The sequence below is a fragment of the Delphinapterus leucas genome, chromosome 20 (genome assembly GCF_059928025.1).
Source record: "Delphinapterus leucas isolate spDelLeu-1000000601 "Yukka" chromosome 20, BTC_Dleu_Yukka2, whole genome shotgun sequence".
NCBI lineage: Eukaryota > Metazoa > Chordata > Mammalia > Artiodactyla > Monodontidae > Delphinapterus > Delphinapterus leucas.
This window is the reverse complement of record NC_143148.1, coordinates 24,103,443-24,164,390: the sequence shown is the minus strand read 5'-3', so window position 1 is coordinate 24,164,390 and position 60,948 is coordinate 24,103,443. Positions and strand designations below refer to the sequence as shown.

Here is a 60,948-nt window from a genome sequence, read left to right as displayed (position 1 = left end):
AAGCCCGAGCCTCAGCTCCCAGCCCCGCCCGCCCCGGCGGGGGAGCAGACAAGCCTCTCGGGCTGGTGAGTGCCGGTCGGCACCCATCCTCTGTGCGGGAATCTCTCCACTTTGCCCCCCGCACCCCTGTTACTGTGCTCTCCTCCGCGGCCCTGAAGCTTTCCCCCTCCGCCACCCGCAGTCACCGCCCGCGAAGGGGCTTCTAGTGTGTGGAAACCTTTCCTCCTTCACAGCTCCCTCCCACTGGTGCAAGTCCCGTCCCTATCCTTTTGTCTCTGTTTATTCTTTTTTCTTTTGCCCTACCCAGGTACATGGGGGGTTTCTTGCCTTTTGGGAGGTATGAGGTCTTCTGCCAGCGTTCAGTAGGTGTTCTGTAGGAGTTTTTCCACGTGTAGATGTATTTCTGGTGTATCTGTGGGGAGGAAGGTGATCTCCGGGTCTTACTCTTCTGCCATCTTCCCGGAAGCCCCAGCTCTTGCCATTTCTATTCAACATTGTACTGGAGGTTCTTCTAGCCAGAGCAGTTGGGCAAGAAAAAGAAAAGACATTCAGAATGAAAAAGAAGAAGTAAAACAATTTCTATTTGCAGATGACATGATCTTATCAAGGAAATGCAAATTTAAGGCATAATGAGATAGCACTATATACCTACTAAAGTGGCCAAATTAAAAAGCAAAAAACAAAAAACACATGTTGGTGAGGATGTGGAACAACTGGAACCCTCATTTATTGCTGGTAGTAATGGAAAATGGTATAGCCACTTGTAATAGAGTTCTCTATTAACTGAAATATATATACATATATACACATACATATGTATGTGTATATATGGATATATATACATATATATATGTATGTATGTATATATGTGTGTGTGTATATATATATATATATATATATATACACACACACACACACAGGTCCTAAGATCTGCAGGGTGAGTCAGTAAGCTGGAGACCTAGGAGAGCTCATGGTAGTTCCACAGTCCAATTCCAGAGGCCTGAGAACCAGGAGAGCTGATGGTATAGTTTCAGCCCAAAGACCAGCAGGCTTGAGATCAAGGAAGAGCAAATGTTTCAGTTCTGTCTTATCCTGAAGGTTTTAGCCCAGTACCCCTGCAAAGAGGGCCCTGCCTAGGATTCCCTCTAATTGGTGGCATTTATCCCGAGTCTGACTACACTCACTGGGTATTCTCTTGTTTAATATGCCTCTCCCCTGCTGGACCATGAGCTCCGTGAGGTAAGAGTTAGGTTTATTTGTTCTCTTCTAATCCCTGGAGCCTCGCACAAGGCCCAGAGGCTCTAGAGGAAACTGGCTGAAAGGACTTCTCAATGCTTTACCAAGTGCTAAAGATTTATTTTGAAAGTTTAAGCTTCCCTCTAGTGGAAAATACAAGCCAAAATTCGAGCCTAGCTTTTATTCTTTGTTTTTGTCAATGAGGGCCCCAGACTCTCAGACCAGAGAAGCAGAGACCTAGCATCTCTTCTCTCCCTGCCGTGGAGTAGATATCGTGGGCTACCTGCCCACCCTGGGCCCACGTGGAGCTCCCCACAACTGCTGATGGAGGTACAGGCCTCCCCCAGTGGGACCCCTCCCAGGATCTGGGGGCTCTCCCCACCCTTCTCTGATGTTCAGAATTTGCACTGTATGTCTTTGTCCTTGCCTGTGCTCAGAAACCCATTCATATGGATGTGGGAACACATTCTAAAGCAGGACAATGGGGGCCATGCTGGGCTTCTCTCCCCCACGGGTCAAAGTCCTGAGCTGCACGCTTTAGAGAGTGCTTCTGTCCTGGGGAAACTGGTGGGCTGGTTTGGGGGCAGAGGGCCCCCAATACAGGCCGCATTCCCTGACCCTGACTTTGGTAATGGTAATAATGTTGAATCTGTGGTTCTGGGTAGGGGGTCTCTGGGCAGCAGCAGCAGCAGAAATGGCCCAGATCTGGCCATTTGACTCTAAACCTGAGCCTTTGGCTAATGGCATCATAAAATTACACTATATATAAAAGGAGCAGTATCAATTTAGTTTGTCCCTTTACTAAGTGAAGTTTAGTAGTAGTTACCAGCAGTACAAAGATGAATATGACATGGTACTTGTCTTCAAAGAACCACAGCCTCTGACGCAATGTCACAAGTAGACTAGGCCTCAGAAGTTGCAAACTGGTGGTCTACAGATATGTTTTATTTGGCTGGCACAGTGTTTAAGTTGTTAAAAATTGGTTCCCAATCTTTTTTTTTCTTAATTAACATTTTTTAAAAAATTAATTTATTTATTTTCGGCTGCACTAGGTCTTCGTTGCTGTATGTGGGCTTCTCACTGATGTGGCTTCTCTTGTTACGGAGCACGAGCTCTAGGCATGCGGGCTTCAGTAGTTGTGGCTCGGGCTTTAGAGCACAGACTCACTAGTTGTGGCGCATGGGCTTAGTTGCTCTGCGGCATGTGGGATCCCCCTGGACCAGGGCTCGAACCTGTGTCCCCTACGTTGGCAGGCAGATTCTTAACCACTGCACCACCAGAGAAGACCCAGTTGCTAATCTTTTAATATGGGAAATTTCTTATAAAAATCTAGACTTCTGGCTTCAATTGGAAAACCAACATGGCAACATGGGGTCCATACCCATCACTTCTCACGGGACTCGCACCAGTGCCCACTTCTCTCCTTCTGTCACCCGCCTGGCCATTTCGGGCACTGCATTGAGACCCCTGTGCTAGGAATAGCAAGAGGGGAGCAATTAATTCTGGAAGCAGGTGAGAGAGTGGGTGAGTCCTCTCAGGTGCGGTGACTTCCCAGGTGCCATCTCGACAGCCTGCATGGGAGATGGTGGTGGCCACAGGGGCTGTGGCAGGGAGGGTGGGATGAGATGAGAGCCTTATGAGCTGGAGGATGGGCTGCACTTGGCTTTGCAGCATTCAGGAACGTGAATCATGAATGAGAGCTCCAGGTCAAGTTTTCCAGCAGGAGATGAAACTGAAATAGCTGCAGGAGAGAACTCAGGTCTGAAGATCTCTGTATCAAGCATGAATTATGTTACTTGAGGACTGGGGATCCTGTTGAAACGCAGATTCCAGTCCAGCAGATCTGGGGGTAGGGGAGGGACTCTGCATTTCTAACAAGCTCCTGGTCCCTGGACTGTACTTTGAGCGGCTGGGGCTTAGAACAGAGGTTGTGATCCTAGTGGGCTGTGGGCCAAATTTGGCCTGGGAAATAAGGTTTTTCTGGGTTGCATAGTGTTTACATTAAAATAAAAGTTGCTAACAGCTTAAAATCAGGCATTTTCACATAAAAGTCTGAATCTGTCTTCACCACTCATCATTCTCTATTACATCACTGAATTTTATTTTATTATTTTTCATAATTGAATCTTGCTTGTTAATTGATTTTTTACTTGTTCATTGTGCATCTCCACTAGGCTGTGAATTCCATGTGGGCAGGACCTTGTCTGCTTGTTTGCCCCTGCTTCCCTTGAGCCTAGAACAATGTCTGGCACACAGTCTATACTCTCTATATTTATTATTTGTCAAGTGAACTAGCACATCTGCTTTCCTGTGTGCTCACAGTGAGTGCCACTGTCCACACTTGGCCTTCTTCACTCACTTCTGTTACCTCCTGATGAAGGTGGACTCAGGAAAATGCCCTTGGGAGTCCCCTAGGTTTAGGGGATCTGAGAAGGAGGAAGAAGAATGAAAGCAGGAAGGAGAACCAGAAGAGTGAAGGACCAGAAGAGAGAAGGCCCAGAGGCCAGGGGAGGAAGGACTACGGAAGGGGATGCTGGGCTGTCAGTGCTGCAGCGGGCGGAGGGCGATGGGAGCGAGGGAGGGCAGGCCTCTGGAGGAAGCTACTGGCCGTTGAGAAAGCAGGAGAGGAAAGGCACTACCCCAGAGCAATTTGGTGCTATCCAGAAAGTGTGGAGGCAGTATCTCAAGATTGCAGTTGGGCTTTGGGAAGTTTTTAGGGGAGGGCAGTAAGTTTCGAGCCCCTGTGTAGACAGAGTATAAGGACCTAGTGGTGAGAAAGAGAGTGAAGATATAAAAAGGACTGGGAATAATGGGTGCCACCCCACCTAAGGCAGGTGGAAGGCTGTGATGGGCTGCAGATGGAGGGATTGGAAAGGAAGAATTAAAAAACCCTTTCCTTAGGATAAGGGGGAGGGAGCAGGAAAAGCAAACTCCCAAGAAATGTGTGCTCCTAAAAGGTCTCCACTTAGGGGAAAACTCTAAAAACTTTCCATATAATCCATGCAAGCATAGGTTTGGAAATGTATCCAGTTTAATAAGTGATTTGTCCTTAATATCATTTCAGCTGTGAGGGATCTGAGAGACTTTAGCCCAAGGTTTTCCTTTAAGGCAGTAAGGGGAAATGTCTTCCCTGTGATAACTGTCATGACCAGGCTCTTGTCTTTCTGTGGGACTCATCTTCCTGGTGTTCTGGTAACCTCTGCTGTTGCCGGCCATCTCAGGTCTGGCTAGTCATGGCCTGGCAGAGCCATTAAAGTGTGGATTCAGGAATTTGGCTGGTTTTTAACACTGGCACTGCTGGGTTAAATTGGGCATTTCTTAATTTCTTGGTGACTCCATGTCATCACCTGTAAAATGGGAATAACAATAATATTTCCTGTCTCATAGGATGGTTTTTGAAGATTGAATAAGATACTGCAGATAAAATATGCAGGGGTGTCTTGCACACAGTACTCAACAAATGTTAGCTATTATCATTGGAGGTTATAGTTGTTGATTAATAAATGTAGGTAAAACATACTTTTACATTCTAAATATTATTTGACATTCTTTGAAAATATCCTCTGTGTGTAGGTAGTGAATGAAAGAGGGGGAGAGAGAGAAAAAGCGAGAGAGCAACTGATTTTTGCTGGTGAAAAGTTTGGAGCCATCTAGGCCAATATACTATTAGAACTGAAGATGCTCTTCTGAGAGGTGAAGTGACTTGCCCAAGGTAATACCAGTAGTAATGGAAGAAACAAGTCTAAATACTATGTTTTTTGAATCTCAAGCCAGTGCCTTTTCCGCTCTACCTCACTTCCAGGTATGGCTTGTTAGTTTTTCGGAACTCATCCCAAATTATGTCCTAATTCAACTTTGTCTAAGTTCGTCCCAGTAAACAAAAAGAGCAAGAGCTTGGACGAGAAGAGCAGTCCTTCCGGCCAGTAGATGGCGCGCAGGCACTGCAACCGGGGTGGGTGGAGGCTGAAGGGGCCGCAAACTTTCCTTTAATTGGTCAAAGAGCCTCGGCCCACTATCCAATCAGAAGCGGCTGCTTCATCACATTACTGGGCCGGGCGGCCGCCCGCGGAAATTTGAAATGGCTGACGGGCTGCTGGCTGGTGGTGGGTTGGGGTCGGAGGCGATGGCGCGGGACCATGAGCGCACCGGCTGGGCTGCGGAAGAGGAGCCGGCGCCCCTCGTGAAAGGTGAGCACCCGTCGTGACGGGCCGGCGGAGCCGCCGCCTGCGACAGACCGTGTCGGCAGCTCGGGGGGCGTCGGGACTCTCCGAGGGCGCTTGGGGCGTAGGCCTTCCGGACCTTGCTGGCCAGGGTGGCGGCGGTGGCTGGGCGACGCCCCGACGTCGAAGTCAGGAGGTACCTAGGGCAACTCCCCCCGCCCAATCTGGCCTCAGCTTCCTCGAGCCTGGAGGGAACTGGGCCGGGCCGGGAATTCCTACTTTTGCTGTCTGGGTGGGCCCCCCGGGCTTTGTGCACGCGTTTGTGAGTCCAGAGTGGGCGCATTTTTAAAATTTGCATCTCAAAGGAGATCACGTACCACACTTCCCTTTACCGAAAGAGAAGAAACTTGAACGCTTGGCCTAGTTGGCTGCATCTAAGCCTGCACTGAGCATTGAGGGCAGGTGACATGCCCAAGGGTAGGGGAGCCAATTTGGGACAGAGTCTAAAAGTAGAACCCAGGTCTAATTCTCAGTCCTTTCTACCTCTTCATGGAGACTCCGTTTTTTCCCCCTGATATTTTAAGGTGGTTTTACTTTAGCATTTTCAGTTGTATTGTGTAGTGGAAAGAGTCCTGGAGAAGTGAGAGAACATAGGTGTGACTTAACTCCTCTACCAACCACTCTTGTGAGCTGGCAACAGTCACTTGGCTTCAGTTTGCCCATCTGGAAAACAGGTAGTGGTGCTACGGAGCGGTGAAGATGAAGTGAAATAATGTGTGAAAAGAAATACTTTCAAATTGGATCTAAAGAATTGTGCTGAAGTAAGGTGTTCTTTTTAATTGTAAGACACACATAACAAAATTTACCATCTTAACCATTTTTAAGTGTACAGTTCAGTGGTATTAAACACATTCACATTGTTGTGTAGCCATCACCATCCTCTGTTACCATGGTTCTTTTCAACTTGTAAACTGAAACTCTATACCTATTGAATAAACCCCCTATCACCCCTCCCCCCAGCTCCTGGCAACCACCATTATACTTTGTCTTTATGATACGATTTTGACTAAGTACCTCATATCAGTGGAATTGCACAGTATTTGTCTTTCTGTGACTGGCTTATTTCACGCAGTATAATGTTCATCCAACACTTGTAATTTCCTTCCTTTTTTTTTTTTTGCCGTACGGGGGCCTCTCACTATTGTGGCCTCTCCCGTTGCGGAGCACAGGCTCCGGACGCGCAGGCTCAGCGGCCATGGCTCACGGGCCCAGCCACTCCGTGGCATGTGGGATCCTCCCGGACTGGGGTACGAACCCGTGTCCTCTGCATCGGCAGGCGGACTCTCAACCACTGCGCCACCAGGGAAGCCCTCCTTCCTTTTCAAAGCTAAATAATTTTAGCTATTGTGAATAATGCTGCTATGAACATCGGTATACAAATATCTCTTGGACACCCTGCTTTCAGTTCTTTTGGAAATTGCTGGGTCATATGGTAATTCTATTTAAAAACTTTTGAGGAATCACCATACTGTTTTCTGCGGTGGCTGAACCGTTTTACATGCCTACCAACAGTGCACAAGGGTTCCTGTTTCCCCATATCCTCGCCAACACTTGTTTTCTTTCTTTCTTTTTTTTTTTGCGGTACGTGGGCCTCTCACTGTTGTGGCCTCTCCCGTTGCGGAGCACAGGCTCCGGACGCGCAGGCTCAGTGGCCATGGCTCACGGGGCCCAGCCGCTCCGCAGCATGTGGGATCTTCCTGGACCAGGGCACGAACCCGTGTCCCCTGCATCGGCAGGCGGACTCTCAACCACTGCGCCACCAGGGAAGCCCAACACTTGTTTTCTTGATAGTTTTTCTTGTTGTTTGTTGGATAACAGTCACCTAATGTGTGTGAGATGATGGTATTATTTCTTTAACAAACATTTATATCTATGTTATGTGGTGGGTACTGTTGTAAGTGATTAACATATAGTTTATTCTCTTAATTTTATTGAAGTTGGCATACTGTTTTCATCTTCCTTTAGGTACAGAGAGGTTGTTACACAGCAGGTGAGGTATTGATGTCCTTCTGAGGCTCAGGTGCATTGATAATCTGTAAGCAGGAAGCCCTTCACTACACCTTGGTCATCTTGTTGCCATGTCCAAACTTGTACTGCTTGCTGCACGACAGGCCAATGAATTGAGAGACGAGTTGTTGGGGCAAGGAATAGAGACTTTATTTGGAAAGCCAGCTGACTGAGAAGATGGTGGAATACAGTCCCAAAGAACCATCTTGCCAAAGTTAGAATTCAGGCTTCCTTTATACTAAAAGGGGAGAGGTTGTGGCTGGTTGTTGCAAACTTCTTGGTGTCAGAATCCTTTGTTCTTGCATCTATCCAGGTAGGTCAGGTCAGGATGTTCCTGTAAACCTACAAGACAAATGTTATTCTCTGTTTAGCAACTTTTTATCTCTATATGAGTGGAAAAGTGTTATACCTTTAAAGGTCAGAGCTTTGAGAAGAGGCTATCCTGTGTATTTCAGGCTATAGGCAACATTCTTGTATCAAAAGCAATAGGATACAAAGGGTAAAGTACAAGAAACAGATCCAATATGGAGTCAGATTTGTTCTTCCCTATTACAGTCTGTGGGGTCACATAATTCTGGTGGCCTGAACAGGGGCAGAGAAGTGGAAGGAGGGAGAAAAGGAAGGAGAAATATAAGAGGTAAGGGAAGAGAAAGACTGCTGCTAGTAATTGTCTCAGATACCCTTCCTGAGACCACAGGAAAGAACTTTGCCAGTCTAAATGCTACCCTCAGCATTTATTTAGTAGTCGTTTTGTCTATTAAAAACATCGTATTGCACAGAATTAGATATGTCACTGGCCCAATCACGCCTTGTGAAACATAATTACATACAGCCCAAACCTCATGCAATTAGCATTTTCTAATCCTTTCCTTAGACACAGGCATTGAAATTAGTCAGATGGAACCTAGAAGCTTTGGTGAAGTAAACCTTATGCATTATTAACAATCTCTCATCCCTGTTTATTGAGGGGCATTGACAAGCTGATATTGTAGAAATTAGAGGGAGGTTTCAGTTTGTTTGAGATGGAGTATAGGAAATCAGCTCCGTATTTAATGCAGCTTTATGGAATTGTTTTGGAAAAAAATGACTGTAAGCTATGTGACCATTATAACTTGCTAGCTCTAGTAATAATCATAGCCGTGTCCTCTGAAGGAGAGCTTGGGTGATTCCCACTTAATTAAAAACAACCCTCTTCCTCACAGAAGAGCAACAAAAACCTAACCCATGAAGGATTGTAAGTCCTTATTGTTTTGAAGTAGAACTTGGATTTTGAGATATTTTTAAATTTAGAAAACTGTTTTTTTCTGACAATGATAGAGGTAAGTAAAGCATTATACCCAAATCCTTGTTTTTATTTGTTTGGAATTTCTAAGCAAGTATATGAAAATAGAAGCAGTTTATAAGCACTGGAAGTGTCTGGGATAGTTGAGCCTGCCTATTTTTGTTCTCTTAGGTTTGTTCGAAGATGAAGATTCATGCAGTGATTGTAGCAATCATGATAAACCAGGTACTAGTTTACAAAGTTTTGTGCCAGAAGGAAAAACTCATTTCCCAGAAATGTTCCAGACAAGTCATCTTTTGTTCTATGAGCGATTCAGAGCTTATCAAGATTACATTTTAGGTGAGTAGGTCCTCTTTTTTGCTTCTTTTGTCTTTTAATTTATATGTATTCAGTAGATGGTCTCAGTTCCTCAGACTGCTGTTTGTTGGTTCTGAGAAAGTAGATTTGAGTGGATTTATTAACTTCTCTCTCCTTTATGCAGCCCCAATTCTTATTGTGTTTAATTTTTTTGTAGCTGACTGTAAGGCCTCTGAGGTAAAAGAATTCACAGCTGAGTTCTTAGAGAAGGTCCTTGAACCATCTGGATGGCGGGCAGTCTGGCACACTAATGTGTTCAAGGTGCTGGTTGAGGTAAATTTAATTCTGTTGTTAAGACATTTATCTCTAGCTAAAAACACTTTCCCTCAGACTGTTGTAGCCACAGTGCTTATTTTTAATTAAGGTTTATGAGCTGATTGAAAATAGCATGTTTTTTACATCTAACTGCCACGGTGTATGAAGTGTTCCACAAATTTTAAAGGCAACTGAGGAGGAGCTACCAGGGAACTGAGGTGGTTTAAGCTTCAGTGTCCTTTAAAAAGGGGAAATGGATTAGAAACCTATGAAGTGAGGGAGGTATTTGAGACCGTTTAAAAAACAAAGAGGCCTAATTATAAAGTCAGTGGGGTTTGAATTGATTTTTTACCTTCTTAGTTGTAGCCCATTAAAGTAGCTCAAACCAAGTGGGCATTTTAAAACTAGCCTATTTTTTGCCTGACAAAGTTGTAGGTATGTGGTTAACCTCTTGATGTTCCATTGCAGAAAGTAAAAACAATCTTATTTTTCAACTGACTGGGCCTTTTACATTAAATTTGCACTCTAATTACAGCTGTGAATTTTTCTCAGTGTGTATTAACAGGACCACAACACCCGCCCCCCCACCCCGCTCCGTTAAACTAAAATGGTAAACCAGGGAGTGTGAATGAATACAAGTTGTGGCTGCAGCCCCTTTAGAAAATGACATCACATGCTGCAGTGACTATATATGAGGCAATGGTTTGCAAGCAGCTGTTCCTCGTGGATTTTTAAATTTTGGGTTATGCTAATGTCTTTGGTTGCAGTTCAGACCTATTAATTTGATTATGATAGTAGCTCCCTTCCCCCAACACATCTCAATTCTCTAAAAGCAGTCCAAGTCATTGTTTTAAAAGAGAAATGCGCCAGCCATTCCTCTGCTTAAAAACCTCTAATGCATTGCATTTACCAAAGGCCTGTGCTGGCTTTTTGGCTTCTCATTGTGCTAGATAACATGTAAAAGCCAAGCTCCTTCCAATGCCCTTCCTGTCCTGATCTTGCCTCTCTCTCACCTCACCTCCTGCTGCCCGTACCTCATTTCCTTCCTATGGTTCCAGCAAGAAACACTGCTTCTCTGCCAGCTGCCAAGCTTGTCTCTGCCCCAGGGCATTTTGCATCTTTCCTGCTCTTCACAGGGCTGCTTCCTTTTCATCCTTTTTATCACAGTTCAGAAGTGACTTCCCCTACCCTCCCAGTAAAACCAGACCACCACCCCTGCTACTTATTCTCTGTCACATACTTGTTGCCATCTTGTTTGTTTATTTGTCCTCTCAATTACGATGTCAGCTCCATGAGGGTACAAGCCAAGCCTGTCTTGTTTATCCTTTATGTTACGGAAGAAGGCTCCCCACTCCCATTTCATGCTTTAAAAAAATCAGGCTGTAAGTAGTGTTTTAGATGTATCAGAATTTTGATTTGCATATGTTAAGTCACATTATTTTAAATTTCAGATCACAGATGTGGACTTCGCAGCCTTGAAGGCAGTGGTGAGGCTTGCTGACCCATACCTCTGTGAATCTCAAGTCAGCACTTTTACTTTGGAGTGTATGAAAGAGCTCCTTGATTTGAAGGAACACCAGTTGCCCCTGCAGGAGCTGTGGGTGGTATTTGATGATTCTGGAGTGTTTGACCAGACAGCACTTGCAATTGAGCATATCAGGTAGGAAAAAAGGTTGATAAAAGTAACCTTGTGGCCAAAAACTTTGGATGAAATGCAGTAATTCTGGTCTGTATTATACCTAGATTTAAAACTCAAACTGTAAACTTGGTCACTGCAATATTTAAAAATATCCAAAGACAGTGGAAACTTTTTAAAATTAAAAAAATGTTTTCAATGTTTAAAATTGTCAATTTGAGGTAATTTCAGACTTACAGAAAATTTGAGAAAAGTAGTACTAGGGATTCCTGTATAGCCTTCTCTCAGTGTCCCCAAATGTTAACAAAAGATAGGGGACTTTAAAATTTGGTTTGTATATATTTAGAAACTGTCTTAAAAGTTCTGGATGCTAAGGCTATAGTTGATGTACTTGAACATAAGAGGAAAGGAAAGAAGGTAAAGAAGGTGGTATACCATCACTTGTGCACTGATAAGCCTGACATATAGTGTTTTCAAGGATATGTCTGGCCAAAGAATGTGTTTTGTCAGGCCACTTCCAGGATCCTTAGGGGGTATGTGCATGCCTTTCAACCTTTTTTGACTTAGTCGGTTTCCACTTGCATTAATAGGTATGCTTTTTTTAGTTTTTCAGATAACTTTTTTGTCAGATGGTTCCTAATACAGATAGTTCTTTTGAATCTTCTTTTTATAAGTATATTTACTAAGGAAGGCTTATTTTTGGCTAATTAAATATGGACTTAGGGGCTTCCCTGGTGGCGCAGTGGTTGAGAGTCTGCCTGCCGATGCAGGGGACACGGGTTCGTGCCCCGGTCCGGGAGGATCCCACATGCTGCGGAGCGGCTAGGCCCGTGAGCCGTGGCCGCTGAGCCTGCGCGTCCGGAGCCTGTGCTCTGCAACGGGAGAGGCCACAGCAGTGAGAGGCCCGCGTACCGCCAAAAAAAAAAAAAAAGGACTTATATTCCTCCATGAACTGGAAGATTGGATAATATAAAGGTCATGTTAATAATGTTGCTTGGTGTTTTGTAGTTCAAAAAGTACTTTCCAGTTTCTATACCGTTAGTGAGTGAACCTGGTTTTGCTGAGCTTAATTTGATACTCTACAAAGAAGCAGAGTGTCTTGGGCCCTGCTTCTGACATTTCATAGAAAATTTCAAATTGTATGCAAGGACATTGGACTTGCATACAATGCAAGGACTGTAGGTATTCCATGTTAGGCCAAACAATATAAATCTAAAGAACTGGCTTATGTCTAGAACCAAAATAACTCTCTTATGTTTCTCTAACTTAAAAAATCTGTCAGTTGAGGCATATGAAGGTAAAGGGATAATTGATGAGTTTAGGAAATTAGGAATCAGGGAGCTAATCTCTTATGGGTATAGAAGTTGATAGAAAGACAAGTATCTGGAATTAGTAATAGTATTATTTGAAGGCAGGCCTGGCTAAATTATTCTTTATTTTGAGGTGAGGGCTCAGATTCTGGTCAGTGTCCAGAAAAGGTCAAATTATGAGGGTTTTCATATGTTCATTTTATTCAGTAAGTATTTCAGTGCCAGGTCCTGAGTTGAGGGTGAGATTTGACTGGTGCACAAAACAGACACAATCACCATCACCAGGGAGACGTCAGTCTAAAGGTGGGAGATGAACCTTGATGAAATAATCACATAAAGATATGTGTACAATTGGAAACTGCAGTGAGTGCTGTGAGGGATTACAGAGTGTTCTAAGACTAGGTCAGGTTGCTGTAATACGGTTATTTCCTGAGGAAATGGTATTTGAACTTGGGTCTGAAGGGTTGGCTAGGTGAAAGTGGTTGTGGCAGTTTAGGGGAGGGAACAGGTTCAGGAACTCAGTGAGTTTAAGGAGCCGGAGGGCCAACATGGTTAGAACATAGACAGTAATGGAAGAGACTTAGGAAACCAGCTTAGAGGTTGTCGAGGGTCCGAAGATGCAGGGATTTGTCAGCCAATGGACAATTTTTGTCTTTAAGAGCAGTGGGAAACCGCTGAAGGGTTTTCAATCAAGGATGAATATGATCAGCTTTGTGTTTTAAAAGGTTTGTTCTGGCTGCTGTGTAGAAAGTAAATGGAGGGGGAAGGGGTAGAGAGATCAGTTAAGAGGCAGAGTGGACTAGGGTGAAGATATGGAGAGTACAGATTAGGCTTATTGAGAAAGTAGGATGGCTAAGACTTGGTGGTAGAGTGGATATGGAAGAAGTCAAGGCTGACTCCCAAGTTTCTGTCTTGAGAGAATAAACACTGGAGGAGGTGCAGATGTGAATGAAATGTGAATGCCTGGTACTGAACTGGTGAGGATATTTGAGCTGGGTCATGAAGTGTAAATATAAGCTTACCAGGTGGAAAAGGTGGAAGGCAGTCTGACCAGCATGTCACAGTGGCTTTGAAAGAGCTTGTGAAATTGGTAGTTTGCACACAGGGTCTCTGAGGCAAGAGAGGTGCTCTAGAGGTGGACTGTGAGTCCATGTAATATCACCAAGCTCAGGAATTTGGACTTTGTTCTGAGGACAGCAAGGAGCCAGCAGAGTTTTTTGGTTGAGTAAAGGCATGCTCAGGTTTGGTTTTTTTTTGGTTTGTTTTTGAGAGATGGACTCTAGAGGGTGAAGAGAATGACAGTCTAATCTATAAGAATTAAGAGATGGCTTCATTTTCACTGCTCCTTCCTTTTCAACTTTTTGACAGTTATATCGTCTGTACTTCCTGGCATTCCACTAATGCTTCTACTCCTACAGTACCATTGAAATTGTGCTTAAGGTCACTCATATTCTCATATCCAGTCGTCACTCCTCTGATCTCATCTTACCTTGACCTTTTGGTCACATTCTAATTATTTGATCATTCCCATCTTCTTAACATACTCTACTCTCTTTCCAGTTTCTGGGACACCACTTTATGATAGTGTGTCATGGGCTTGCTTTCTTAATAATCTTGGCCAGCTCTTTCCTCTCATGCTCAAACTTTAGAATGTTGAAGTTACCCAGGGCTCAGGCCTAGGCTATCTACACTTCTCTCTCTCTAATCAGCTTTGAAAGCACATTAGAATCTCCTGGAAATTTTCTTTATAGGAGTATTCCAACTACTACATGAAGAAAGAGTGATAAGATGAGAATATCAGTATTTTGCAACCCATAATGAAGTAGAGGTTTCAGGCAATGATCATCAATGGCTGCTACAGCCATTGGTGAAAACCTGATAGGGAACTTCGTGGCAGATAAATCAGGCTGACAATATCTGAATCCACTGATCATTCTTAAGCTCATCATCAAAAGAGATGACCAGGTATCATGTGCTTGGTGATGAAGCTACATTATACCTCCCTTGAAGTATTCTTGCCAAAAAGTCTTTCCTAAAGACGATTAAGTCCCTAGTCCTTACTATCAGTTTACTAGAAATAAAGGAAACAGAAGGACATGTTAACTGACCCCATGGGGAAGCAATCAGTAAAATTCAGAGTGTGGGAAACTATTAAATAAATTGCAAGGTGAAAAAGAGGGATGGATAATCTATAGAGTAAAAGTGATTTAATTAAATTCAATGGCTGACCCTTGTTTGGACCCTGATGAGCAAGCCAACTGTAAAACAACAACAGCAACAACAAAAGAGATAATTAGGGAAAACTGAACACTGACTGGATACTTGGTTATTAAGGAATTAAAACTTTTTTTGTATAAAGATTTATTTTAGAGGCACATACTGAAAATTTATGAGTGATATGATATGTCAGAAATTTGCTTTAAAATGATCCAGTGTCAGGATGGTGGGGGTAGGAGAGCAGAGAAGTAAGTGGGTGGAGTAGAGGTGAAATAAGATTGCCTGTGAGTTGATAATTGTTGAAGCTGGTGATGGATACATGGTATTCATGTTTTCATGTTTGCTCTTGTATATGTTTGAAATTTTCCATGATGAAAAATTTGTTAAATCACTTTGGGGAGCTTTAAAAAAGTATGGATCCTGCACCCTCCCTCCCCCATCCCCCACCCAAGAGATTCTGGTGTATTGGTCTGGAATAGGGTTGAAAATCAATTTTTAAAAGTTTCCCAGGGGACTCTAATGGGCAGCTAGGGTTGACAACTACTGCTTTATTTTATGTCCCTGGATGATCTCACCTATTGCTCTAATGCCATCAATATGCTGACAACTTCCAGATTTATGTCTCTAGCCCTGACCTTTTCCTTGAGCTCTGGTCTTGTATATTTATCTGCACTCTTGACATCATCCATTTGGAGTTCAAATAGGCATCTCAACCTGAACATGGTGAAAACAGAACTCTTTATTTTCAACCCTAAACTTGTTTCTCTCCCAGTCTTTTCTATCTTAACAAATGGCACTACTTTCCACCAAGTTACAGATGGTCAATAAATAGTTCTTCTGATAAAAAGAAGGTCCTAATAGAATCAGTGGTGTAGAAAACTTCTTTAGCCAATCCAAAGAAGTTCATGTGTGACTCATGACTATCAAATCTAGCAAATATTCAGTCTTCTCTACCATACTTGATAGACTTGTTTTGATTTACTCTTATTCCTCCAAAACCCTAACATTTTAAGCCAGTGATTGAATTTGAGTGATACTAATTTCCTTTCCAGGTTTTTCTATCAGAACATTTGGAGGAGTTGGGATGAAGAAGAGGAGGATGAGTATGATTATTTTGTTAGATGTGTTGAACCTCGATTGAGATTGTAAGTATTTATTAGTGGCCTTGTACATGTTGGAAAAAATAGCTATTTGTGATTTAATTTCACCTGTGTTTTGTATATACTGTATATATACTCCTACAGATAGAAACAGACTGATATACAAATAGTATAACCCACTGACAAGTTATTAAATAAAAATTGTACAGGTGCAGAGAAACCTACTTTTAGTGTTTATAAACCTACTTGTAGTGTTTTTAGAATCTAAAAGCAGAGAATTCAAGAACATGTAAATTAACAGCTCACTCTTGTAAATTTGAATAAAACTTAATTGAGCTAATATGTTAAAAAGAAACAACCCGTTACTAAACTCAATAAAAACAATTGAAGAACAGTGAAATTAATTGAATTATAGAAGACTTTTTTTTTCTTGAGTACTTTTAAAGACATGGCTTTACTCTTAAGTTCTTACAGGAAAACATAGTAGGCTAAACAGACTTACCTCAGGATGTTTTGTCAAGTTCTTTTCCTTAAATCTTATTTGATAAATAGATGAAAATACTAAATAGTTAATATTGATGGTGAATAAAAATTTCCAAAATACATTCTACTGACTTATCATATTTTGGTAGGGAAAAACCCTTCCATTATAAAAATACCCCAAATTAACCATGCAACCCAAATAGTTGTCCTGCACTGACTTTGTTAAATGTGGCTTCCACTAGATGGTGCTATAAGACCAGGTAACTTTTTGGTACTTGTGCATAGTAATTTAATATGCAGTGCTGCAATAAGAATAAAATTAGACCTTGCAGGCCAAAAAAAGAAAAAAAAATTGTAGAAGGTAATTTTTTTCCCTGTGTGAAAGATGATTTGGTTACATAAGATAAGGCAGTAACCCTTTACATTTCTGTATAACCAATTTGATTTAGTAAGTTTCTCTTCATTTAAACAGTAAATCATAAGTAAAAAATACGTGAGAAGTCTGGTTAAGGTTGGTTCTACCTGGTTTAGAATTATGTATGTCTGATTTCAGCTTTTCATAAATTGGCTGTGATTTCTATTTAGCCTTTCCAATTTTTCCATTATGCATTTCCTGTTTTCTCATAGTATATTCAGTAAAATGCCAGAATTTCAAGAAGCTTGCATATTTTCTAGTTTTGATATACTTGCTTTTAAAGAGCAATGATTGGTTTTGATTGAAGGGAAATGTAATGGTGGATGAATATCATGTATCTGGCAAATTTGATCTTTACTTGGAAAATAACTGTATTCCGATTTGACAGTCTTACATGTTCAAACAACAAGAAATGATTTACATACATATCTTATACATCACTGGCAGATGGGAAAGCATAAGGGAGGAATTGTTTTCAGTTATGGAGAAGAAACTATGGTACTTGATGGGGAAACTGGAATGTTATCAAATATAGGCAGACTCTTTAAAAGGTCCCTAGGCTAAGACAGGAGTAGAGCTATTCACAGGCAAGAGTTAAAGGGAATCAAACCATATTGTCTTGATTTTGCACTGTGAAGTAAATATTTTTCCTTTCTAATTCAAAACACTCTGCTTCAGAGCTTATGGGTCTGAGACGCAGATGTTGGTTCATTACTTTCAGACTATGAAGTATCACTATAATGAGAAGAAATAAGCTGATTGGCATGGATATTGGAAATGCTAAGAAACTAATTTTAAAATTTGAGTCTTAATCTTTGTAACTTAGTAGATCTGATCAAGCAGTCAGTGGTTGGGCCCCCAATTTCTTGCTTGCAAAGTGGATTTCTAGAATATCTTTAAATGAGTATGGATTAACCAAAGCAGACAAAATCCTTGCTTTTCAAGCTTCACCTAATTCATTTACTTGAAAAGTGGAAAAAATATTTTCTATTCATCTTAGATACTATTTAAATGTTCACTGTAACTTGATGTAAATTTGTTTAGGTCTTATTTAGAGTGTGACGAAGTTAAGAAGACATTATCTAAGGCAATCGTACTCAACCTTGGCTGCACATTAGAATTCCCAGGGAACTTTAAAAAATACCCCTCTACTTTTAGAGACTAATTTAATTGGTCTGGATGGGGACCTGATCATCTGTATTTTTAAAAGTTCCCCAGTGATTCTAATAAGCAGCCAAGGTTAAGAAGCTCTGGCCTAAGTCAGTATGCTTTTAACTGAGAAATAAAGCAATTATTTTAAAATGACAGGTAATGACAATAATATTGCAGTTTACTTTCAGATCCATTAATTTCATATCCATTAACTTGATTGTACATTCATAAATTATTGTATCTAGAAGTACTTTTTGTTCTGTCTATATATTTGAGAAGGTTTATAAATTAATAATAAACTTTAAGTGCCAACACAGTTGTCCAATACAAGGTTATTTTGTTTTAATCACTCTCTGGTTAGTAATAACAGCTTTATTTTTTTCTCAGAATCTCAAAGGCTTATGTTTTTGAAATACTCTAATAATCTTCCTGAGGGAATATTCAGCAAATTCTGCTCCATAGTGCTTTATTTATTTATTTAATATTTTATTTATTTATTTGGCTGCACTGGGTCTTAGTTGCGGCACGTTAGAACTTTAGTTGCAGCATGCGAACTCTTAGTTGCGGCATGTGGGGTCTAGTTCCCTGACCAGGGATGAAACCCGGGCCCCCTGCATTGGGAGTGTGGAGTCTTAACCACTGAACCACTAGGGAAGTCCCCTCCATAGTGCTTTAAATGCAGGGAAGGGGGACTTCCCTGGTAGTCCAGTGGTTAAGAATCTGCCTTTCAATGCAGGGGATGTGATTTCAATCCCTGGTCGGGGAACTAAGATCCCACATACTGTGGGGCAACTAAGCCAGTGTGCCACAACTACCATGCCCATGTGCCACAGCTAGAGAGCCCGCGTGCCACAACTACTGAGCCCGTGCGCTCTGGAGCTCGTGTTCCACAACTAGAGAGCCCATGTGCTGCAACTACTGAGCTCGCGCACTCTAGAGCCCCTGCGCCACAAATAGAGAGAAGCCTGTGCGCTGCAATGAAAGGCCCATGCACTGCAACAAAAGATCCCACATACCGCAATGAAGATCCCGTGTGCCTCAACTAAGACCTGATGCAGCCAAATAAATTAAAAAAAAAAAACTAAACTAAATTAAAAATAAATAAGTATAGGGAAGGACTAGATGATTTGAATCATTTAAAATTTTTGATCCTATAAATGTGGTAATCTTAAACATTGTTATGAAACTACTTGGGATACTATCCTCACCACTCCTACCTCCAGGTTGCCCTCTGCCACCCACTTATTAAGATTTTGAATCTAATATATGAGAAAATAATTTCTTGTTAAGTAATGATTACAAATTGTGCAACATGAACTCTCAGTGTTTCAAAAATACAAATGCTTGGATCTAAGGAAAAAAAAAATAGCAACTCCTCAAAAGAGAAAAGTTAGTGACCTTAATGAAGTGGTCCTTAAAGCTTTCAATAGCTTTCACCTACTCAGTAAGACTTAACATGTTCCTGAGTTACATACTATGAAACAGTTTTCTTATGGGGTCTTTGAGGACTAAATGGGTGTCTTAATGATGGGAAAATGTGTCTGAAAGGCAGTGGGTTTCAATTTGCTTTTAAACTTTCAGGCATTATGACATTCTTGAAGACCGAGTTCCTTCAGGACTTATTGTTGACTATCAAAATCTGTTGACTCAATGTGAGGAGAGTTACAGGAAATTTTTAAATCTGAGAAGCAGTTTGTCAAATTGTAACTCTGATTCTGAGCAGGAAAACATCTCCATGGTGGAAGGGTTAAAATTGTATTCAGAGATTGAACAGCTGAAACAAAAGCTAAAACTCATTGAGAATCCTTTGTTGAGGTATGTGTATCTTTGTTCTTCCCAACTAGTTGGCATCTTTTCTAACCAGCTATGTTACTGAGAACTGACAGGTCTGTTTGGTTTCTTTAAGATATGTGTTTGGTTATCAGAAGAATTCTAATATACAAGCAAAAGGCATCCGTCCCAGTGGCCAGAAGGTCACCCATGTGGTCTCCTCCACCATGACGACTGGTCTGCTGCAGTCCCTGGTCAGGGATAAGCTTTGTCCAGAGCCTTGTAAGGAAGAAATAGAAATTCAGGTAAAAGAGTTTCTTGCTCCAGGTGGCTTTTTTTTCTTCAGATTCACCCCAGGCTTTCCTGAATTCTACAAACAGTTTTTAGGAGTTTCCCAGAGCTGGTTTTCTGTGAAATGGAAAGCAGTGAGAGCACCGCCTTTCTGCAGTATTAGTCAGTTATCAACCATGCACTGAGCTCAGTGCAGTAGCAAGGGAGATACCTACATACGCAGTTTTGGCTCCCTTTTGAAAATGAAACATGAAGGCACCTGGAGTAATACTCAGGTTGCATTTGAGGGGTATATATTTGCAATATGTTGTTGTTGTTTTCTAGTTCCATAGTGATCCGTTGTCTGCTATAAATGCCTGCTATGAGGGCGACACTGTTATTGTTTGTCCTGGCTGTTACGTGGTACATGGTACGTTCTCCATCGCTGACTCCATTGAGTTAGAAGGTGAGTATGGAAGATCATACAACCAAACTCTCGTGCATGATACGCTTAAGATAACAGTAAATCACTGATCTTGTTGAAGCTCCAAGAATTTGATTTTGACCTATTTGATTTCAAATGAGTTGCCTTGAAACATTAAGGGTTTTTGGAGTGTACAGGTTATTGACTCAGTGTTTGAGGAACATGAGGTGTGATTCTTTGTGGCATTATAAATGTTGGGAAGACAAAAACATAGAGAAAAAAAGACCATTAGGAAGAAGTATAATTCCAGATTATAGGTGGTTGGTGAAAAGGAAATTCATTATTAGAATTAAAAAAAACATTCCAAGCAATATTTTTTAATTTGTTGCTTCCTCTTATTTCATATATGTTGTGGACATATTGGTGCTTTTTTTTTTAAAATTTAGCTTACTTTTGTAAGGTATAGGTACAACTTGAAATTAGATGCAAAATCTTTATCTTAATTCTTTAAAAGCTTGTTGAATGTCACAAATTCTAAAGTGTACTTTTGAGAACATTAATGTTGAAAGAGTCTTTTAAAAATAACTTTATTTATTTATTTAATTTTTGGCTGCGTGTTGGGTCTTCGTTGCTGTGCGCGGGCTTTCTCTAGTTGTGGTGAGTGGGGGCTACTCTTCGTTGCCGTGCGAGGGCTTCTCATTGCAGTGGCTTCTCTTGTGCAGCACGGACTCTAGGCACGTGGGCTTCAACAGTTGTGGTAGGTGTGCTCAGTAGTTGTGGCTCATGAACTCCAGAGCGCAGCCTCAGTAGTTGTGGCACTCGGGCTTAATTGCTCCGTGGCATGTGGGATCTTCCCGGACCAGGGATCAAACCCATGTCCCCTGCATTGGCAGGCGGATTCTTAACCACTGCACCACCAGGGAAGTCCTAAAAATAACTTTTTAGGAGTTGAAATCTTATTGTACATTTAGAGTGATTCCTAAATTTAGGTTACTTTACAGTAGTTCACCTTGGTCCTTTGTATTTGCATAGCGTGTCAAATTTAGATGCACCTGTTCAACTATTTACCAGAAGAGCTTCAAGTTAGCAATAAAGCTTGTCATGCAAAAAATCATATATCATTTTGGGACTGGAGCAGCTGTTCACAAACTGCTTAAGCTATGTTCTTTAATTTTATCTTTTCGAGAGTTCTTAATGGAAGCAAGGCTGGGAATTTAATTTCCTGCTGTTCACTAGTACACCACCTCATCCCCTTTTTTGTTTTATGTGTGTAATTTTTGTTCTTTTTCCTCTCCAATATTTGATATATAATAGATGTGTGTTTATAAACATCTGCAGGATAAAGCACTGCAATAAAAACACTTCATTTTTTTGGCATAGTGCAAACAGCATTGCTATTACAGATTGTATGGTGGATCAGCATTCTTCCTAGATTGTTGAGGAAATTATAATGTGATTGCCAACATGTCATAAATAAACATATAGAATTCTGACAGTTAAGTGTAAGAATGACTGTAAATTTATGAACAGAGGGCATTTCTGAGAATTTGGGGAATCAGGTGATATCTCTAGTCTGAATATATGGAGTACTTGTTCACGAGTAAGATTAAAGCTTATCTGATAGCTTTTCTGATCTATAGCTGACACTTACAACAAGAGATATATATCGAGTACCTGCTATTTTCAGGGTATTAACAGTACTTATAATAGGATTTTTATTTCTTGTTTAGAAAATCCATTCAGTTAGGCGAGGGCTTTGTGTTTTAAACTGCTAAGATTATGTAACTTGTTTATGTAATAACTTGTTTATATAATGTAATATGGCCATCCTTTTTATATTTTTAATTTTTCACATGATAGAAAGCCACAGCTATTATAAAAATGTGCAAAGTACAGGTACACACATAAAAAAAATCAGGGAAGGACTTTCCTGGTGGTGCAGTGGTTAAGAATCCGCCTGCCAATGCAGGGGACATGGGTTCAATCCCTGGTCCGGGAAGATCCCACATGCCATGGAGCAACTAAGACCACGCACCACAACTACTGAGCCTGTGCTCTAGGGCCTGCAAGCCACAGCTACTGAGCCCGTGTGCCGCAACTACTGAAGCCCACGCACCTACAGCCCGTGCTCTTCAACAAGAGAGGCCACCGCAGTGAGAAGCCCGTGCACCACAACGAAGAGTAGACCCCGCTCGCCTCAACTAGAGAAAGCTCATGCACAGCAATGAAGACCCAATGCAGCCAAAAATAAATATATAAATTAAAAAAAAAAAAAAAGAATCGGGAAAGAAATTTACTCACAATCTAATCATCCAGAATCCACCACTGGTAGCATTCCTGTGTGTGGAGTCCTCTTGCATTCTCTAGTGTCCCCAAAGGCTTGTCTGTACTCTTCAAGTGTAGAAAACTTTAGTGACTTTGCCTGTTTAATGTTGTCACTGCTTTCATTTACTCCAGCAAAAACTCAACTTTAGACAGTGAGAGTTATTTCTTAAAGCTTTGTCTATGTGATTCTGTTTTATGATAAAAGTCAGGCAGGGTTTTCTAGTTTTCTGATACTCCAGTTTTTCATAAACCCATTCAGAGGTCTGACCTGTATTATTCGTTTGATTAAGATTTGTAGATCCCACTACTGGGCATATACCCTGAGAAAACCATAATTCAAGAAGAGTCATGTACCAAAATGTTCATTGCAGCTCTATTTACAATAGCCAGGACATGGAAACAACCTAAGTGCCCATCATCGGATGAATGGATAAAGAAGATGTGGCACATATATACAACGGAATATTACTCACCCATAAAAAGAAACGAAATTGAGCTATTTGTAATGAGGTGGATAGACTTAGAGTCTGTCATACAGAGTGAAGTAAGTCAGAAAGACAAAGACAAATACCGTATGCTAACACATATATATGGAATTTAAGAAAAAAAAATGTCACGAAGAACCTAGGCATAAGACAGGAATAAAGACACAGACCTACTGGAGAACGGACTTGAGGATATGGGGAGGGGGAAGGGTGAGCTGTGACGGCGATTGAGAGGCGTGGACATATATACACTAACAAACGTAAGGTAGATAGCTAGTGGGAAGCAGCCGCATGGCACAGGGATATCGGCTCGGTGCTTTGTGACCGCCTGGAGGGGTGGGATAGGGAGGGTGGGATAGGGAGGGTGGGAGGGAGGGAGACGCAAGAGGGAAGAGATATGGGAACATATGTATATGTATAATTGATTCACTTTGTTATAAAGCAGAAACTAACACCATTGTAAAGCAATTATACCCCAATAAAGATGTTAAAAAAAAAAAAAGATTTGTAGAGAACAAAGTTTTTTATTGGTTAACAAGGTAGACCTATCTTTCCAATAGCTAAAACTGTTCTAAGTCAGTTTGTCAGATTTTGTCAATCTGTTTAAGAGAATATAAAATTTAGAAAATCTTGAGAAATGCCTAGGCTTTTTCAAACCTAATTACGATAGAATAATAGAATCTTAGAGTTGGGAAATAAAAAACTTGTAGGGCTAAACGCTTCAAAGCCCTCTGACCCAGCTGTGAGTACTTAGATTATTACTATTTTTTTAAACTTATTTATTTATTATTATTTTTTAACATCTTTATTGGAGTATAATTGCTCTACAATGGTGTGTTAGTTTCTGCTTTATAACAAAGTGAATCAGCTATATGTATACATATATCCCCATATCTCCTCCCTCTTGCATCTCCCTCCCACCCTTCCTGTCCCACCCCTCTAGGTGGTCACAAAGCACCTAGCTGATGTCTCTGTGCTATGCAGCTGCTTCCCACTAACTATCGATTTTACATTTGGTAGTGTATATATGTCCATGCCACTCTCTCACTTGGTCCCAGCTTACCCTTCCCCCTCCCCATGTCCTCAAGTCCACCCTCTATGTCTGCATCTTTATTTCTGTCCTGCCCCTGGGTTCTTCAGAAGCTTTTTTTTTTTTTTTTTTTAGATTCCATATATATGTGTTAGCATCCATATTTGTTTTTCTCTTTCTGACTTACTTCACTCTGTATGACAGACTCTAGGTCCATCCACCTCACTACAAATGACTCAATTTCGTTTCTTTTTATGGCTGAGTAATACTCCATTGTATATATGTGCCACATCTTCTTTATCCATTCATCTGTCAGTGGACACTTAGGTTGCTTCCATGTCCTGGCTATTGTAAATAGTGCTGCAATGAACATTGTGGTACATGACTCTTTTTGAATTATGGTTTTCTCAGGGTATATGCCCAGTAATGGGATTGCTAGGTCATATGGTAGTCCTATTTTTAGTTTTTTAAGGAACCTCCATACTGTTCTCCATAGTGGCTGTATCAATTTACATTCCCACCAGCAGTGCAAAAGGGTTCCCTTTTCTCCACACCCTCTCCAGCATTTATTGTTTATAGATTTTTTGATGATGGCCATTCTGTTACTGTTTTTTTTAATAGCAGTTTTGTAAGTGACTTTAGTGTTGAAACTGGTATGAGACCCAGATAGGGGGTAGTCTTCCTGATATGCAAGCAAATTGAGGAGTTATTATTAAAAATTGTATACCTTTGTAAAAATTAAGCAAGATATGTGGAGAGATAATTAGATTTTATTTAAATGTAACTGGATTAACTGGTCTCAGATATCATTTGGAGTCATTTGAAATAGAGGAATCTATCATAGAAATTTTGTGTTTAGACATTTCCCCTCACCTATCTTAAATGTTCTTGCTCTTTTCTTTAGGATATGGTCTACCAGATGATATTGTGATAGAAAAGAGAGGCAAAGGAGACACTTTTGTGGATTGTACGGGTGTGGATATTAAAATCTCAAGCATAAAATTTGTTCAGCATGATGCTGTGGAAGGAATCTTAAGTAAATATCTGAATATTTCATTTATTATTTGTTCCAGACTTTGAAGGAAAACTGTACTTTCCCTGGAAGATAGAATTTAATAAAATTTAATAAAATACCACTCTTGAGTAGTATGCAAGGCGGATTAATTATTTATGTACATAGCTTGACAACTGAGGAAGCTTACTCTAAAGTGAAAAATAGTTCAATGTATTCTTGAAAATTTGTTAGTTTAATATTTGTTTCTGTGTGATCTTTTTTTCTTTTAAAACATTCCAGTATTGTGGTCTGTGTTCTTTGTATTTGATTTAGCCCTGGACTCAAACCAGCTATCTTCACATTGTGATAGTATTTATTTCCTGGGATTTGTATCCCTTATTTTGAATTGGGCCTCCTTTTCTTCTCTCTTCTAAGATAGTCATGAAAGTTACTTTCTGATATTTTTTTTGTAATGAGAAGTGTTTTTTAACTTGATTTTGCATTTCTGAGGGCAAGTCATTCTTTTTTAAGAATGCTGCTTTTAGATTTTATCAATAGAAAATAACTCAAAATAGTCATTGTTTTATAAATTATGAATTCATAATTCCAGTAACAGAGTTTAAATGAGAAATATTTAGACTGTATCTAATATCAGCTCTAGGCCATTTCTAATATTGGAAAAGACACATTACTTAAAGTATTTGATTGCATGTTTTCATCATAGTTATTCACCGTGGCAAGACTACATTGGAAAACTGTGTTTTGCAGTGTGAAACTACAGGAGTCACAGTACGAACATCAGCAGAATTTTTAATGAAGAACTCAGATTTATATGGTGCCAAGGTATGATAATCTCTTATGGGAAGTAGTTTAAGTTCTAAATAAGTAAATAAAATGTCCTGGGACAAGATGTAAATGCATACTCCTGTTCTCTTTCTTCAAAGAAGTTCAGATACTTCCGTGTACTAAGTCAGCCAGACTCAACTGTATAAGATTCTTCTTATTTAGCATTTTCAAAACAGAGATTAGGAAGAAAATAATAAATCTCACAGTTTCTCTGTCATACCTTTAAAAAAGGTTAGACCCTTTAAGTTGTAACTATGTAAATGATGTTGTAGCAACTGAGGCTGGGTTGATTTTTTTAAATTAAATTTTTATTTTTGAGATTGTAGATTCACATTCTGTTGTAAGAAGTAATACAGAGGTAGTCTGTATGTGTATCCTTTACCAGTTTCCTCTAATTGTAACATCTTCCAAAACTATAGTACAGTATCACAACCAGGATAAGATTGATTCAGTCAAGTTGAATATTTCCATCACTACAAAGATCCTCCATGTTGCCCTTTAAAGCCATATCTAGGTGCCTCTCCTTCTGACCTCATTAATCACAGGCAAACGCTAATCTGTTCTCCATTTCTGTTATTTCATCATTTCAAGAATGTTATATAAATAGAATCATACAATATACAACCTTTTGGAATTGGCTTTTTTCACTCAGCACAGTTCTCTGGAGCTTCACCCAGGTTGTTGCATGTACCAATAGGTTGTTCTTTTTTATTGCTAAGTAGTATTCCATGTATGGTTGTTCCACAGTTTAACTGTTCACTTGTTGAAGGACATCTGGATTGTTTCCAGTTTTTGGCTTTTGTAAATAAAGCTGCTATAAACATTGGTGTACAGGTTTTTGTGCAAACATCGTTTTCATTTCTCTGGGGTAAATGCCTAGGAATGCAGTTGCAGGGCACGTGGTTAGTTGCATGCTTACTTTCTTTAAGAAACTGCCAAACTTTTCCAGAGTAGTTGCACCAGTTTACATTCCCACTAGCAATGTTTGAGTGATCCAGTTTCTCCATATCCTAAGCAGCACTTGGTATTTTCACTACTTTTTAATTTTAGCCATTCTGATAGGTGTGTGGTTTTAATTTGCATTTCCCTAGTGGTTAATGATGTTGAACATTTTTCATATGCTTATTTGCCATCCTTATCTTCAGTGAAATGTGTATTCATGACTTTTGTCCATTTTCTAATTGGATTGTTTGTTCTTTTTTACTATAGAGCTTTAAGAGTTCTTTATAAATTCTAGATATGAATCCCTAATTGGGTATGTCATTTACAGATATCTTATGCTAGTTTGTAGCTTGTTTTTTCATCATTTTCACATGGGTTTTTGCAGAGCAAAGTTTTAAAATTTGATGAAGCCCAATTTATCAATTTTTCCTTTTATGTGTAAGAACTCTTTGTCTAGCCCTAGGGTGCAAAGATTTTCTCCTTTTTTTTTTTTTTTCAGTTTTATAGTTTACATTTTACATTTAAGGTCATGAACCATTTTTGAGCTAATTTTGGTATAAGGTGAGTTTTAGGTCAAAGTTCATTTATTTGCTTATGGATGTCCAGTGGTAACTGCACCATTTCTTGAAAAGTCTATCCTTAAATAAATTGGTTTTGTATTTTTATAGTTTTTTTTTTTTTTTTTTTTTTGCGGTACGCGGGCCTCTCACTGCTGTGGCCTCTCCTGCTGCAGAGCACAGGCCCCGGACGCACAGGCCCAGCGGCCATGACCGACGGGCCCAGCCGCTCCGCGGCATGTGGGATCCTCCCAGACTGGGGCACGAACCCGTGTCCCCTGCATCGGCAGGCGGACTCCCAACCACTGCGCCACCAGGGAAGCCCTGTTTTTGTATTTTTATCAAAAATAATTTGGGTATGTTTTTGTGGGCCAATTTCTGGGTTCTCTGGTAGAATAATTCCTCCCACTCTCACTTGTCTTTTTTTTAAATTGTTTCAGCTATTCTAGTTCCTTTGCCTTTCAATATAAATTCTAGAAATATCTTGTTCGTATCTACAAAAAGTCTTGCTAAGATTTTAATAGGACTTTCAATAAACCTATATATCAATTTGGGGAGAATGGACATCTTTTTTTACGTTGTGTCTTCCAATCTGTGAACATGGTATGTCTCTCCATTTATTTAGATCTTTGATTTTTTTCATCAGCATTGTGTAGTTTCAACGTACAAGTCTTATATATGTTTTTATAGATTTGTACCTAAACATTTCATTGTAAGTGATATTATATTTTTAATTTATTGTGCTTATTGCTAGTATATTGAGATACAATTGATTTTTGTATGTTTGTTTATATCCTGTGACCTTGCTGAACCTTCTTATTAGTTCTAGGAGTGTTTTTATAGATTTCATGGGATTTTTCTATGTAGACAATCATCTCATCTACAAATAGAGACAGTCTGTTTACCTTTGGTTTCCTTTTCTTGCCTTATGGCACTGACTAGAACTTCCAGCGTTTGTGTTGAATAAGAGTGGTGAGAGTAGATATCCTTACCTTGGTCTTGATATTGGGGGACTGTATTCAGTATTGTACTGTTAAGTATAAGGTGTTTTTTGCTTTTTTAAGAATTAAAAAAAATCCTTTTTCAGCTTTATTGAGGTGTAATTGACAGAAACTTTATATATTTAAGGTATCCAATGTGATGATTTCATATAAATATACATTATGAAATGATCATCACAGTCAAGCATTCATTACCTCACATCATTACCTTTTTTTTAATTCCCCATCCACTCTTCCCTCTGGCAACCACCTGTTTGTTCTCTGCATATATGACTTTGTTTCTGTTTTGTTTGTTTGTTTTGTTTTTTAGATTCCACATATAAGTGAAATCATACACTATTTGTCTTTCTCTGTCTAACTTATTTCACTTCGCATAATACTGTCTAGGTCCATCTTAGTCGTCGCAAATGGCAAGATTTCATTCTTTTTTATGGCCAAGTAATATTCCATTTGTGTGTGTGTGTGACACTACATCTTCTTTATCCATTCATCTGTTGTTAGGCACTTAGGTTGCTTCCATATCTTGGCTATTGTAAATAATGCTGAAACGAACAAACATTTTTTTGAGGTACGTATATTTTTTTGAATTAGTGTTTTTGTATTCTCATATAAATACCCAGGTGTGGAATTGCTGGATTGTATGGTAGTTCTGTTTTTAATTTATAGAGGACTCTCCTTACTGTTTTCCATAGTGGCTGCACCAACTTACATTCCTACCAACAGTGTACTACAATTTCCTTTTCTCCACATCCTTGCAACACTTACTGCTTATTGTCTTTTTGTTAATAGCCATTCTAGCAGGTGTGAGGTGATATCTGATTGTGATTTTGATTTGCATTTCCCTGTTGATTAGTTATGCTGAGCACCTTTTCATGTGCATGTTGACCATCTCTATGTCTTCTTTGGTAAAATATCTTATTAGGATCCATTTTTTAATCCGGTTGTTTTGTTTTGTTTTTATGTTGAGCTGTATGAGTTCTTTGTATATTTTGGATATTAACCCCTTATCTGATATATTGTTAGCAAATATCTTCTCCCATTCAGTAGGCAGCCTTTTTGTTTTCTTGATAATTTCCTTTGCTATGCAAAAGCTTTTTAGTTTGATGTAGTCCCATTTCTTTATTTTTGCTTTTGTTTCCCTTGCCTTAGGAGACATATCTAAAAAATATTGCTCAGACCAATGTAAAAGAGGGCACTGGCATTGTTTTCTTCCAGAAGTAGTCTAGTTTGATTCTTTTGTGTGTAGCTGTCCAGTTTTCCCAACACCATCTGTTAAAGAGGCTATCTTTTCTCCATTGTATATTCTTGCCTCTTTTTATTGTAGATTAATTGTTCAGATGGTGGGGTTCATTTATGGTCTCTCTATTTGTACCATTGATCTATGTGTCTGTTGTGCCAGTACCATACTGTTTTGATCACTGTAGCTTTGTAGTATAGTTTGAGGTCAGGGAGCTTGTTTTGTTGTTCTTTCTCAAGATTGTTTTGGCTATTTGGGGTCCTTTGTTTTTCCATACAAATTTTAGAATTATTCTAGTTCTGTGGAAAACGCCATTGGTATTTTGATAGGAATTGCTTTGAATCTGTAGAGTGCCTTGAGTAGTATGATCATTTTAAAAGTATTCTTCCAATCCATGAGCACAGTATATCTTTCCATCTGTTTGTGTCATCTTCAATTTCTTTTATCAATTTTTTAAGTTTTCTAAGTATAGGTCTTTTTTTTTTTTTTTTTTTTTTTTTTGTTGGCTGCACTATGCATCATGCAGGATCTTAGTTCCCTGACCAGGGATTGAATCCATGCCCCCTGCAGTGGACGCGTAGAGTCTTGACCACTGGACCACCAGGGAAGTCCCATAAATATAGGTCTTTCACCCCCTTAGTTAGATTTATTCCTAGGTATTCTTTTTGATGTGATTGTAAATGGGATAGTTTTCTTAATTTCTCTTTCTGATAATTGTTACTGTATGGAAATGTAACAGATTTCTGTATGTTAATTTTGTATCCTGCAATTTTACCAAATTCATTGATGAGTTCTAGTAGTTTTTCGGTGGCATCTTTAGGATTTTCTATGGATAGTATCATGTCATCTGAAAACAGCGATGGTTTTACTTCTTTTCCAATTTGGATTTCTTTTATTTCTTGTCTGATTGCTGGGGCTAAGACTTTCAATACTATGATGAATAAAAATGGCAAGAGTGGGCATCCTAGTCATGTTTTCCTGATCTTAGAGAAAATGCTTTCAGCTTTCACCACTGAGTATGGTGTTAGCTGTGGGCTTGCCATATATGTCATTCATTATATTAAGGTATATTCCACCAATGGACACTTTGTTGAGAGTTTTTATCATAAATGGATATTGAATTTTGTCCAAAGTTTTCTCTGCATCAACTGAGATGATCAAATGATTTTTTATTCTTTCATTTGTTAATGTGTTGTATCATGTTGATTAATTTGTGGATATTGAGCTATCCTTGTATCCCTGAGATTAATCCCACTTAATCATGGTGTATGATCCTTTTAATGTATCATTGGATTCTGTTTGCTAATATTTTTTTGAGGATTTTTGCATCTATGACTGTCAAGAATATTGGCCTGTAATTTTTTTTTGTTTTTTTGTGGTATCTTTTTCTGATTCTGATATCAAGGTGATGCTGGCCTCATAGAATGAGTTTCTGAGTGTGCCTCTTCAATTTTTTGGGATAGTTTAGGAAGGATAGGTGTTAACTCTTCTTTAAATGTTTGATAGAATTCACCTGTGAAGCTGTCTGGTCCTGGACTTTCGTTTGTTGGGAGCTCTTTTATTACTGATTTAATTTCATTACTGGTAATTGATCTATTCGTATTTTCTAATTATTCCTGTTTTGGTCTTGGGAGACTGTACACTTCTAGGGATTTATCCATTTTTTCTAGGTTGTCTATCTTATTGCCATATAACTGTTCCTTGTAGTCTTATGTGGTCCTTTGTATTTCTGTGGTGTCAGTTGTAACTTGTCCTCTTTCATTTCTGATTTTATTTGGGCTTTCTTTTTTCTTTGTGAGTCTGGCTAAAGGTTCATCAATTTTGTTTATCTTTTCAACGAACTAGCTCTTAATTACATTGATCTTTTCTATTGCATTTTAGTCTCTATTTCATTTATTTGTGCTCTGATCTTTATTATTTATTTCCTTGTCCTAACTTTGAATTTTGTTTTTTTTCTAGTTCCTTTAGGTTTAAGGTTATTGTTTATTTCAGATTTTTTCTTGTTTTCTGAGGTAGTTTTGTATCACTATAAACTTCCCTCTTGGAATTGTTTTTGCTGCATCCCATAGATTTTGGATCATTGTGTTTCTATTTTCATCTGTCTCCAGGTATTTTTTTATTTCTTTGATTTCTTCAGTGACTCATTGTTTGTTTAGTAGCATATTGTTTAGCCTCTACATGTTTGTGTTTTTTGCATTTTTTTTCTTGTAGTTGATTTCTAGTCTCATACCATTGTGATCAGAGAAGATGCTTGATAGGATTTCAGTCTTCTAAATTTTTGAGATCTGTTCTGTTGGCCTGTAGAATTGTCCATGTGCAGTTGAAAAGAATGTGTTTTCTGCTGCTTTTGGATGGAATGTTCTCTATGTATCTATTAAGTCCATCTGACCAGTGTTTCCTTATTGATTTTCTGTCTGGATGATGTATCCATTGATGGGGTGTCAAGTACCCTACTATTATTGTGTTACTGTCAATTTCTTACTTTAAATTCTCCAAATGTGTCAGTGCTTACATATTTACAATTGAATTATCTCCTTGTTGGATCTATCCCTTTATCTTTATATAATGTCCTTTGTTGTCTCTTGTTACAGTTTTTGTTTTAAAGTCTATTTTGTCTGATATAAGTATTGCCATCCCAGCTTTCTTTTCATTTACATTTGCATGGAGTACCTTTTTTCATTCCCTTACTTTCAGTCTGTGTGTCTTTAGATCTGAAGTGAGTTTCCTATAGGCAGTATATATACGGGTCTTGTTTTTGTATCCATTCAACCACTCTATGTCTTTTAATTGGAATGTTTAGTCCATTTACATTTAAAGTAGTTATTGATAGATATGTACTTGTTGTGATTTTCTTAGTTGTTTGGGGGTTGTTTTTGCAGTTCTTTATTGTTCCTTTCTTTTCTTTTGTTCTCTTCCCTTGTGATTTGGTGACTATCTTTAGTGTTATGTTTGGAATCCTTTCTCTTTTTTGTGTGTGTATCTATTATAGATTTTTGATTTGTGGTTATCATGAGATTTACATATAGCAATCTTTATGTATGTGTGATTATTTTAAGTTGCTGGTCTCCGAATTTCAAACACATTTTAACTCCCCTCCCCCTACAGTTACTGGTTTTTTGACATCATATTTTACATCTTTTTGTTTTGTATATCCCTTAACTACTTGCAGATATAGATGATTTTACTATTTTTTTTCTTTTAATCTTCCTACTAGCTTTGTACATGGTTGATTTACTACCTTTACTGTATAATTGTCTTTATCAATGAGCTTCTTCTTTTCATAATTTTCATGTTTCTAGTTGTGGCCTTTTCTTTTTTGCTTAGAGAATTTCCTTTGACATTTCTTGCAAAACTGGCTTGGTGGTGCTGAATGCTTTTAGCTTTTGCTGTCTATAAAACTTTTGATCTCTCTATCAAATCTGAATGAAAGCCTTGCCAGATAAAGTATTCTTTTTTTTTTTCCAACATATTGTATAATTCATTTTATGTGAAATGTCCAGGACAGCCACATCTATATGGATAGAAAGTAGAGTAGTGATTGCCTAGGGCTGGGAGTAAGGTGGGGAAGAGGGGATTGGGGTAATACCTGAAGGATACAGGGTCTCTTTCTAAGGTGATGAAAATGTTTTAACATTGACTGTGGTAATGGTTACACAACTCTGAATATACTAAAAGCCATTGAATGGTACATTAAACTTAAGTGGGTGAATTGCATGGTATGTGAGTTGTATCTCCGTAAGAAGGGAATGATGTAGCCAGGATGGTGGGAAGCATCCTTTGGGCTCCAGCTTTCTCCTTGACCCTCTCTATCCTCACTGTCCCTACAGGGTGTCTTCCTTCCCACCAGGTTCCAGTCCAGGAGTGTCTTGATCTGTCCCTGGCCATCCCTGTTGCCTTTCTCTTCTTTTGGGTGGACCATGAAGTATTCTGGCCTTTCATTAGCTGCTGTCTGATATCAGGATTTCTTCTTTTTTGATTATTGAAGTATAGTTGATATATGATACCTTGTTAGTTTCAGCTATACAGCAAAATGATTCATTTTTATATCTGTATATTTTTTCAGATTATTTTAGACAGGTGGAGTATTCTTGATTTTAGGTTTTTCCCTTTTATCACTTTAAATATATTGTACCCTTTGGCTTTCAGAGTTTCTGCTGAAAAGTCAGCTGATAGCCTTATGGGAGTTCCCTTATACATAAGTTGATGCTTTTCCCTTGCTGTTTTTAATATTCTCTTTATATTTAATTTTTGCCATTTTAATTATAATGTGTCTTGATATGGTCCCTCTTTGGTTTGATCCTATTTGGGACTCTCTCTGCTTCCTGGACCTGGATTTCTGTTTCCCAGGTTAGGGAAATTTTCAGCTTTTATGTCTTCAAGCATGTTCTCTATGCCTTTCTCTCTTTGTTCTCCTTCTGGGATTCTTATAATGTGAATGTTGTCCTACAGGCCACTTAAACTGTCCTCATTTCTTTTTATTCTTTTTCTGTGTTCAGCTTCAGTGATTTCTACCTCTGTCTTTCAGCTAGCTGATTTGTTCCTCTGTATCATTTAATCTACTGTTGATTTCTTCTAGTGTATTTTTCATTTCAGTTATTGTATTTCATCTCTGTTTGGTTCTTCTTTATATTTTCTAAGTCTTTGTTAAACTTCTCTTTATGCTCATCCAGGTTTCTCCAGAGTTCTTTGATCATCTTTTGAGCATTACCTTGAACTCTTTATCAGGTGGATTGTCTATCACCACTTCACTTAGTTCTTGTGGGGTTTTTATCTTGTTCCTTCTATTGGAACATGATCCTCTGTCACCTCATTTTGCCTAATTCCTGTTTGTGGGTTGCCTACCCTGGGGGTATAGGTCTTGACTGTACTGGGTGTCTGCCCCTCCTATATCTGTCTCATTGCAGTTCCTTCTTTATAACTTTAATGGTGGGAAATATTTTCTGCTAGTCATCAGGTTGTTCTCATTGATAGTCACTCTGGTAAATAGTTTAATTTTGGTGTGCCTGTTGGGGGAGGTTCTCAGGGTCTTCCTACTTTGCCATATTTGCCACCGGTAAAAGGTTAACTGTAGGTTTTTTGTAAATATTCTTTATCAAACTAAGGAAGTTCTCCTTTATTTCTGTTTTCTGAGAATTTTTATAATAAATTTGTTTTGGCTTTTGTCAGATGCTTTTTTCCTGCATCAATTTTTGGTGGATTACAAGTGATTGATTTTCAAATTTTGAACCATCCTTGCATCCCTGGAATAAGCCTCATTTGGTCATAGTATATAATTCTTTATATATTGCTGAATTGTATTTGCTAATATTTTCTTAGGAATTTATATGTCTATATTCATGAGAGATATTGGTCTGAAGTTTTCCTTATTTGTACTGTCTTTGTCTGGTTTTGTTATCAGAGTAATGCTAGCTTCATGAAATGAATTTGGAAGTATTCCCTCTTCTGTTTTCTGGAAGTGATTGTATAGAATTGGTGTTATTTCTTCTTTAAGCGTTTGGTAGATTTCTCCAGTGAAATCATCTGGGCCTGGAGATTTCTTTTTTGGGAGTTTAAAAATTATGGATTAAATTTCCTTAATAATTATAGGGCTATTCAATGACTTATTTCATGTTGGGTGAATTAATGGATGCACTCATAGGGTATAGAGCCCTTGTGACCAGGACCCAGTCAGTGGTGAAGGGCTTTCCTATTTGACAGTGATGGCAGCAGGCTCCTGGCACACCTGCTACATGCACCATGTTGCATGCAGGGGTGTTGCTTGCACACCCCGCCCCCCATCCTCTTAGGCCTCACACCAGCCTGGGGATTCAGGTGGACCATTTCTTCTTCTAAGTTGTCAAATGTATAGAGCTGTTTGTGGTGTTCCCTGACTCTTTAGATGTTTGCAGGGCCTGTGGTGATATCCCCTGTTTCATTCTTGATATTAGTAGTTTGTGTAGTCTCTCTCTCTCTTTTTTTCCTTTTTTCTTTGTGAATCTTGCTGAAGGTTTGTCAGTTTCATTGAAGTGTTTTCAAAGTGCCAACTCTGTTTCATTGATTTTCACTATTCTGTTTTCAATTTTATTTATTTTTGCTCTTGTCTTTATTATTTCCTTCCTTTTGTTTACACTGGGTTTATTTTGCTCTTTCTCTAGGTTCTTTGGGTGAGAGCTTAGATTGTTGATTTGAGACTTTTCTCTTTTCGGATGTATGCTTTTAATGCTATAAATTTCCCTCTTGGCACTGATTTAGCAAATTTTGATAGGTTGTATTTTCATTTTTGACCCATGCAGTATTTAGAAGTGTGCTATTTTGCTTCCAAGTATTTGGAGTTTTACTATTATCTTTTGTTGTTGATTTCTAGTTTGATTCCATTGTGGTCAAAAAACACATTGTATGACTTTAGTTTTTAAAATTTTGTTGAGGTTTGTTTTGATGGCACAGGATATGGTCTGTCTTGGTATATGTTCCATAGGCCCTTGAAAGGAAATGTGTATTTTGCTGTTATTGAGTATAAATGTCAACTAGATTGGGTTGGTTGATAATGTTTTTGAGTTCTTCTATATTCTTTCTGTCTAGTTGTTTCAATTTTTGAGAGATGGATTGTTAAAGTCTCTTACTATAATTTAGGATTTGTCTTTCTCCTTTCAGTCCTATTAGTTTTTGCTACACATATTTTGTAGTTCTGTTATTTGGTGCATATCCATTTGGTATTGCTTTTTTTTTTTTTTGGTGAACCAACCTATTTATCATTATATAATGTTACTGTCTATCTTTGGTAATTTTTTTTGCTTTGAATTCTACTTTATCTGATATTAATAGAGCCACACCTACTTTCCTTTGATTAAAGTTTGCACGGTATATCTATTTTTTTCAAGATTTTTTTGATGTGGATCATTTTTTAAGTCCTTATCAAATTTGTTACAATATTGCTTCTATTTTATGTTTTGGTTTTTTGGCCGCGAGGCATGTGGGATCTTAGCTCCCTGACCAGGGATCGAACCCACACCCCCTGCATTGGAAGGTGAAGTCTTACCCACTGGACCAGCAGGAAAGTCCCTGCATGGTATATCTTTTTCCATACTTTTATTTTCATCCTGTCTTTATTGTTCTGTTTGAAGTGAATTGTAGACAGCACATAGTTGGATCTTGTTTTTTAATCCACTTTGCCAGTCTTTGTCATTTAATTGGTGTATTTAGACCACTTACATTTAGTGTAATTATTGTTGTTAAGTCTTCATTCTGCCATTTTATTTTTTGTTTTCTATTCTGTTTTTCATTTTAATTTTTTTGCCATCCTGTAGGTTACCTGAACATTTTTTAGAATTCCATTTGTTTTTGAGTATATCTCTTTGTATAGTTTTTTAAGTGGTTGCTCTAGGTATTGCATTATATGTATAACTTACCACAGTTTACTGATGTTATCTCACCAGTTTGAGTGAACTGCTAACGACTCTTTACCATCCCCTGTCTGTAATATAATTATCTTCAATATTTCCTTTTCAAACTTCTAGACACATTAGACCACATTAGACAGTGTTATGTTTAATTATGATGTATCTTGAAATGGATTTCTTTGAGCTTATCCCATTTGGGGTTTTCTCAGCTTCTTGAGTCTGTAGGCTTAATGTCTCTTGCCAAATTTGGGAATTTTTAGCTATTTCTTCTTTGAATTTTTTTTTAGCTTCACACATCCTCTCTTCTTCTAGGACTCTGATGACACAAATTTTGGATCTTTTGTTATTGTCCCATAGGTCCCTGAGGTTCGGTTCACTTTTCTTTTTCAGACTGTTTTCTCTCTGTTGTTCAGACTGGATAATTTCTATTGTTCTGTCTTCTGTTTCACTAATTCTTTCCTCTGTTCTTACCTTTCTGCTGTTGTGCCCATCCACTGAGCTTTTTATTTCAGTTATGGTATTTCTCAGTTCTGAAATTTCCATTTGGTTCTTTTATCTTCTATTTCTTTGATGAGACTTTCTATTTTCTTGTTCAGCCTGCTATTGATATTTTTCATTTAAGTATATTCATAATTGCTCATTAAAGCAATTGGCTGCCTTAAAATCCTTGTTAGCTAATTCCATCATCTCTGACATCTTGGTTTTGGTTTTTACTGGTTATCTTATTAAGTTTGACATCTTCTTGGCACTTGGTATGAGAAGTGATTTTCCACTGAAACCTGGATGTTTTGTATTATACTATGAGAATCTGCATCTTCTGTTTTAGCTGGGTTTCTCTTACCCTTGTTACTGCCAGGTGGAGGTAGAAGTCCAAGTTCCCCATTTGGCCTCCATTGACATCCAAGTTGAGTGGGGAAGCTCCTTCTTACTGCTGGGTTGGGGTGAGAATTCCAGCTTCTTACTGACTCCACTGATGCTCTAGCACATGGCAGTGGTCTTGTTACTACCGGCAATGGTGAAATTCTTACACCCTCCACTGGGCCTGCTCTGACACCACTCCAGTAGGGAAGGGGTGTGGCACCTTGTTATTATCAGTTGGAGATACAAGTGCAGGTCCCATATGTAGTCTCCACAAGTGGGAGGGCCTTGTTACTAGCTGGTGGGGATGAAAATCCTTGGCCTTAACTGAAAATCCCAGTGTGGGTGTAGGGGTGCCTAGTCATAGCCTCAAGAGGGTGGAAGTCTAGGCTCCCCTTGGCACTTGCCAGCATGGCTGGGGGTTGGCCAGTTTTTTTCCTGTGGTGTTTGGATAGAATAGAGTTGTTACTGTTTCAAAGTTTTCTAGGCTTGCCTGGTCCTTTCGCTAAAGAGAGCAGGCTTTTAGGGAGGCATTTCTGGTCTGTTTGGCACTTATGGATTGCCAGCTTCTTTAGCTTCATGTCTGGGAATATAAGGCAAAAAGAATACCCAGGAAATGCACCAATGTGTTGGTGTCATTCCTCAGGTGTTGAGGTGTCTAGCTGGTCTGCCTTTTCAATCATCTTATGTTTGTTTTATATATGATGTCCATGGTTTTTACTTGTACCATTATCTTAGAAGTGGCAGCCTCTTCACTTTCTCTTTAGTTACTGAATATCTGTTCAGCTTCATAGCATACTTTGAACATGATTGTCCCATTTACTAAGTGGCTGTGGCTTAAATTATTCTTCTCTTTTTTACATGATTCATGATAATTTGATATTTAATTTTAACTATTTCGTTGTGTATGTATTTTTAATGTTATTGCCCCTAAATCTTTTTTTGTATATAGCTATAAACTGAAAATCTTAGCCAAAGGCCCATTTCCCAGATCTTTTGACCGCTCTACAGAGAGTTAGGTTTGTGTGTAGTGACCATCCCACTACATAAACCCATCCCGCTACTAAAACGTAATCCCTAAAGGGGAAAGTAATAATAAATGTTTTCTCATGGCACACTCCTATTCCTAGGAAAACAGCTTAACATACATGCAATAGAAGTGTCATAAATGGTTAATAGCAACTCTTCTTCACCTAGGATATTGTGTATGAAATTATTCCAAAAATGAATTTTTAAATAATCATAGAGGTTTGAGCCGAACCATTTTTACTTACTAAAGTGCCTAGCATGGCATCAGGAAATCATTCCTATTATTGTTAATTTTTTTGTTGGTACCATGTGGTACCAAGGGACAATGTGAGAGCATTGGGCAATGCATGGATTGTTCTGGTTACTCTGTAGGTATAAACAGGACACTTGAATTGGTTACTAATTTAACATGTGTGTAGTAGTGGGGACCATTAATTATTTTAATTCATGGAAGTGATTTTCAAGTTAGGTTGGGATATTTTTAAACTGGTGTGCTTTTAAAAATATAGGGCCTTATTTCTATCTACAGCTTTACAATATTTTACTAGATTTGAACACTGTTCTCCAACTAACTATTTCTGAGAGAATGGTCATTTTTAATAAGTGTATCTTTCAACATAATTGTTAACTGACTTTTTTTGGCAGAATCAGAAAACTGATTTGTCCCAGATGAAAGAGAGTGAAATAGTAATCAAGTGTTGAAACTCTTAGCCATTGTTTTTTTTTTTTTGTGTGTGTGTGTGTGTGTGTGTGTGTGTGTGTGTGCGCGCGTGTGGTATTTGAAAGTAATAAATGATAGACAACTTGCTGGAAATGAAGCAAATGGAAATGTTGATTAGAAATACCTAATAAAACTTTCTATAAAATACTTTGTATTTGCACTGCATTAAAGTCTAAGAAGTGGCAAACTTTCTTTTATAGTCTTGCCTATTTTAAACTGATTGTCATTACCTTAAAATGTAACTTGTAGGGTGCAGGTATAGAAATATATCCCGGGAGTAAGTGCACCCTGAGTGACAATGGGATCCATCACTGCAAGGAAGGGATCCTCATTAAGGTGAGCACCTGCTGAGACACCCTCTTTCCAAAGGTCAGAATGGTTTTACCTAAGAAATAATTATGTTTTATTAAATTCCCATGTTGTTCCTGTTGTTTTCTGGTTTTGAAAAGCATAAACAGTATGTAAATTTTAATAATATCAATAGTTGGTGGTTGAAAGTCTCTTGTGAGAATACTTTGTTATCTATAGATCTGCAGAAATGACAAAGGAATGCTGTGTCACTCAGAGCTCAGATTGTGCTACCACGTATTAATAAGCATAGCTTTCTATTTTATTTTTAGAATAGCCTGAAAAAAGTGAGATTTTTAAAGCAGGCAGTGTTGAATGTGACAGTTCCTTAAAATATTTGTTTTCAATGTCTCAGGACTTCTTAGATGAACATTATGACATTCCCAAAATAACCATGGTGAATAATGTCATACATAATAATGAAGGTTATGGTGTTGTCTTGGTGAAACCTACAATCTTCTCTGACCTGCAAGAAAATGCCCAAGATGAAACTGAAGGTATGGTATATTTAGTAATTTTCAAAATAAAAACCAGACCTAATTTATTGTATTTCAGCATTAAACTCTGATTAAAGATCTTAATCTTCTTATCCTCTTTAAAAAAGATAACTAGCATATGCTTAGGCATGGAGATAGAGAAACTCGATAAAGCTATAACATTATGGAATATTGGAGTGAAAGAAACTTTCAAGGTCAACTAGTCAGCTGGTCAAAGCCTTTGATGTGTGGTTTCTGTGGTCCTGCAGTTCCCTTCTTACCATGCTTGGCTTTCTGTAAATTTATAGAATAAGGATGGGCATATGATAGCAATGGTGGCTCCTGCTGGCATTTGTTAAGGATGGAGGCAGAAAAATGAATGTGCCAGGTTGAAGGCTGCATTTTACTGGAGGGGATCATGGAGTTCACCTCTAGTTTTTATTTGTAAAAGTAAACACCTCCCTGTCAGCTGTCTTTCTTGGCAGCAAAGCTGATCTAACACAGTGGGAAGTTTATGAATTTCAAGCCATGACCCAGATTACTATGAAATCTCAGTCATGGAGAAGGATTGTGCATTGGCATAGGTGAGGAAAGTTTAAAGGATGATGAGTAGTCCTTGTCATCCTTCAGGATCCACTCCAGCTATCTGGTAGTTCTTTTCCTCCTCACAGTTCTGTAGGTCAGAAGTTATGGTGAGCTTGGCTGGGTTATCTGCTTAGGGTCTCACAGGGTGAAAGAGGTATCAGCTGGGCGGGGCCCTTATCTGAAAGCTCTGGGGCGAGAACCTGCTTCCAAATTCATTTATGTTGTCGGCAGAATCAATTTCCTTGAGGTCATAAGACAGAGGTCTCTACTTTTTTTGTTGGCTGTTGGCTGAGGATTGCTCTCGGCTCGTAGGGACCACTCTTGGGTCCTTACCCCATAACCCCCTCCATTTCAGTAATAGAAGACCTCCCTCAAAGCAGACCTCTCATGCTTCAAGTCTTTTTCATGCTCTGAATCTCTTTATGCTTTTCTCTTCTTCAGCCAGCCAGGGAAAACATTGCTATTAAAGGGTTCATATGATTCGGTTACGTATACCTGAGTTATCAACTGATTAGTAACCTTAATTACATCTGCAAGGTCCTTTTGCCATTTAACAGTTATGAAAGTAACACCAAGTGGCAGATGGCCCTGCATCACGGGGCCATCTAGAATTCTGCCATCACAGGCAGTCACTTATAAAGCTGCTAGATTGGGAGTTCCTTTAGGGAAAATAGCAGTTTTATTTATCTTTGCATCTAGCTTCTAATACAGGGCTTAGTAAATATCCAGGAGGGGTCTGTTGCGTAGATGAGATCTAGGATAAAAAGAGAAAATTCAAAATTGGTAATCTTGTATTAGGGTCAGGAGACCTTGAAGACTAAGACACCTGCTTGTTGAGATACTTATGGCAGAGAGTTTGTGAAGTCCAGTCAGATGACAGCGGGAATCCTTATCAGAAAAAACTTGAAAGCTCTGATAGACTGTAGAAATACATGTTTTAGTTGGGTTAGTTTGTATATTTAACCCTATTTGTTATAATTTGTTTGTTTCTTCAGAAAATAAAACATTTAAAGTTCAGACAAGTGGAGAGGCAGATGTAGCTGAAAGAGTGGATCTAGAAGAGCTGATTGAATGTGCAACTGGTAAAATGGAGCTTTACGCGAGAGCTGACCTTTCTGAGCAAGTCGAAGGCAATTGTGAAATTGTAAATGAACTAGTTGCTGCCTCCACACAAAAAGGCCAGTTGAAGAAGAAAAGGTTGAGTGAACTGGGGATCACACAAGCTGATGACAACTTAATGTCACAGGAGATGTTTGTTTCAATTGTGGGGAACCAGTTCAAGTGGAATGGGAAGGGGAGTTTTGGCACATTTCTCTTCTGACCACTGTGATGTAAATAGATAGCAAAATATTGGATTTTGCACATGCTGCACCCAAGAATCACTGCTGCTATCATACTTTGCTTCATGTCTATATTTTGTATCTGCTATATTCGATTGGGTTTGAGTGAAACAGATTTATTTCTTGTCTGCAGGTGTTGCACATAAAACACTCTTTTTATAAAGAAGCTCATAAAAACATAAAATAGAAAATATTTGGAGATTTCTTATCTAGAAAGTCTTGCTTTTTCAAACACATAGTTCTCATATTAAGTCTATAATAACTTTCTAGTATAAATACACTTTAGCACTTCAAAGAGGAGGAACAAAGGCAGGGAATGCAAGATGAGCACACAAAAACGCAATAGGCATCAATGTGCAGTATTCTTATAGTTGTCTTTTTAATCCCAGTTATAGTGAGTCTGATATCTATGCTTTATTTGCATAATACTTGTCTTAAAAGCTTTTATGATTGGGAGGTTATCTCCCTTATCAGGCTTATTATTGAGAACCTGAGTGGGAATGCCTTTTTATGTTGAACTATGTAATCATCAAAACAGTAATAGCATAGCAGGTTTGAAACAGAAATGAAACGTGTTATTCAGAGCTAATGCATGCATAGAGCATTTTCACTACTGCTGAATATGAGTGATTAAAAAGAAGGTGCTTTTCTTTCACCAGCAGTATTCTGATCAAATTTCTTACATAGTCAAAATGATTACCTATACAACCTGTATCAGCTCCGTGTTCTTGATATCATATTGTAAAATACAGCTTTTAAAAGTATTTATGTTTTTAAAAAGTATATGTGACATTAAAATTCCTACTGATTAAAATTATAATGATGAAATAATAAATTGAATCTTGGTATATTTTTCCAACTGCATTATGGGCCATAGTGCCTGTGTAGCATGTGTGATCCTTTGAAATACATACAATATTTTGATATCTTTTTAGTGTTTCAGAGTATTAAAATTTTTCCCCAGTCAAGTCATTTCTTAAATTTGAATAAATTATAATTTTATTTTTCAGATGCTACTAAATGTGGAAGGATTTATGTTAGATTTTTTTGTTTGACCATTGAAAGGCATTTTTCTTTTACTCTTGAAATTCTGTTGCAAAAGTAATGCTAATTAATTCTGCATCAACTTGAGCCAAATACTTATTTAAAAACCATTTATTCAACTTTAAAAAATCAAATTGGTTTTCCAATTAAATTTCCTTTTTATCTTAGATTTTAGACTTTGTATATTCTCTTGTAACTTGCTAGAGTATCAAGAGAATGACAAGTAACTAGGTAAGTTACTTATTGTTCCTTATTATAGGATGATGGTTTTTCAGATTTCATTTCTATCTTAGTTTAAATCTAATCTTACATTAATTTTTATTCAAATTATAAACTATTAGTGAATGGGCCTAATGTATTCTTATTTAAGTCACATTGAGTACTTTTGCTTATTGGGGAGAGTTGAGCATCTCAGATGACTTAGTCCATGGAGTATAGAGAGAGCCCTGGAGGGATGTGGATTTGACAGTTGAGGTGAAAACACTGACGTGGAAAAAATATTTACTTGAGTTTTAAGTATTAACGTATAGTAAAATCTGCTCTTCTGGGTCTTGTGACTTGTTTACATAGGGCTTGTCTATTACAAGATTATAAAAATATTTTATATTATCTTCTAGTACAAGTAGGCTTGTTTAAATTCACATTTCTAATCCATCTGTAATTTGGTTTTATGTGTGATATGGTGTAGAACTCTTTTTCTCTAAATGGTTAGCAAGTTCTCTTGATATTGTCTATTGAATAGTTCATTTTTTCCCCACTTAATTGGAATCGTGCTGAATTCCCGTGTTTGCCTACAGTTGACCCTCTGGCTTAAAAACTCCTGTCTGATAATCTCCAGCTAAATGTATATTCTGTTACTAGGATCCAGCTCACCAGCACTCAATCACATTTGACTAGAAAAAATGTTTTCTAGCCATCCTGCATTGTAGTAAGTTGTTTTTCCTCCTAGTGACTTGAGGAAAATGTAGCCTCACTTCCATTCCATTCTTATTTTTCAAAACCTTCTTGGCTATTGAGCTGCTTTTTTCTTTTTTTATTACCATTTATCAGCTTTTTTGATATAATAAAAAATCATCAATTTTAAGTCTACAATTCTGAGTCTTGACAAATATATATAGTTGTGTAACTACTACCACAAACACAATATTGAAAATTTCTATCATCTTTAAAAGTTCTCATTTTTCTTTGCAGTCAATCCCCCCCTCCCCAACCTTGGACCCTGGCAACCTCTGATCTGCTTTCAGTCACCATAGTTTTGCCTTTTCTAGAATTACATATAAAAAGAATGACTCATTATATAGTCTTTTGTGTCCATCCTCTTAAGCTTAGTATAATGCTCTTAAAATACATCTATGTTGTTTCCTGTGTCAGTAGTTTGTTTTTATTGCTGAGTAGTTTTCCATTGTGTGGATATTGAGTATTGTGTATTCATTCACCCATTGATGGGCCACATGGGTTGTTTGTAGTATTTGATTATTATGAATAAAGTTGCTAAGAATATTTGGGTAAAGGTTTTTGTCTGAACATATTGTTTTTATTTCTCTGGTGGTAAATACCTGTGAGTGGGATTGCTGAGCTGTATAGTAAGTGCACATTTTACTTTATTAGAAAGTTCCAAATTGTCTTCCAAAGTGTCTATCCCATTTTGCTTTCCTACCAGCAGTGTATGAGAATTCTAGTTGCTCTACATCCTTGGTAACACTTGATATTGTCATTCTTTTAAATTTTAAGTATTCTAATGGATGTGCAGTGATAGCTCACTGTGTTTTTAATTTTCATTTCTCGTATGATTAATGATGTTTAGCATCTTTTCATGTGCTTATTTGCCATTTCTATATCTTTGGTGAAGTGTCTATTCAAATCTTTAGCCTATATTAGTCCCCCCAAATCAGGTTGTTGTATTGAGTTGTAAGGTTTGTGTGTATTTTTTTTTTAAATTCTGGGTGCGAGTTTTTAATCAAATATATGTTTTGCAAATATTTCTTTTCTGCCTGTGGCTTGGGTTTTAATTTCTTAACAGTACCATTTAAGCAGCAGAAGTTTAAATTTTGATCAAGTCCAGTTTATCAATTTTTTTTTTATGGCTTGTGCTTTTTATGTCTTATCTGAAAATCTTGTTTTCTCTTTTCCTACCTTCTTTTGGATTGAGGGTTTTAATTTATTTTAAATGGATCCATTTTACCTCTACCCTTGACTTATTATATATACATATATATATATAGAATATATATTATATATATTATATATTTTATAGTTTTGCTTCAGGGCAGTAGTTCTCAACCAGAAGCAAGTTTGGTCCCCTACCCCCATCCCAAAAGGACATTTGCCAAAGTCTAGAGACATTTTTGGTTGTCACAACTGGGAGTGAGGTGCTAATGGTATTAGGTAGAGGCCAGGGATGCCACTAAACATCTTAGAATGCACAGGACTACCCTCACATCTGGAATGACATTTTGGCTAAAAATGTCAATTGTGCCAAGATTGGCTCCTGCTCCACGTCAGGGCTTGGCAACTTTTTCTGTAAAGAATTAGAGAGTAAATATTTTATGCTTTTTATGACACACATGGTCTCATATTTCCTTCTACCCACCCCGTTCCAAAATGTAAAAAAATTCTTAGCTTCTGAACTGTACAAAAATAAGTAGCAAGATGGATTTGGCCTATGGCCTGAATTTGCTGACCCCTGCTCTAGAGTTTACAACAGACATAAACTACCTTCAAATATTTTATCACCTTATATGTAAGGTCCATTTTCCCTTCTATCCTTTGTACTATTGTTGTCAAACATGTTACTCTAACATATGTTATAAGCCCCTCAATATTTTACGTCATTTTTGCCTTAAACTATTAGCCTTCAGAAAGATTTTAAAATGTATCTTTTATATTTATTAACATATGGACCATTTCTGGTACTCTTCATTCTTCATTGTATAGATCCAAATTTCTATTTGGTATCATATTCCACCTGAATAACTTTCTTTATCATTTCTTTTGGTATAGGTCTGCTGACAATGAATTCTTCTAGATTTCGTTAGTCTGAAAATGCCTTTATTTTGTCTTCAATTTTGAAAGATGACTTTTTGCTGCTTAGAGAATTCTAAATTGACCGTGTATCTCAGTATTTAAAGATGTTGTTCCACTGTCATTTTGCTTACATAGTTTCTGGAAAGCAGCCAGTTTTTAAGATTTTATCTCTGGTTATCAGCAATTTCATTATCCTGTATATTTGTATGGATTTCTTTGTTTATTCTGCATGGAGTTCATTGTACTTCTTCATTGTGTGAGTTTATTTTTTCAGATGATTTTTCTGTTCTACTCTCTCTCATCTCTTTCCTTGACTCTAATTACATGCATGTTACTCTGGGGTTTTTTTGTCCCTAAGGTCACTGATGCATTATTCATTTTTCAGTTTTTTGTTTATGTGTTTCAGTTTGGATAGTTTCTATTGCTATGTCTTCAAGTTTACTAAAATTTTCTTCCGCACAGTTTAAACTGCTGTTAATCTCACCCAATGAATTGTTCATTTCAGATATTATATTTTTTAAATCCCAAGATGGTTTTTTGCGGGGACTCTTTATAACATCTTTCCTTTCTCTCTTCAACATGATTGTATTTACTTCTACTTCCTTGATCATATAGGACATATTTATAATACCTATTGTAATATCCTTATTGTAAGCACCTCTGTTGCTTCTGTGTCTGTGTCTATTGATTGATTTTTCTCTTGGTTATGCGTCATATTTTCCTGTTTCTTTGCTGGCTGCTTATTTCTTTTTGTTTGTTTGTTTTTTGCGGTACGCGGGCCTCTCACTGTTGTGGTCTCTCCCGTTGCGGAGCACAGGCTCTGGACACGCAGGCTCAGTGGCCATGGTTCATGGGCCTAGCCGCTTCGCAGCATGTGGGATCTTCCCAGACCGGGGCACGAACCCTGTCCCCTGCATCGGCAGGCAGACTCTCAACCACTGCGCCACCAGGGAAGCCCTGGCTGCTTATTTCTGATTGGATGCTAGTCATCATGAATTTTATGTTATTGCTGTAATTTGTTTTAGTCCTTTAAAATGTTGGGTTTTTTTTTTCCTGGAATGCAGTTACTTGGAATCAGTTGAATCCTTTCAATGTTTGCTCTTAAGCTCTGTTTGAGCAGCCTATAGTCTAGGGCTAATTTATACCTCCCTTCCCCTTTCTAGAAATCTATCTGGTGCCCCATGTATTTTGAGGTCTTTTCACTCTGGCTGGTAGGAGTGAAGTTTTTCCTGCTCATTCTTTTCTGGTGACCCTTTCCACAGCCTTGCACAGTTTCTTCTCACACATATGCAGGTTGGTACTCAACCAGTACTCAAGGAGACCCACTGCAGGTTTCTGAAGCTCTCTTTCTGTGCATCTCCCTTCTCTAGTACTCTGCATTGCAAATTCTGGGTGCCTTGGCCTCTAAACTCAAATTTCTGTTTCCTTACCTTAGTGAATCAACTGTGCTCTGTTCCCCCTCCCTGTACTGAAGCCTGGAAACTGCCTCCAGGCAGTAAGCTGCTATAATTTTGTTTCCCTTCTCAGGTATCACAGTACTGTGTTACCTGTTGTCTGATGTCAGGAAAACCATTGTCTCATGTTTTGTCCAGTTTTCTAGTTATTTAAGGCAGGAGGGTAAATCTGAAACTTGTTAGTCAATCTTGACTAGAAGTGAAATTCTTCTTGAATCCTCCAGGTTGGAACCAGTTCCAAAGGAAATGGGGGTCTCTATGTTAGAATCAGTTGGTAACCAGGTCAAATTTCTGAGTTTCTCTAGCTTATTTCTGTTGAAATCTTTACTAGACTGGTTGGTATTTGACCATAAAAACATGTTTGGCACATTTAAATAAAGGGGAGTGTGGGTGGGGTCGTGTCACAGGCCATTAACTTTTTCGGTTGAACACATTCACATTCTAGAATCTTAGCCAACCCAAATTTGGTTTGCTCACATCCAAAATTAGGAGTTTTCTGCATTCAGACTTATTTGTGTGGGTGAGGTCAAGGCTGATTGGTAAATAGAATCCTGTCTTATTAAGAAGCATGTGTGAGCTTACCATGCATGCATGCTTTTGGAGTTCAGCTTTTACTGCCTTCAGGCCAGGTGGGCTGACAACTTTCTCACTGAAATAATCTTGGTGTATAGCTCTTTAAAGGCCATTTTGAATAAAATTGGACCAATTTAGCAAGCAATTAAAAACTAATTAGAATCTTTGCATTATTTTCATGTGAAGCATAATGCATTGCAGTTACTTGTGAATGTTCTTGCAAAATCAAGTATCCCTAATTTATAGTTGGTCCTTGAGCTAGAGGCAGCTTTCCTAGGTGACAGCTGGTGATATTTTCCATCAAGACTTTTAGGAATTCACATACTGTTTTATTTTAGATTGCCCAAAAACTTTCTGAAGGTGTTAGTCATATTAACATTAATGTGGCTTTTGGTACATTAATAAAATGCTCCTGCACTTAGCTTTTCTTCAGTGCTTACAAGGTACCAAATGAGCTGTAAGGAAGATGAGCAGACAGTTTAACACTTTCTAAAGTAATATTAAGCTTTATAGCACTAGAAATCTATTTAATTCCCTTTCATTGCTTCTAAAATGCATTTCAAATCTCTTGTCATTGGTAAAATGCTCAGAGACATTGGAGAATTATTTTTGACTTGGTGTTTATATCTAAAATTTGCTAGTGAGACAAATCCTCTCCAGTGCTAGAGGAAATTAACATTTTGGCTTTTCAACATAGTTATCGATTAGGTTAGAGTTTACAGTTCCCTGGAGGCTTTCAATTTTATGGGTTTAGAAAGGCTAACAGATTTCATACTCCTTGGTTTTGGAAAGTCACATTGTCTTGGTCACAGAGTTTTCCTCTAAACCCAATTTTCTGTTCTTTTAAATAACCATTTTGTTAAGCCAAGTCTCTGTAATTCCATATTACATAGATGTTGTCCCTTAATTTGAAAAGCAGAATCAATGGCTGTAATTCTCTTTTTAATCAGTGAAAAACGCATTTGTCTAGGCTGTAATTGACTATTCAGCAATTGATAAGGGAGGGGTTCTGGCTCTGTGGAATGTAATACCTAATTTGCTGATGGCATTATGCTGGGATGAGGGGAGAGAGCAAATGTGCTCTGCAGAACACTGCCACCTAAAAGCTTTTCTGGAGGGGAGGCTGATATGCACTAGTAATGTTAGATAAGTGCTTACACTATGAAATCAACTGCATAATGTCACATGGAAAGATCTGAGAATATTAAAGCAAATATTGACAATAGTAAAGCCAAGTCATTTTTTCCAAGACAGAAATGTTGGTCTACAGGTATTTTTCTGTAACATGTGTTAGGGCATCTAGGTACTTGAGGAAAGAGATTGGGTCTTTTCCGCATCCAATTTTTGAAGATGTTAAGGATGTAGGAAATGGCAGGAGTATAGGAGGCTCTCAGAAGATACTATTTTAGAGATCATGGAAATGTATGAATATCTCATGTTTATCCAGCCCTTTTGCTTCTAGAGAGTCTAAGGGTAATTTCCACAGGACATGGAGGTGAAATTATTTCAAGTTCAACACTCATGGTGTTGGTTGTGAATGCATGTGAGTCTGAGTCTTCCGGTATTGCCCAGCCATTTCTAGAGACCAAGCATGTAGGGTCATTATTTCAGCCCCTTTATGTTTTTTTTCCATGCCGGCTCTGTAAGATAACAAGGCTAGAGTACTACAGGATGGTTCTCAGCACTTAGCTGCACATTAGAGTCACTTGGTGCACTTAAAAAAAAAAAAAACCTTATGGGGGACTTCCCTGGTGGCACAGTGGTTAAGAATCTGCCTGCCAATGCAGGGGACACGGGTTCGATCCCTGGTCCAGGAAGATCCCACATGCCACGGTGCATCTAAGCCCGTGAGCCACAACTACTGAGCCCGCGTGCCACAACCACTGAAGCCCACGTGCCTAGAGCCCGTGCTCCACAACAAGAGAAGCCACTGCAATGAGAAGTCCTCTCACTGCATCAGAGAGTAGACCCTGCTCACCACAACTAGAGAAAGCCCATGTACAGCAATGAAGACCCAACACAGCCAAAAATAATATAAATAATTAATTAAAAAAAAAAACCTTATGCATAGGCACCCCCACCCTCTCAAGATTCTGAAGTAACTGGTCTAAATCAGTTCCGGCATAGATAATTTAAAAGAAAACATCTGTTACATTACTGCCTGGTGGTCATGTATGCAAGAAAGCCCAGAACTCTAAATGTCTAGAGTCGTGTGAAAATTCCTTTTTCTTGACTTCTGCCACCAACTACCCATGTGACCTTGAACATCTGAATAACCCACCTGAACGTTTTCTGACTTGAGAAATGGGAATAATACAGCTTTGCTGACGTGCTTTAAGTTAATTTCAGAAGCGTTCCTTAATGTCCAAGTCTCTTAGCTAAGTATTAATATGATAATGTCTGAGTATTCATCCAGTGACGTATATGGAGAGTGCTGTATGTAAGGCATCCTGCTGGGCATTGTGGGAGAGTGAAGGATGTGTAAGATCCAGCTCCTGCACTCAAGGAACTTGGGTAGGTGGGGAAACACCTAGAAAGAAGTCCCATAGAATCTCACACTGTGGCAAATGATCAATCAAGGTATATAGAGAAGAGAGCGCTGTAGACTGGGTGGTAGGGTGACCAACTCATCCGGTTTAACAGCGACTTTCCTGGTTCTAGAAATGAAAGTTCCATGTCCTCGGAAAGCCTGCTGTCATCCTACAGTGTTTAAGGCTTAGCAGTGATTGGAGTGTGTCTTGGAGGGGCATTTTAGGTGGTGGTAAAAATAATAATTGCCTCTCTACTAATTCTCAACATACACCCCTGTTACAACCCAGCAGTTTTTTCCCAGCTATATAGAACCACAAGAAATGGGTTCATAGCAGTGTTACCAACCAGGGTTCTTGGGCTTCCTTAATCAACAGAAATTGATAAGGGACCAGACAAGGGTTTACTGGGGTCCCTGCTGCAGCAGGGGGTAGTGAAAACAAGTAACATGTTTCCTTGCTCACTCCTGAGGGGGGGCAAGCTCATTTCTTATATGGGGTCGAGGGTAGGGGCAGGTCCGGGGGCAGGCCAGAAGGATGGCTTAGGTGGTTTGCCCACCCCTTTGATGGTGGTGTGTGCAGGGGCATGCTAAAACCTGCTTTTGCTCCCAACGCCCTGCTTTTGCTCCCAACACCCTGCTTTTGCTCCTGGCTTTTCAGAAGTGGCGGTTGGTCTTTTTGGTCTTTTTGTATCTTATTGTCCCATAATTTGCCCCTACTGGGCATGCAGGCAGTTACTTTTAGTCCCTTATAATTTCTTTGTATTCTGTTGCTCAAGGAGATGTTTGTCCACGTGCAAGCACTGCAGCAAAGGGTCCCAGGTCCCAGCCTGTCTCAGCAGCATGGCTCATACTAAGCCCCAAATTGCAGACAACCCAAATGTCTACCAACAGGAGAATGGATAGGTAATTGTGGTATTTTCACAACCCAGACTAGTGCATACAACATGGGTGAATTTCTCAGATATAATGTTGGGTGAAAGAAGCCAGACATATAAAGTAGCAGAATCTATATGATTCTATTTATAGGAAGCTTAAAAAAAGGCAAACCTATTTTATATGATAGAAGAAAGAGCAACTGATTACCTCTAGTAGGGCGCTATTTCGAAGGGAATTTGAGGGAGAACTGGTATGCTGGAGAGATCCCTTCTCTTGATCTGGTTAGTGGTTACATTGGATATATGTGTGTGTTTGTGTGTGTGTGTGTGTGTGTGTATTCATTCAAACTTCATCTAGGATTTGTGCACTTTACTAAACATGGTTTCTCAAAAAAATTTTTTTCTTTTTAAAAAAATTTATTTTTTTATACAGCAGTTTCTTATTAGTTATCTATTTTATACATATTAGTGTATATATGTTAATCCCAATCTCCCAATTATTCCACCACCATCACTGCCCGCCCCCACTTTCCTCCTCTGGTGTCCATACGTTTGTTCTCTACATCTGTGTCTCTAATTTTGCCTTGCAAACCGGTTCATCTGTACCATTTTTCTAGATTCCACATATATGCATTAGTATATGACATTTGTTTTTCTCTTTCTGACTTACTTCACTCTGTACGACAGTCTTTATGTCCATCCACATCTCTACAAATAACCCAATTTCATTCCTTTTTATGGCTGAGTAATATTCCATTGTATATATGCACCACATCTTCTTTATCCATTCGTCTGTTGATGGGCATTTAGGTTGCTGCCTTGACCTGGCTACTGTAAATAGTACTTCAATGAACATTGGGGTGTATGCGTCCTTTTGAATTACGGTTTTCTCTGGGTATATGCCCAATAGTGGGATTTCTGGGTCATATGGTAATTCTATATTTAGTTTTTTAAGGAACCTCCATACTGTTCTCCATAGTGGCTGTATCAATTTACATTCCCACCAATAGTGCAAGAGGGTTCCCTTTTCTCCACATCCTCTCCAGCATTTGTTGTTTGTAGATTTTCTGACGATGCCCATTCTAACTGGTGTGAGGTGATACCTCGTTGTAGTTTTGATTTGCATTTCTCTAGTAATTAGTGATGTTGAGCAGCTTTTCATGTGCCTTTTGGCCATCTGTATGTCTTCTTTGGAGAAATGTCTGTTTAGGTCTCCTGCCCATTTTTTAATTGGGGTTTTTTTTTTTTTAATATTGAGCTGCATGAGCTGTTTATATATTTTGGAGATTAATCCTTTGTCCTTTGATTCGTTTGCAAATATTTTCTCCCATTCTGAGGGTTGTCTTTTCGTCTTGTTTATAGTTTTCTTTGCTGTGCAAACGCTTTTAAGTTTCATTAGGTCCCATTTGTTTAGTTTTGTTTTTATTTCCATTACTCTAGGAGGTGGGTCAAAAACGATCTTGCTGTGATTTATGTCAAAGAGTGTTCTTCCTAGGGGCTTCCCTGGTGGTACAGTGGTTAAGAATCTGCCTGCCAATGCAGGGGACATGGGTTCAGGTCTGGGAAGATCCCACATGCCACAGAGCAATGAAGCCAGTGCACCACAACTACTGAGCCTGTGCTCTAGAGCCTGTGAGCCACAACTACTGAACCCACATGCAACAACTACTGAAGCCTGCGCACCTAGTGCCCATGCTTTGCAACAAGAGAAGCCACCGCAATGAGAAGCCCGCACACCACAACGAAGAGTAGCTCCCGCTCGCTGCAACTAGAGAAAGCCTGCACACAGCAACGAAGACCCAACACAATCCAAACTAAAAGTAAATAAATTTATTTTTTTTTTAAAGTGTTCTTAGGTTTTCCTCTAAGAGTTTCATAGTGTCTGGTCTTACATTTAGGTCTTTAATCCATTTTGAGTTTATTTTTGTGTATGGTGTTAGGAAGTGTTCTAATTTCATTCTTTTACATGTAGTTGTCTAGTTTTCCCAGCACCACTTATTGAAGGGACTGTCATTTCTCCATTGTATATCCTTGCCTCCTTTGTCATAGATTAGTTGACCATAGGTGTGTGGGTTTATCTCTGGGCTTTCTATCCTGTTCCATTGATCTATATTTCTGTTTTTGTGCCAGTACCATATTTTCTTGATTACTGTAGCTCTGTAGTATAATCTGAAGTCAGGGAGTCTGATTCCTGCAGCTCCGTTTTTTTCCATCAAGATTGCTTTGGCTATTCAGGGTCTTTTGTGTCTCCATACAAAATTTTAAGATTTTTTATTCTAGCTCTGTAAAAAATGCCATTGGTAATTTGATAGGGATTGCATTGAATCTGTAGATTGCTTTGGGTAGTATAGTCATTTTCACAATATTGATTCTTCCAATTCAAGAATATGACAATCTTTCAATCTGTTTGTGTCATCTTTGCTTTCTTTCATCAGTGTCTTATAGTTTTCTGAGTACAGGTCTTTTAACTCCTTAGGTAGGTTTATTCCTAGGTATTTTATTCTTTTTGTTGCAATGGTGAATGGGATTGTTTCCTTAATTTCTCTTTCTGATCTTTCGTTGTTAGTGTATAGGGATGCAAGTGATTTCTGTGCATTAATTTTGTATCCTGAAACTTTACCACATTCATTGATTAGCTATAGTACTTTTCTGGTGGCATCTTTAGGATTATCTATGTATAGTATTATGTCATCTGCAAACAGTGACAGTTTTACTTCTTCTTTTCCAATTTGTATTCCTTTTATTTCTTTTTCTTCTCTGATTGCCATGGCTAGGACTTCCAAAACTATGTTGTATAACAGTGGTGAGAATGGACATCCTTGATTTTAGAGGAAATGCTTTCAGTTTTTCACCATTGAGAATGATGTTTGCTGTGGATTTGTCATATATGGCCTTTATTATGTTGAGGTAGATTCCCTCTATGCCCACTTTCTGAGGGTTTTTATCATAAATGGGTGTTGAATTTTGTTGAAAGCTTTTTCTGTATCTATTGAGATGATCGTATGTTTTTTATTCTTCAATTTGTTAATATGGTGTTTCACATTGATTGATTTATGTATATTGAAGAATCCTTGCATCCCTGGGATAAATCCCACTTGATTGTGGTGTATGATCCTTTTAATGTGTTACTGGATTCTGTTTACTAGCATTTTGTTGAGTATTTTTGCATCTATATTCATCAGTGATATAGGTCTGTAATTTTCTATTTTTGTAGTATCTTTGTCTGGTTTTGGTATCAGGGTGATGGTGGCCTCATAGAATGAGTTTGGGAGTGTTCCTTCCTCTGCAATTTTTTGGATGAGTTTGAGAAGGATGGGTGTTAATTCTTCTCTAAATGTTTGATAGAATTCACCTGTGAAGCCATCTGGTTCTGGACTTTTGTTTGTTGGGAGTTTTTTAACCACAGTTTCAATTTCGTTACTTGTGATTGGTCTGTTCATATTTTCAGTTGCTTCCTGGTTCTGTCTCAGAAGGTTATACCTTTCTAAGAATTTGTCCATTTCTTCCAGGTTGTCCATTTTATTGGCATAGAGTTGCTTGTAGTAGTCTCTTATGATGCTTTGTATTTCTGGGGTGTCCGTTGTAACTTCTTTTTCATTTCTAATTTTATTGATTTGAGTCCTCTCCCTCTTTTTCTTGATGAGTCTGGCTAAGATGAGAAGACTTATCTTCTCAAAGAACCAACTTGTAGTTTTATTGATCTTTGCTGTTGTTTTCTTTGTTTCTATTTCATTTATTTCTGCTCTGATCTTTATGATTTCTTTTCTTCTACTAACTTTGGGTTTTGTTTGTTCTTCTTTCTCTAGCTCCTTTAGGTGTAAGGTTAAATTGTTTATTTGAGATTTTTCTTGTTTCTTGAGGTAGGATTGTATTGCTATAACCTTCCCTCCTAGAACTGCTTTTGCCGTGTTCCATAGGTTTTGGATAGTCGTGTTTTCTTTGTCATTTGTCTCTAGGTATTTTTTGATGTCCTCTTTGATTTCTCCCATGGTTTCTAGGTTATTTAGTAATGTATTGTTTAGCCTCCATGTGTTTCTCTTTTACATTTTTTCCCTGTAATTGATTTCTAATCTCATAGTCTTGTGGTTGGAAAAGATGCTTGATATGATTTCAATTTTCTTAAATTTACTGAGGCTTGATTTGTGACCCAGGATGTGATATATCCTGGTTAATGTTCCATGTGCACTTGAGAAGAAAGTGTAATCTGCTGTTTTCGGATGGAATGTCCTATAAATAGCAATTAAATCTATCTGGTCTATTGTGTCATTTAAAGCTTGTGTTTCCTTATTAATTTTCTGCCTGGTTGATCTGTCCACTGGTGTAAGTCAGGTGTTAAAGTCCCCCACTATTGTTGTGCTACTGTCGATTTCCTCTTTTTTTTTTTTTGCGGTACGCAGGCCTCTCACTGTTGTGGCCTCTCCAATTGTGGAGCACAGGCTCTGGATGCGCAGGCTCAGCAGCCATGGCTTACGTGCCCAGCTGCTCCACGGCATGTGGGATCTTCCCGGACCGGAGCACGAACCCGCGTCCCCTGCATTGGTAGATGGACTCTCAACCACTGCGCCACCAGGGAAGCCCCAGATTTCCTCTTTTTTAGGTGTTAGCATTTGCTTTATGTATTGTGGTGCTCCTATGTTGGGTACATGTATATTTATAAATGTTATATCTTCTTCTTGGATTGGTCCCTTGATCATTATATAGTGTCCTCCTTTGTCTTTTGTAATAGTCATTATTTTAAAGTCTATTTTATGTGATATGAGTATTGCTTCTCCAGTTTTCTTTTGATTTCCATTTGCATGGAATATCTTTCCATCCCCTCACTTTCAGTCTGTATGTGTCCCTAGGTCTGAAGTGGGTCTCTTTTAGACAGCATATATATGGGTCTTGTTTTTGTATCCATTCAGCGAACCTGTGTCTTTTTGGTTGCAGTATTTTATCCATTCACATTTAAGGTAATTATTGATATGTATGTTCCTATTACCATTTTCTAAATTGTTTCGGGTTTGTTTTTGTAGGTCTTTTTCTTCTCTTGTGTTTCCCACTCAGAGAAGTTCCTTTAGCATTTGTTGTAGAGCTGGCTTGGTGGTGCTGAATTCTCTTAGCTTTTGTTTGTCTTTAAAGCTTTTGATTTCTCCATCGAATCTGAATGAGATCTTTGCTGGGTGGAGTAATCTTGGTTGTAGGTTCTTCCCTTTCATCACTTTAAATATATCATGCCACTCCCTTCTGGCTTGTAGAGTTTCTGCTGAGAAATCAGCTGTTAACCTTATGGGAGTTCCCTTGTATGTTATTTGTCGTTTTTCCCGTGTTGCTTTTAATAATTTTTCTTTGTCTTTACTTTGTGTCAATTTGATTACTATGTGTCTTGGTGTGTTTCTCCTTGGGTTTATCCTGCCTGGGACTCTCTGTGCTTCCTGGACTTGGGTGGCTATTTCCTTTCCCATGTTAGGGAAGTTTTCCACTATAATCTCTTCAAATATTTTCTCGGGTCCTTTCTCTCTCTCTTCTCCTTCTACGACCCCTATAATGTGAATATTGGTGTGTTTAATGTTGTCCCAGAAGTCTCTTAGGCTGTCTTCATTTCTTTTCATTCTTTTTTCTTTATTCTCTCTTGCAACATGAATTCCACCATTGTGTCTTCCAGGTCACTTATCCGTTGTTCTGCCTCAGTTATTCTGCTATTGATTCCTTTCAGTGTATTTTTCATTTGCGTTATTGTATTGTTCATCTGTTTGTTTGTTCTTTAATTTTTCTGGGTGTTTTTTCTTTAATTCTTCTAGGTCTTTGTCAAACATTTCTTGCATCTTCTCGATCTTTGCCTCCATTCTTTTTCTGAGGTCCTGGGTCATCTTTACTCTCATTATTCTGAATTCTTTCTCTGTAAGGTTGCCTATCTCCAGTTCATTTAGTTGTTTTTCTGGGGTTTTATCTTGTTCCTTCATCTGGTACATAGCTCTCTGTCTTTTCTTCTTGTCTGTCTTTCTGTGAATGTGGTTTTTGTTCCACAGGCTTCAGGACTGTAGTTCTTGCTTCTGCTGTCTGCCCTCTGGTGGATGAGGCTATCTAAGATGCTTGTGCAAGCTTCCTGATGGGAGGGACTGGTGGTGGGCAGAGCTCAGTAAAACTTTAATCTGCTTGTCTGCTGATGGGTGGGGCTGAGTTCCCTCCCTGTTGGTTGTTTGTCCTGCGGTGACCCAGCGCAGAGCCCACAGTCTCCTTGGTGGGGCTAATGGCAGACTCCGGGAGGGCTCACGCCAAGGAGTACTTCCTAGAACTTCTGCTACCAGTGTCCTTGTCCCCGCCGTGAACCACAGCTGCCCCCTGCCTCTGCAGGAGACCCTCCAACACTAGCAGGTAGGTCTGATTCAATCCCCTCTGGGGTCACTGCTCCTTCCCGCTGAGTTCTGATGTGCATACGACTTTGTGTGTGCCCTCCAAGAGTGGAGTCTCTGTTTCTCCCAGTCCTGTTAAGGTCCTGCAATCAAATCCCTTGAGCCTTCAAAGTCTGATTCTCTGGGGATTCCTCCTTCTCTTGCTGGACCCCCAGGTTGGGAAGCCTGACATGGGGCTCAGAACCTTCACTCCAATGGGTGGACTTCTGTGGTATAATTGTTCTCCAGTTTGTGAGTCACCCACCCAGCGGTCATGAGATTTGATTTTACTGTGATTGTGTCCCTCCTACCATCTCAGTGCAGCTTCTCCTTTGTCTCTGTATGTGGGGTATCTGTTTTGGTGAGTTCCAGTGTCTTCTGTCGATGATTGTTCAGCAGTTAGTTGTGATTCTGGTGCTCTCGCAAGAGGGAGTGAATGAACGTCCTTCTACTACGCCATCTTGAACCAACTCCGAAAAAGATTTTTTTAATAGTACAATTTATTGAGCACTGCCTATGTGCCCTGCAGTGTGTTAAGCATTATAATCCTCACAGGAATCTTGCCTGGTGTGAGTATTGGCCACTTTAAGCATTCGGCCCAGAAATGGTAAGGGGATTTCTCTTAACCACTAAGAAAATATTTCTCAAAGGGTGTTTCAAGAAATAGCAGTTCTGCAGGTGTTGTCTGCAAAAAGAGCTTGTGGTGAAGTAAGTTTGGAGAGCGTTTAAAGGGGTTCCGTGTATCCCTTTACTGCAGGATTAGTATGCCATTGTGCACTGTGAATTTCCAAACGGTAGAAGTAAGGGAAGGGGATAGAGTAGGCAAAATTTCTCAAACTTACTTGATCACAGATATTTTGGCGGGGGAGGAGAAGAATGTTACAGGAGCTTTGGAAACCCTTCCTTCTGCCATTAAAGCAAGGGCCCTTCCTGGGACAGTTTTCTGGCTGCAGTGCTAGGCTGTGCAGGGAAGCAGTAAGAAAGCCAACAGTTAATTTGGGGTTGGGCTATTGAGGGCTTTGAACACGAGGCAAAAGATGATGAACACAGGACACTGATGTTGAAAGTACTCTGAGACTTATGGACACAATGACTTGGAGGGGAGAGGTAGGGCTTTAATTAGGAAGCTTCACTGTGGTCTTGGGGTGAGTCAAAAAGGCCCCAAGCTGAAGACTATATCGTAGTGAGGGCATAATTTATAGCGTTTGAGCTGGAGAGTCTAAGATATCAAGTCAATAATCGCTTTCTAAGAAATGTTTCACTTTTAATTTCAAAAGTCACGCAGGCCCTGTTATATCTTAAGTTACTACGTTGGTGATTTTTTATTTTGAGGCTTGACTGTTTTCATTACCATTTAACCTATTCTCAAAGTCACCAGTTTTCTTACGAAATGGGCCCATGAGCTTGTTGCAGAGCTCCCATCCCCTGGGCAGGGATGGTGGTTTTAAATGTAGTAGAGCAGATAGAAAAGGTGTCAGGAGGATTTGGGGCAAATCTTGCCTTATTGCCCACACTGAAGAGCAAGGGCGTTTGGGGGCCAGGATGAGGGACACCTGTGCAGGGTTCCTGTGGCTTTTCTTGAGATGACTCTTAATTAGCAAACTCACCTTCCGAGCTGCTGGGTTACAAAGTTGGCCCTCTGGGAAGGTTATGAAGAATAGAACTCATGGTTTGTAGTGGGAAACAATTTAGCCTGGTGGGAGGAATGGAGGATTTGGGGGCAGAAGTTTTGGACCTCAGACCTGGATTTTCTGCTTCCTGGCCATGTGGCCTTGGGCAAATCTTTTCGCATTTCCCAGTTTCTCCCACCTGTGAAATGGGATTAATGGTTCCTGTCCTGCCTCTTTTACACATTCACTAGAATAAGATGAGGCAACATCTGTGCCAGGGCTCTCTCCTTTTCCATGTTACAGTTAACCTCTTGATTGATTCTAAACCTTTTCTTTCTCCCTCTTTTCTTTTGGGCAGTTAAGTGCCTGTAAGTTAGCTACTAATGATGGTGGTATCCAGTCCTCAATAAATGTTGGCTGGCATTAATTATATTCTGGGAGCTGAGGGAAGAACTACCATGTTGGCTTGTGGGACAATTGTTAGTTTCTTCGTCTGTGAGTCTGGGCCAGTGAATCTCGGGGATGTTAGGCTGCCTGCTATGGGTCACACAAGTGAAAGTCAAGCCCAGAGCAGGCTGACTCCAGAGACTGAACTTTTGACCCTGTTATTGGCTTTATTGTGCCAGACCTGAGTGTATGAAGGCAACTTAGGGTAAGAGAAGGAGCTAAAGCAATGACTCCATACCCCACCTAGGGGCCAAGTGGACACGCCAATTGGGACTCCTCTTTTTTTTTTTTTCTATTTTTAAAAAAATTATGGTACAGTTGATTTACCACATTATATAAGTTTCAGGTGTACAAGTTTCAGGTGTACAACATAGTGATTCACAATTCACAATGGAGGTTATGCTCCATTTATAATTATTATAAAGTATTGGCTATATTCTCTGTGTTGTACAATATGTTCTTATAGCTTTATTTAAACATAATAGTTTGAACCTCCTAATTACTTACCCCTAAATTGCCCCTCCTCCTTCCCTCTCCCCAGTGGTAACCACTAATTTGTTCTCCATATCTGTGAGTCTGTTTCTTTTTGTTATACTCACTAATTTCTTTTCTTTTTTAGATTCCACATGTAAGTGATATCATACAGTATTTGTCTTTCTCTGTCTGACTTATTTCACTTAGCATAATATCCTCCAAGTCCATCCATGTTGCAAATGTCAAGGTTTCATTCTTTTTT

General features: G+C 38.8%; 1 protein-coding gene across 1 annotated transcript; it reads left to right on the top strand.

Moving 5' to 3' along the window:
* The first annotated feature begins 881 nt into the window (after positions 1 to 881).
* Positions 882 to 45,562, top strand: SHCBP1 (SHC binding and spindle associated 1). Its single transcript, XM_022555153.3, has 13 exons — positions 882 to 5,423; positions 8,917 to 9,084; positions 9,260 to 9,375; positions 10,809 to 11,017; positions 15,573 to 15,665; positions 19,252 to 19,485; positions 19,577 to 19,745; positions 20,056 to 20,176; positions 24,879 to 25,010; positions 25,693 to 25,811; positions 39,785 to 39,871; positions 40,239 to 40,380; positions 41,940 to 45,562. Exons 1-13 carry the CDS (start codon positions 5,315 to 5,317, stop codon positions 42,263 to 42,265), a joined length of 2,025 nt encoding a protein of 674 aa, XP_022410861.1. The 5' UTR covers positions 882 to 5,314; the 3' UTR covers positions 42,266 to 45,562.
* The last annotated feature ends 15,386 nt before the right edge of the window (positions 45,563 to 60,948 follow it).

Coding starts and splice junctions, on each gene's coding strand:
- SHCBP1 (XM_022555153.3), top strand. CDS start 5,315: ATGGCTGACGGGCTGCTGGCTGGTGGTGGGTTGGGGTCGGAGGCGATG. Junction 9,376..10,808: donor TGTTCAAGGTGCTGGTTGAG/GTAAATTTAATT, acceptor TTTAAATTTCAG/ATCACAGATGTGGACTTCGC. Junction 11,018..15,572: donor CTTGCAATTGAGCATATCAG/GTAGGAAAAAAG, acceptor TTTCCTTTCCAG/GTTTTTCTATCAGAACATTT.